General features: G+C 37.9%; 1 protein-coding gene across 1 annotated transcript; it reads left to right on the top strand.

Moving 5' to 3' along the window:
- Positions 1–20,705: 20,705 nt before the first annotated feature.
- On the top strand, positions 20,706–60,995 carry RORB (RAR related orphan receptor B). The gene is made up of 10 exons (XM_074166355.1): positions 20,706–20,780; positions 25,297–25,422; positions 29,804–29,945; positions 33,018–33,419; positions 50,440–50,561; positions 51,790–51,922; positions 53,747–53,854; positions 54,947–55,057; positions 60,236–60,348; positions 60,840–60,995. Exons 1-10 carry the CDS (start codon positions 20,706–20,708, stop codon positions 60,993–60,995), a joined length of 1,488 nt encoding a protein of 495 aa, XP_074022456.1.
- The last annotated feature ends 11,094 nt before the right edge of the window (positions 60,996–72,089 follow it).

The following is a 72,089-nucleotide window of genomic DNA, read 5'->3' as shown; positions in this document are numbered from 1 at the left end:
ACATGATTCCTCTTCTACCTGCACTGAATGGCCTATAGAAGGTGCTCTGCACACAGGGTCAGCAAGATCTATAATATTAGAGTCTTTAGTTGTGTTTTCTGAAGATAATTCTCCTTATGTAAAATGCAGGTTCCTCAAACAAAATTATTATGGTCCTGCACCCAGTGCTTTTGGGCACATGAAACATCTCACATGCAGTAAAATTCCCATGTCCTGGAATAGAAGAAAGCTTTTCCAGCTCCAGAAATTAGACAGTTCAGCTCTGAGTGAAATGGAAATCCCATTTTAGACTTTGCTGGAGCAGGTTAAGTAATTTACAAAAGAGATGTGCCTTTGTATCCCTTAAGCAACAAGAAATACTTATCCTGCAAGTGTGCCACAATTGTTAACCTATTTATTTGGTGAAAGGGAGTCTCAGCATCTCCATTTCCTTGCTGATTCTATATTCAGATCCATAAACATTTGACCTTTTTCTTAAGGAAAGATTATTGTTTCTGGCTCCAAAACAGTTTGCTTATAGCAAACAAACCCCTAGTAAACAAAATGTCTGGTGTAGGGGAGATCATCGTATTTTGTTCATTCCTCTAAAAGACTAGTACTAATACTACTACTAATAATATAGTTTTGATTATGTACCAGAGAAAGTAATATTTCTGACTGCAGACAGTCTTATTGTTTGTTGAGACCTCAATTCTCTTCCATCTGTAATAGAGAGATATGGATGTAATAGCAGAAAGGATTTTAAAGGTGTCTTTACAGCCAGAAATTAAGCAGCCTCAGGAATTAAAGTTAATAAAATAAATAGGAAGAATTCAGTGTATCTTATATTGGTTGGTCTCTAAGTTGAATGTCAATGCTCAATGAATTCTTTGAAAGAATAAGGACGTATCAATGGCTGAAGAAAGAAATATGGACATTTTGTTTGAGTTATGCACAGCTTAACAATTCTGATTTTCCAGCCATCAGATGGCTCTTAGTGTATTTGCCTATAGTCCAAATGTCTGTATCAGAAGAAAGATATGCATGTCTTACATTACGTCAATACACCTCAAAGCCTCTGGAGAGCTACAGAGTTAAAATACTTTGAGTCATTACATGGCAGTTACAGCTACTCATCAGTCAGAATATTTTTCTTGAATATGTCGGTAACTACTACTTAAATACCACATAAATGTAGTTCTGTTCTAGTAAAGTTATTTGGTTTATTGATTTTAATTTTTTTGAAGTTTCTATAAAGAAAAGGCTTAACTAATGTATTACCTTTGAAAAAGGTATCATTTTAGGTACTTAACGTCAACAAAAACATAATTGGAAAATGAAGCATGATTGTCACTTCAGAATCCCTAGTTAACTCTTCATTTAAGTCTGTGTAAGAGATACGCCCTGTCAGGTGATTGGTAAAAAATGCCTTTCACAACACTTGACATTTATGTCTTTATTGCTCATTTTATATGTGTTTTTCTTTAATAGTTTTAATTAAAACTAAGTTATATTTGGAGTCTAAAGGAATTCTGTTATAGAGGGTTTTTGACATCGAGGGTTTTTTATACATTTTGACTACTAAAGCACAGTGGGTGAATGATAATGGACTTTTAATTCTGACCTCTTCCAATAGCCTGTTGTTACTTTTCTCCTGACTGGTCGTGGCCTGTATGTCAAAAAATTTCATTTGAAAATATTTATTAAGGACGGTTTCTGGAACAGTTCCACCTAGCAAGAGCTGAACTGTGACACTGCAGTTACTTGCTGTGAACAGAAAAAGAATTGCAATTTGTGGAAATTTTTGAAAAGTTTGAAAAAGACTGCAGGAAAATTCCCAGTGTACAATGTAGCATACTTGCAACGAGTGACCAGCGCATAGGGCAGGTAAGCAAGGATGTCATTGACACAATGGTGAATAGGCAGTGATTTGGTCCCTGTGGTAAAACTCTACCATCCACTTTTAAAATTGCACATGCTATATTGAGTCAGAGGTGGCAGTAACAAAGCAGTTTGAGAGAGTCTCCCATATTTTTGTTCTGGCTGTAGGGAAGAAGGAGGAATTTGAAAGAAAGAAATCATGCATTCAACTTCTCCTGGAGAGAAAGCAGGGGGGATATATTTTTATATATGTCTGTATAAAATCCACGAGAACTTTCAGGAGAGGAGGTAGCAGGAGGATATGAGCATACAATGAGTAGTTAAAACGTTGGGAGGCTAGCAGAGAGGTATCTTAAACTGGCTTTCAGGAAAGGAGAGAGAACTGCCAGCAACAGTGGTGAATTCATTTGTTCTGAAATCAGTAAGGAAGAAGAAAAAGAAAATCCAAAAGAAGACCCAGACTTTGTCCTCCAACTACCTCTAGCCACCTTGAGAGAAGAAAAGATTCAAATTCACCATGGACCTAAATTGGAGAAACATGCAATCCATCCCTTTCTGGAGGAAACCAAGTGGTCGAAGGTTATCATCTTTTGAGATAGCCAGTACCATACCATAACTTAATTACATGCACCCTCCTAGGAGTAACAGTGAAGGCCTATAATAAAAGAAAATAATGATTGTAATAGCTATTCTCAATTCCATCTTTATTGGCTCAATGTCTGTGATCCTATTGAGAATAGGTGAATTACTTATGCAAAGGATTCTGAGTTCATGTCTTCACAAGTAATCAAAATTTGCTCAAGAAAATATACCACTGTGGACAAGAATCGTCTTCTCTTTCCTATACAGAATGGAGATTAATGATTACTCTTGGGTAATCCTTATACCTGGCACAACCTAAGGTAAACGTTTGCAAATGCAAAATACTCAAGGTTAAACTAATAGGTAATATTTCCTGGAACCCTTAAAATACCACATTACTATCTTAGAAAAAATAGCTGACATCCGGTATTGAGTTCTGGCTTCCTGTCAGTTCTTCCCCCTTTTTCTAGATGCCCCCTCTGATGTTGAGTCTGTTAGGTGAAATCCTGCTGAAGTAAACTACGTGGCATAAAGACAAATGATGGTACAAACACAGCAGATACAGGAAACTGAGAAGTGCAGAGTCAGTGAAGAACTGAGACATAAGACATCTAAGACTTCCTTTTTTTGCTTTCAGTTATTTACTTTCAGCAAATTATTAAATATTATGTCAATGAAAATATACAGTTGCATAGTATATATTTCTGAGATTTCAATCTGTCTTTTAACCTTACGTCTATTTTTTGTGGGGGGTGTTATCTGAGATAACAGAAATTCTTTCTGCATAAAGGATCGTCTTGGAAGTTGCCCAATGAAGACTTGTACTGTCATAGCTAGTGACTGACATTTGGATTTGACAAGACAGAGAGAAAATTTTAAATATTCACAAACTAACAGCGTTAGCAGCAGCCACGTTTGAGAAACCCTTAAGCAAAGAGTCTGCTGTTACACATAATAGCCCTAACTTCTTATTGGGAAAAGAGCACGAGTCATTTGAAGGAAGGAGATTCATATTTTCTCCCAGACATGTCTTTTCTTTGCATGCTGTTTAAAGACTGAACTGTATAAAACAGGATTGACATTATGTAATTACTTGCCTCTTACACCGTGCTAACTCAATTTGCTTTTCATTCCCAGGTATTTAAAAGACCATTATTTTCCCATCAGAGTTTTCTGTCTGCCAATTAAAGCTTTAGATCGATGATGGGGAGAGAGAACTCTGTTATAAAAGGTTTCAGGTAGACATATTGAAAACATCTGCATTGAATTGCTTTTCTTTCCTTTTTTTAATGTCTGTGATTTTTACCAGATATAACAATTTTCCTGACATTTTTAATAATGATTTTCCAGCATTTTTCTGCAAAGCAAAACAAGTGTGTCTGAATGCCTGATTTGCTTAGCAATAATTGCTAAGAGAGTAAGAGGAAAAACTCCAAATACTGCAGGATTTTATATTTCTTTTGCCTTCTTGGCTCTGACAACTAACGCTATACTGAATAAAAAGATGTTAACATAGGCTGCAGTTATGGCATATATCCCTGGCATATTGTTTTCCTCTTACCTAGGTAGGTAATTCTTGGTGGGACCAGTATTACCGTTTTTCTCAGATCTCCTGAGTCACATGATCAGAAGTCATTAGTGTCCAAGGGAACATGAGGTAGAGCTGGTTAATAACCTAACGTAGAACCACCTGAATTGAAAATACTAATGCTATCTGTAGTTATTCACTGTCATCTTAAGTTATAAGAGCTATGTTAGTAAGGTCTGTCTCTTGTACAGTAATTTGAATTCGGGTCATTTTCTTTCTCTCTGTGTAGTTATGGGAAATGGCTGCACTTTGGAGGTGCTGAAAATCATAGTAATTACATTATGCTTGAGAATTGTGAAAAGGGGCAGATGATACACACTTTTCCCCCCTCAGAAAGAGCATTTGTAGAGAGGAGAAAAATGGATAAAAAGGTCATTATAAGCAGACCAGAGTATACGGTACCATTAAAACATTTTTAATAGCAATGCCACTTCTGACAGCTGTAATATGACTATAGTTCCATGTTTAAGAATGCAACAGACAGTGTCTTAGTACTTAACCTTGGTAAATATGATCGTCCCACTGTACCCTTCATTTAACTTTTTAAAGAAAATTAAGTTCTCAGTCTCAGCACCTAGAGTGGGAAATCTTTCACTTTCAGTTAGACAAGTAGACAAGCCTTGTCTACATAAGTATCAGAATTAAAAATTCCAAAAAACATATTTTTGATTGTACTTTTCTTACTGGATTCTTAGATTTCATCAGCTATCCTATCTCATTAGGAGGTACCAAGTTTGCATCTAATCATTTAAATGTCTTTATCAAAGGTTATATCTTTTATCGTTTTCAAGAACAATCAAAATATACCAGTGAAGAAGGGCTATATTTCATGGCCTAGAAAAGCAGAATTCCCTTTCCATAGGTTTTTATGTTTTACAAAGCTGACAAACAATGGATTATTTTTTTTTGTCCCTAGTTTTGTTTATCGGGGTAGGGAGGGGAGATTAATTTAAGAGGTAGATGGTAAAGTTTCATATTTCATGGCTCTAAATTCATTGGCAGCTCCTGAAAGAAGAAGCCATAAAAGCACACCCAACCTAATGACAGAGCAGTGTCACAGTGATAAAAAAATTACAGTAACACCACTGTTCTACTGGTGGTCCCTTCTCTCCTTACAGCTTGTTCTTGTTTCTTTTAAAATGGCCATATTAAAGGTTTCTGACAAGGATGTATTATTTCACTAGCGTGGCAGGAAGCTGTACTTGTGATTCATTTGATATTGCTCTTTTCTTTTATTCCATAGATGGTGATAGGCTTTATCAGTTACTGAAAGGAGTGAGGGCTTTCACTGCATCTTGTGAAAGTGTTCTGACACATTGTTCCTAGTACACTGGGCACATTTGCCTAATTAACTAAATGTCCCCAAAGTTCTGTGTGTAAAACATTTTGCATTTCTTGATCTGTACTGCTGTTTGAGGCACAAAAGCTACTGTACCTTTTCTCAGATGTGGGCAGGCGTGGACTTGGGAACAGGTTCTCCTTTACCCTTTAGCTTGAACAAAAAAGAAAGAAAAGAAAAGAGAAAAGAAAAAGAGAAAAGGAGAAAAGAAAAAGAAAAAGAAAAAGAAAAAGAAGAAAAAGAAAAAGAAAAAGAAAAAGAAAAAGAAAAAGAAAAAGAAAAAGAAAAAGAAAAAGAAAAAGAAAAAGAAAAAGAAAAAGAAAAAGAAAAAGAAAAAGAAAAAGAAAAAGAAAAAGAAAAAGAAAAAAAAAGAAAAAGAAAAAGAAAAAGAAAAAGAAAAAGAAAAAGAAAAAGAAAAAAAAGAAAAAGACCCCCAAAAACCCCAACAACAACAACAAAAACCACCCAAAACCCAACCCTATCTTTTCTTATACAGCTAAGATGACAAAGCTGTATTACATTTAGCCTTAATGAAGTTACAGCCATGTTCATTAAAACAGTCAGAAAAAAAGTCAACTACTTCAGGCAGAGGGGCAAAAATGTCACTATAAGTAGATGCTTGCATTTGGTGTATCTAATGAATGTATAAGAATAGCTTATTCACTCCTTTCCCTATATTCTGATGCCACTAATATAATTTTATTGGTTAGTTGCAGTTGAGAAGAAAATTAGATGAATTTTCAAAATTAAAACCTCCCTTAATAGGTCACCTAAGGCAACTAAGATATTTCTTTTCTTCTCCAGCTTTTGTGTGTGACCAGTCCAAAAACTGTGAGATCCAATGGCAAGTCACTGGACTGCCTATACCCTGTAGAAGCCTTTAGGCACTTCATACATGTTTACTAACCCCACTTTGAATCAAACTACTCTCAAACAACGGGTATCTGAAAACCAAAGTCTTAGGAGTCCCTGTTCTTTTTTTGGGTGGTCTGGCCCTAACGTATCTTAGCGTAGATGAATGTCTTTTTCATGCCATCAGTCAGAATGAAGCTATAATACTAATTGCAGTTTCTCCCCTCTCCATTTCATGACTTTCTGGAGGACTTTCAAGGACAGTGCCACAAGCTTTGTCTTAAGCTTGGAGATCCTATTGAGCGCAACAGCTAAAATAGCAGCACAGTCCATTGAATGGTTCATGCTTACCCCCAGATACACATCTTCAGCTTGCAACAGACATGATTTTTAGTTAGTAATTAATTTTTTTCTTTATTTTGAAATTTGTTGACCTCTGCATCTATTATTCACACACTGCACTTCGAAACAGAAGCCTGTGGTAGCGTTTAGAAGAGTGACCTAAAAGCTCTCACTCTTTCTGTCAAAAACACAATCCACATCTTCAGGAGCGCAAAGGAGAAGTGCTGACAGAGGTATTAAAGCAAAGTTCTGGGCTTGTTGTTTTAGAAAGGTTTGATGTTCTGTTGTGTATTATTAATGAGCACGAGATTCAAGATTAGAAACCCAGCAGTGATGCTTTCTTTGTGGCTGACCTTATAGCATGGCAGGCAGTGTTCTTGTTTCTGAAAGCTTATTTGAGTTTAATGTAAGACACAAAATCCTTATTCTCCCCCCAGCTGGATGTAACACAAATTCATGAGAGGTTCAGGATCCTCACTGAAATAATTCTGCTGTGTTTGTTGTTTCACCCCACTGTTTCCAATATTTGGGCATGGCAGACTGAAGGGACATAATACAAGCACAGTTCAGAAGCAGCATTGCTGCCAATCAAATACCATTTGCTGATACATATAATGCAGAGATGCCAGAAACATTTTATTGTTTTCTTGCATTAAAGTGGAAATAAAGAGGTCTCAAACTGAATTATGTATAGTTACACTGGCCTCACTAATTTACTGAAGGTGCTTGTGGCCATTGGCAGATAAATTGTCTCATCTTATTAGGTTTCCAACTACACATTATAGTTATAGAGTGTAATCCAGAGAGTTTAAAGTGAACTACGTTATAGGAAGCAGAGTCCACTCACAGTAGTTTATGGGAGTAAAAACAAGAGGTTTCAGTTCATACTTTGATTAAAGTATTGAAGATTAAGGCTTGCATTAAATACTGGAAAAGTCTTGAAAATTATTCCTGTTAGTATGATTTATTTAATTCAAACTTGCTTAAATTCTTCTGCTTTGACTTTTATTTTCAAGATGTAGGGGCTACTCTTCTTAACAGATCACTTCAGTAATTACAGAAAAATATCTGGATTTCTGGTTCTTCTGGTTTATAAATAAATGCAGAAGAATTTACTCATTCTTAAAGAAAAAGAAAAAAAAAAAAAAGTACCACCTAGACTTAACACTGCTTTTCTTGTGAGACAGAAGCTTCCGTCAACCACAGCTTTCCTTAACAGGTCAGGCCAAATTCTCTGGAGACAATGGTTCTGTTGCTCCAGAAAGCTGAAATTTACTGTGGATGCACAAAGACAGGCAAAGGAATGAGGCTTCATAAGCTTAGGAGACCGACAAAGAGACAATCTTTGACTCTTGTCAAGTTTGCTGAACCTCAATAACAAAGCCACAAAATATAGTAAAATCTTATTTTCCCTCTCCCTACCCCATATGTGTACGGAGGTTCAACTGACAACTTCCTTGTGAAGCTTTCAAGCATGTATGGTGAGTGAGAGTCCACCAGAGGAAGATTTTTTCTTACTCTGAGAAGAGTCCAGAAGTGACTGGACTCTTTCTGTATGATATCCATCATCCCCCAGGATCCAGAGGAAAGTTGAGACCAGTCTGTCAGTCTAGAGAAATAAGAAACATAGGCAAACAGCTGACAGGCTTATTAGAGTCCCGGAGGATGGCAAAGGAGGGGCAATACAATTAAATACAGAATTATGCTTTGGTTCATGGGAGGATAAACTATGAGGATTTTTGTGCAGCTATCATAATAAAATACCTTCTGTAAATGGACAAAATTTGGGGCATGTAACTAGTTATCCTATGCAGGCAAATAAATCCACTTTTAAATAGCCAAACTATGTAATTCATATACAGACTATCAAGCAAAAAGTGAGTAATATAGATCAATGGGTTTAACGTGAAAGCAGCCATCAAAGTATTTGTACTTCTAAGAAGGTGACTCACAATTAAGAGATCATTTGCTGGTTATTTTGATCACAGTAAAAATGTCAATAAATTGGGCAGCCAATGAACACTGGAGCATAGCATGTTGGCTGAGACTGTCCAGTGCTTCAAATTTTTGGAAATGTGTCTGAATGCTGAGTGAGTCAGGTCCTTGTACAGAAGTGCTGCAATTTGTTATATAGTGGATGTGGGGTGGAAGAAAACGTTCTGTTTATGTCCAGCCTAATATGAATTTTGGTGGTAGCTCTAGGTAGTACAGCCTAATTTCTCTACTGTTACAGGTGGCCACCCTGCTTCCAAAAGAGCTCTCTTAGGTATATCTGCATAGTACTGATAGTTGCCATCACACTAGAAAAAGTGTATGGACCTATGGAAATAATCAGTAGTTTCACAGGCAATAGCCGATGACAAACAATTTGCTCCAATACTAAAATCCAATAACATAGTGAGACATGTGACACATGAGGTTTGAAATAAAGAAAATAGTGATAATTGTTGTGGAAAAATCAGTGGTTTCCTACAGCAAAATTTTGATAGTCTGATTACATGGTGTGTGAACACCTGGACTGTAAAAGTCTAAAATACCTCACTCACTTCTGAATGGATTTAGCCATAAGTTTCTCTTTACGTGTGTCATGGAGATGGAGCATCCATTTTAGAGAAAATACTTTTTTTATCAAGAGGGATCTGTCACTTCTTGGAAGGTGAAACAAGAAGTGGTGATACAAAAAAATCACTCAGAAAAAGTCACCCAGATGCTGCAAGTTTCCACAGGGAAGTATAATAATAGACCCGCTAAAAATCTGAGTTCAGCACTTTCAGTTTGGTTAAAAGACACTATTTCCTACACGTTCATTATTTTCTTGAAATTTTCTATGGAAAACCATCTTAAAACTCATTTTTTTCAAAGCCATTAGAGGTCATACCAACAGAGGAAATCTGTCACCTTAAAGTTATAAGGTTGTCCAAAGATCCTTCTTTTCTGTACATAAAGGTATAGCCTCTCTTATCATTTCTGAAGTCTTTGAACTTAAAATGCACTGCACAGTAGACTAATAGACCTTTAGAGCATGCTCTCTCTCATTCATGGCTCCCCTTCAACCAGTCTGGTGGGGTTATTTTTCACCAGGAAAAAAAAAAAAAAAGAACAAAAAAAAGAAGCAACAAAAAGCCCTGTTACCAATTTCTTGTGTTAATCCTTTTGCTGTGATTCCCCCATACAGAGCAGCCCCGATTAAAGCACCTGGATTCTCGATACCTTTGTATTGATTTTTCTTGAAACTGGGAGGTAGCATCACCATTTTTGTATCCTTAGCCTGCAAGTGGAATAGAACTTGATTCTCATTGTTGAATGTCATTGTCCCCAGGGCTGCAGAGACTTAGATTTACAGATCACAAGATTTCAGGATGCAGCAAGACTTTTCTTTCTGTTCTGTATCCATCCACAAGGGAGGAAAGCCAACATCCGAAAAGACATTTGCAAGGTGGATCAGAGCTTGCACAGCTGAAGAATATACAAAGCAAAAAAGAGCAAGGTTCATCTCATCACATTCCCCAAGGACAATACCTACTTACAAAGATGAAAGAACAGAGGCACCTTCTTTGAAATTGTGCAGGGCCACAACCTAGAAGTTGCTGCTCAATTTCCTATAAATCTGGCAGTTAAGACCAGGGAGATGTACCATATGCAGCCTTCAGGAGGAAAGTGATAGTTACATATACCCTCTCTAATAACACTCTTTTCCTTTATTTTTTAACTGTCGTGTAATGTAGGAGTAAATGAGAAGAGGACCTGACCTGCAGTTAACATAATTTGGCACAGCTTCACTGAATTCAGCAGCCCTGCACTGGTTCACACCAAATGAGGTTCTGAACCAGTACAGTCTTGCCCCGGCATGTACACACACACACACACACAGTTTTTTCATTGCTCTTAGTCCCCAGACAGCTCAATTCTTTTTGATAAAAACAGCAAGAACAGCAAGGGAAAAAAAATCCTGTCTATGGACGTATCCCATGCCCACTCTTAACAAGAGCAGGGTGGCTGATGGAAGTGAATCCCACTGTGCCTCCTTCGTAATATCCACATTTGTTGGTCTCTAAAGTAGTGACCAGGTTTTCCTTGCTTTAGCCAAATCATTTTTACCAGAGCTATCACCTAGAACAGGTTTTACCTACAACAGCTGAAGGACTCTCTGAGGTATCAAAGTACACGAGGTGTCTCCAGCTGACCACGTCCTTGACTATTTGTAGTTTCTACAAAAACCTGTAATATCCAATCGATTACCTCCTTGAATTTGAATACCTTTGCCTTTCAGGAGGGTGGGTTTGGGTTGGCTATTTTTTTTTACTGTAGTGAAATAGTCAGCTTCTGTGCAACAACTTTTATAGTTTATTTTCTTTCTAAATTACTGGGTTAAATTTTCACATTTCTCCTTTCCACAGTTAGTCCTGTGACTGTGTGTTTTAAGATGCTGTAAACTGCTGAGCAAATTAGACTAATGAGAGAATTAACTGTCAAGACATTAAGGAATAAGACTATATTTCATAGCATTCATTGGTGTCAAATTCCTCCCTTTCTATATCTTAAAAAAATTTATCGTACTGAAAAAAAAATCTCTTTTCTACTGAACATCATCAGGCAGAAACGAACACAGGCAACTTTTTTTCATGAACGTGCAAATAGGACCTTCTCATGCTCATTGCAGGGGGGTTGGACTAGATGACCTTTAAAGTCCCCTTCCAACCCAAACTATTCGATGATTCTATGATCCCTTTGTGTTGAAACAGTTAAAAAGAAAGCTAAGTGCATGACAACCCCTTTTATTCAGATCGTCCATTGGTTCAGGCTATTAAGCCAGCTCATAAGACAGCTTCCTGGTCAAAAGGCAGCTAGCAATGTGTGGATATCAGAGCTTGCTTTATTCTATGCTATAGATGAGTGGAATTTTCATTTTATATTTGCTGAGCTCTTGTAATTGTTCCTCAATATAATTTTTTTTCAGCTGAGAGTCAGTGGGGTACATTTCTAGAAATATGAACTTAGAATTCAAAACCATGTCATATCATTATATTTTTGTAAGAGTTTAAATATCGCCATTTTCTTCTGAAGCTGAATTGTCGTAAAACAAACATTTCCTAAGACTTCTGTGTCCAAATTCTGCCTGCCCTAGTGCCTGTAGAGGCAGAACATGCCTGACAGGACATACAGGGTGATTTATTAGGCTGCTAGTCAAGTGATAATTCTTGATTTGAAAGCCAGTGTGTCTGGAATCGTTGCTCAGTACCAGTTTGATACTAATTCCTGCATCAGAAGGGTCTGTAATATTTGGCAACAATCTATTGATTTCTTTCTGACTCATGCAGAACTAATTTTCAGTTACACAAATTAGAGAGGGAGAAAAGGGAAAAAGAATCCTTAAATGTTGTTCATTTCTTTTGGCCATTTCTTTGATCCATGTTTTTATCTGAGAGGAAAGTGGTGTGTCTAATAGGGAACTGTAATGTATTATGAAACAGTGAGACTTAAAAATCTTGTCAGGCAATCACTACTTCAGCAGAATGAAACACTGTTGCAACAGGAGGAAAATTATACACCAATTATTTATCCAGTCAAGAAAAATTATGCCCCATAACATCAAAGGCTTCCATTTATGAAATAATAGAGAGAGGGCGATTCCTATTCTTTTAGCAAGCCAGGGAGTTTTTTATTCATCTGAAATGCAGTAGGCCAAGAATTTAGGACCTTATTTAAGATTATAATCCCACAGCATCACATGTAGTCTATGTGACTGGTTCTAGGAAGAGTCATGAAAAAAATAGCTGTGTAATGTTTATGCAGATTTAAATGAGTTATTATAAGTAATTAATTCATCCTGTTTCTTATTATCCTTCAAATAATGTTTTCCTCATTACTGGAAAAATATTTTTTCAGGCTGCCTATTCTCAGCTCATGTATTTGTTTGTTTTTTGTACTTGTCCTAATCTTCAATAATTCTCCTTATTTTCATAAACTTTGGAACTTTCCCCTAATATTTCCCCATGCATTGGGGTGGGTTTTTTTTGAAAATTCCAAAACTGTTGTATCTAACTAGAACAAGCATTCAAAGCATAGTGTCTGAGATGGTGGTGATTTTGAATATCATTTTTTTTTCATGTAGCATTAACAGTCTTCCTATGTATAAAGCTTATTGAATTTTGAAAAATTCCTCTCTGTTTGGTCTTTGGCACAAATTCCAAGGGAATGAATATGAAGAGTTAGCAGGACAGAACTGTTAAAATCTGAATCATCTCTTATTCCAAGTACTTTATGCAAAAGGTTAGGACATGAGAAAATTGTTCAACAAGGAAAGGATACCTGGAAATGAAGTAATCTTGCAGAGCTCTCCCAGCAAAAAAGCCTGGGAATGTGTAATGGGGAAGTGAGGGGAACACTTTTGAAACACAGAAAACCAACAAGGACTCCCAAGGGAAAAGTGAATTTGTGAGAGGCACTGGATTTAATGTATTAGCTGTCTTGTAAAGTGCTCTCTTCTTATGTCTTATTTTGCTTTGTTTCGGTTTTGACAGAAAGCCTGTTTAATGCTTGCAGTTCTTTGTGTTTGTCTATACCATGCTTGGAGCATGACAGCTACTGCATGCCCTTGCAAGTATAGCCTGTAAACCAGGATGCAATTCTAGCCAATATGTGAGCATAAAGAAAAAAAATAGTAGTTCCAGGCTCTGAGTAACTGTTAGCAATTCATACTGAGAGCTTACCCCTAAATTCCCCCTGGCAACTAAGGGCAACTGGTATTCAGTTGATATTTCTTTAATGTAATGGGTGTCCAACAGAGGTGGTTCAGTCAGGTCTGTCACATGGAGTCTAAAAACACTGTAAGCAAATTAATTTTTTAGCTCTGGGTGCACGTAGGTAGGATATAGGTGCTATTTCACAAGACGAGGTTTTTATAATAATTTGGCGTCTTACATCTGCCATTCTAATCCTCCATTTCTTATGTATGTCTGAAACAAAAACAACTGATGGTAAAGGATAGCTGAGATTTATTTTCAGAATTTCCAGAAAAGAAGTATTATTTTTAAATTACTGGGCTGGAATAAAAAATGCAAAGAGTATCAAAAGAAAATGTTGTTTCATTACTTAGTTCCTCCAGCAGTCTTCCTCCCTTCCTTAATGAAATGGAACAGTCTATGCCTTTATCACTTCTTCCATTTAATCTTGTTAATGCAGTCTGTTCAGACTCTACTTTTGCAACAGCACAGGTGTAACTGTGAAAAAGTAAAGTAGTAGGAAGGATACTGTTCTGCTTCTAGGAGACTTATTTATTTACGAAAAAATGTGTGATATTCAACCCAGAATAAAAACTGATGCAACTGGTGAGTCAAAACATTTTTCTTCTTCACTTACTTAACAATATAAGGTATTCCAATGAAGAATACAAATAGGGAAATATTAATCATGCTGTACGAAATCTAACATTGAGACAACTGCACTTGGAGTTTTACTAAAGATTAGTTCTTCCTACTGTGCTAAAAGATGGCAGATTAAATTGGTAAGTAGACAGTTGGGAACTATATCATTTTTCAGACAGCAACAGATGCAAATCCAAGAATATCTCCAGCTGATTTGATTGCTTTTCAAAAGATGGGGCAAAGATTTTAAATAAAAATGTGCAAAAGTGGAAATCCATAGTGATGATCAAAAATAAGAACAAATTCAGAAAGCTCTAAGAAGGGTACATCAGAAGGATTTCAGGGTCATTTCAGACTGAAATCACTTTTATTATTTGTTTGCTGTTGCCTACGTCTCTTGTCATTTTGCCTTATAGGAGTTATATTGTGCCTAATGTACAGGGGGTGGCATTGTAAGGAAAGTGATCCAGGAAAGTGAATGGGAAGTTATTCCATTGACTATGATGGCAGTTACATAAAGTCCCAGACAATGCAAGTTAGATTGTCTCTTTTGCTGCACTGCTATAATTCTACTTGTGTTGAACTACTCCAAATTACTTAGTGCAACTCAGAACCAAAACCTGTACCAGCAGAAACACATTTCCCCATCCCTTCTTTCCCTTGGGCAGCCAGCTTGATGATTTTCAGCCTTAAAAGGAAAAAGAAGGAAAAAAAAGGGGGGTAACAACTCCCCTTTTTAAGAAGGCTTTTTCTACTGAATCATGGTCATTAACAAAAATAAAGACATAAACTATGCTTATGTATTCTTCCCTCTCATCTTTTCCTTCAGCATTACAGTTAGCTATTTTGGCAAGAAGCTTTAAGCAGTAAAACATTTAACATTAAAAGCTGCATTAATTAGTGGTTTATCAGGACTGCAAATATACAATATATTTAGCTTACTAAAATGCTTTGGGTTTTTAAGTTTCATCATGCCCTGTGGTTCACCAAAGTATTGTTAATCAAAGTGTATGATTTTAATAGTCAAATCAGCTAATATTTTCTTGAAGTTATCTTGCAGAAAGCAGTCAGAAAACAGTATAATTAGGCATTTTTAATAGTAATGGACAAATAGATTTACTTAGAATGCAGGAAGGAGAAATATTCCATGAAATAGGAGTTGAGGGTTGGGGCAAGGGGGGAAAGGGATGTTGACAAGAATTTTACTTAGCAATGTGCAAAATAACCCCTTGTACTCCTCTTATGCCATTCCCACACCTTTGCTCATGGTCCACACTCTGTAGTGTTTGATATTCTGTATACAGGAGTTTCTGAAAGTCTTTTGGCTTTTCTGTAATTGAATGTGTGTGTTCAGATGACTCAGTGTATATACTTCACTGGCTAGTGCTGGGCTACCTTTTGTGCTTAATTCCAGTATCAGATAAAAGAAAACTCCAAGGGATAAATTTCCAGAAGTTTGACTGTTGTAACATTTGCTTGCTACAGTAAGTGATACAATCATAAAGCTTCATACTGGGGATGTAAAATTTGGGGGAAATTGAGAGTATGATCAATTAATGTAATTAAGTGTTCAGACGGTCTTGGAGGCATGCATATTCAACTAAATATAAAGAGGGGTGTTGCTAATAACAGTGATGCAATATAGGCAATCAGTTATGTTAGTCTGACAAATAAGGTATTGGGCTAATCGATAAAGCAAAAGAAACATTCTTTTATTTTCTATGTGATTTCCACAGCAGAATATTTACCATATAAGACATATCCTTGTTAATAATAATTGTTAGATGTGAAAATCTTTTTCTGTATCTTCCCTATAACATGGTATGTGTAGAAGAAAGAGGAAAGTTGGAAAATAATGTTTTTCAAAGTTTGCAAAAGCCACTAGTAACCACTGAGTATGCTTTAACATTGTCTTTAAGTCATTTTAAGTCACATTTTCATAACTTGAAAAGTAAAATGCCATCTTTGGGTACAGCATTCTGAGAGGTAATGTTTAAGGTAACTGTAACAATGGCTACAAAAGAAAAACATTTATTTTTTAAAGGTGCACACAGGTTACAAAATTATTAGACTTTTTATGTATGCTATCATATGTAGTGATTTCTGGACTTTGAAATGCTTTTTTTTTCCTACTAAGACTGACATTTTAAACATGTTTTTTTCCTATGAAATCCTAAAAATGGCACTACTTATTCCTGTTGGGTGTGTATTAGGTTTGTACTTTTTCAAATCTCAACCTCCTTTCTTTCATTTTTCAATATTTTGTTTATAAAAGGTAGAACATACTGAGACCTCAGTAAAAATCAGTATGGATTTCCACAGAAAAGGAATAATATAAAACATAAATATCCAGTTATTTGAATCCAGTTACTTATATGAAGGTAGAGGCCTTTCCCTTCTAAGTATCACTTAGTGATTTTTTTATCATATTTTTAATTGTATAACTTACTAATTTTCAGAAGCAAAGATTTAGATAGTTTGATTCTTCTCTGTTATCATATATGTTTCCAAAAGAAGAAAGCATTTTAAACTGAGTATTTCATAATTTGCAGACAAGTTTTGCATGACGTACAAATACTGGGAAAAAAGTAATATTTGAGAGGTAGGACAATAGAAGAAGGTTCTGACCCAGTTGTTACTTTCTCTGAAACTGCATTCTTTGTCAGTCCAGCAATTCTATTTCATCTGTATTCACATATTGAACAAACCACCTAAATCCTTAATCATTCACAGCACACTGTAGTATTGCATCACTAACACCCATCCCACATGATGTTGCTGTTTCTTATAGCTGTCCATCCCAGATGTTGGTGCAGCCTTTCTTCCCTTTATCTTGAGAAGTGCTTGGGAAGCAGTTCAGAAAATAAACAGTTGTAGAAGAGGAGTTAAATAGGATTATACTTCAAGCCTCTGGTTATAAAGAGGCTAGCTTCAGGCTCCGTTTAGTGGCAACTGAGTCATGAATACTCAAACTGCTGAGTGTCAGCTGGTTCTGTGTGGAGACCTGAACTGTGCAACGGTCCTCATTTCCCTTGGTGATTTTGCATGGCTTCGAGTGTACTCATAGTACAGGAAACTGGGAATGTTCAAACAAAACAATGCAAGTAGAGGGTGGGGGTGGGAGTGGGAATGTGAGGATTGTGAGTGTGGTGCAGCTGCAGTCCAGTAGCAGAGAGCTGAAGAGGGTTCTGCCACAGACAGAGCTAAGAATAAGCACTACACCTTCCTTCCATTGCAAGCTGAAGTAAGTTTTAAGTTCATTTCCACTCCACTCCAGCAAGCAGTAACACTGGGTGGATGTGAGGAAAGATAAGGTCCTGTGTTATCCCACAGCTTTGAAAACAGGTCTTCAGAGCCTATTCCTGTGACATCTTTTTTTTGTGCTACTGGGCTTTGTAACTGTGCAGCAGTGATCTATGCATATCTAACACAAAGAATTCCCACTAAGGTGCTAAGCACTATATGGCAATTTCAGCCATCTCTCAACAGGCAAAATGTACTGTAAAAATTTATCATGTTATCTGGGCTCTTCACTTGCAAAGTTCATTACTCTATTTATCCAGAAGAGAAAAACAAATGGCCATGGATTGTTGTCTATCGGGAAATAGTAATTCAGAAAGGCTGGGAACACCCCAAGTAGCTTGCTGAGTAAAGACAAGTAAGGAGGGAAAAGAACTTGTCCTGCTAAATGTCTGCTATATCATAAACCACGTAAGTGAAATATCCACAAATTATAATGAATAGTTTGGCAGGATAAATACTAAGTATACTTTTCATAGGAAAGATCTTTGCATGTGCAATGCATTTTCTGTATAGGCTGCTATTTCTTTGAACAAGTGCACATTTACTGTGCAGAGAATTGCATAAAAAACATGGTCATCACTGCTCAAATAGCCATCCTGACCAGCTTATATAAACACTAGCTAAAGCTGCTAGAGATTATTTGCAGAACATTGGATCTGATGAGCTCAACTATAAGATAGCTTGGGTAGTATAATATTTGGGATTACCATAATAATCTCTTCAGGGAAAGTGTGCAGTATCAGCAGAACCATTGCTTGAGTCTTTGAGGGAAGTAGAAACTGTACAGTAATAATTCTGCATTTATTATACGCTTAAATCTTTCCCTGTGAATAAGGCAAGTATCTGAGCTCTTTATGGGGCCCAGAAAAAGGCTTTGAGAATTTAATTAAATATGTCTGATTTGAACTCACCTATGGAGCCCAAATCATCGGTCTGGCAACCTGCTTTTGTTGTGTGGTAACTTGTTTTATGTAGCACCACGCTTTGAAGTTACACACGTAATTTCCGTGCATATGAGTTACTAGGGGAAAAGAGTTCATAGATTAATATAGCAAAGTGCATGTTGAAAGGCAATGAAAATGCTTCTGTACAGATATACAGAGTGCTAGGTGAGTTGTCAAAGTTCAATGATCCTTTGACCCTTTCTGACCTCTTTGAGCACAGCCTTTCAGGGGTCAAGCTTTGAGACATAGCTTCTGACAAGGGAGCTGATTTTCATCTTTTTGGATCTAGACACTGGGCTATACTTATCTGTGTTAGCCATCACCACGCTGCAGAGGATACAGGCCACTCTGCTTCTCTTCTGCTGCTTTCCCTGCCTTGAACCATCCTACAAAAGCCTGGGATAGCCATAAACAATTGTGCTTCTTACGCACTTCAACCACTCTGTCTTGTCCAAAATAAGGAAACAAACAAGCTGCTAGGTAGCAAATTCTGCACCTTTGGCATCTTCCTAACCTTTCAGCATTTCTTTGAGTGCTGGGCTGCCATTTTTGGCCAAAAAAAAAGCTGCACAGCATTTATTTAGAGTCCAGGAAACAGCCTCGCCTCTGCTGTCTTGTAATAACCCCATGGAAATCCAGATTTTCTACTAATTTTCAAATGTTTTAACTCATTATAATCATCACTTCTGCAGAAAAAAAAAAAAGACAGGTAATCCAAAATAAGTATGTATCAACTATGCTACAGCACCATGTCACTGCTCTTAAACCTCTTACAGTTCTCTTGCTCACAACTACCTTTGCTCCACAGAGAATCATCTAACCTTGCAAATCTTGCAGCTTTTCTAATTGATTAGCACAATGATATTCAGATGTGAGCAATTATCCTTAACCTGTTTTAAACTTGAATTCCTTTGCTTCTATCTATGATGTGATAAAAAGCTAGGGGTCCAAAGGCATTTCTTTTTAAAACAATGTATCCCTTGGCCTAATAAAAGATCTTACTTCTATCTGAAAATCTCACCTATATCCTTGGACTATCACAAGCATAGCAACTTTTTATTGGTCATAAATTGTTAAACAAATTGTTATCTAGACTGCTAGAGCCATTGTCGTTACACTCAGGGAAGGAAAGAAAGGGCATTTGAACAAAAATATTTTTTCTTCTTTCTGTTCTTATTGTGATGGGAAAACGTTGTTTTACTGTGCGTGGTTTTTTCCCCTATAATTTCACCTTCTCTGCTAAATGTAAAGGCAAGTAATCTGTGCAGATCGTTCTTTCCAGATTTGTTCCAAAATTAGTATGTCACAATAAGATACAAAAAGATCAAATAATATGAGCAGTTTGAAGATTACCTTTAGCTCTAGAGCAGCCATAATCCTTTGAACTCCTATTACTTCATCTGTCTATTTCCAAGCATTTGACAATTAATCTGTAAATATTATTATGGCCATGAAACAGAAACAAAAAGTCTTCCAAAGTATAAATCTACAGTGCAGATATAAACATATTTCCTTCATATGCAAAGCCTGCAAAAAAGGTTATTATATAGTATGTGATTTTGAAACTTTTCATCAGCCTACAGACATTGTCAAGCACATTTTTAAGGTTTGATCTTACCTTTTCTTTTAAAAAATAACTTTTAAGTGTACACAATAAAGATGTACAGAATAAATACATAAAACCAGGTTTTTTTCAGCAAAAAACTTGAGGTTTTAAAAGGTTCTTTTCCAATAGTCTTTAGAATGACCGTGCAATAAAGGGCAAAGTTAATCTGCAAGAAGAAGAGTTGATGTACAATGCAGTACTTTTTTTCTCTTTTTTTTTTTTTTTTTTGTTCCCACTGGAAAATTATAAAAGAGGAAGGGGAAAAGAAAATGTGTCACCAAAAAACCTGCCAAGTGACATCATGGATTATAAACTGTAGGACTGTAGGACTGGCATATTTGGGAGTCATCAGCCTTGCTGCACATGCAGAGTGGACCTGACAGTCTTCATAGCTCTAACGAAGTTGAGGGTCCAGACTCACAGTCAGAGTTGTGTGTCTCACTGTGCAAAAATGCTAAGATTTTATGAAAACATTATTTTCCTGGGTGAGTTCCATCATCTCTGCTTATTCTAATGGCCTATTTGGGGTATGGCTGACAGCAAATGTATCTACAGACACATTAATTAACATTATCTGTCATTAATTAACTTGCTGAGATATTGCTAACTATGTAGCTCTTACTGCATGAGGTATGACACAGGCTGAAAACATAGCTAGTATCCTCAGCTTTATATTTTCAGATTGTTAAATACAAATGCAAAGCACCTGAAGTCTTGTTGTTAAGCCACAGAACATCTAATCCAGTGGCAAAGGGAATACCAAGATGTAGTTGGCAGCTTAACTTATAGTGGAAACTTCTATTGATGGTAATGTGCAAGGGAAAAAAAAACTCTTACTCACAGAGGTCAGGATGAAAAAAGCAGAGTTGGCAACTAGATAAAAATGCTGAATATACTTGATTTGAAATCACTTAGGGATACAAACATGAAAGTGCGCTGGGCCAATCTGCTACCATTTTTCAAAGAACTTCAGCTTAAGGATGATGGGAATTCTTGGAAGGTGAAGGAGCTGCTTTTTTTTGCTATTGGTTCTCTGATTAGCCTTGAAGTTTCCAAGTGCAGTCCCTCCTGGATCAACAAATTAGAGAGAGGACTTCCTCTTCAAAGTTAATGCCCAGCATGTTTTAGTATCCTCTTTTGATCAAGAGCTAACTATTGAAAACTGAAGTCTCTTTTTCCCCTTGGAACTAAAGCTACAGGTCTGGGAGATTATACTCCTGTCCCTCCCGAATTAAGTTCCTTAGAAGTTAAACTGAGATTATATAAAACATGAGCTTCACTTTTTTCTTGTTCGACAACATGTGCATGTAAGTGGCAGTCCTCACAAACACACAACGGACACATTAACTGCCTTGTTGACTCTTATCTTTGTTTCAAGAGGAATACAGCAAATTAACTGTGTATCACCTTCCAGATTTATTCCTAATTTCACCAATACAACAATTCTTGAAACTTGATTATTGCCCTACTTTTAGGATAATGAATTTTGTGCCCATGAGTAAATTTTTTGCAGGGGGAAAAAAAAAAAAAAAAAAAAGAGAGACAAAAAAGCAGCTCCATCTACTTTTTTATTTCTCTTGGGGCAGAATTTGAGAAAATAGCTAATGCTTGGTTTGAAGATGGTTTAAGCATATATTTGTTTTTATCCAAGTGTTCATTTCAAACGTTTGAGATTATTTCATATTTATTTCCTTAATAGAATTCCACCCTTCTTCCTGTTCTCCTGAGAGAATGAATTAGGTTCCAGGTGGCAAACCCAGCATCTAGGGATTATTATTACTAGTCATGTAGAATTAATTAATTTCCATTGCAACATTCTAATTTGTAGAGTGCCATATAAAACTAGAGGCAGTTCCCAGCCCCAAAGAACTTTAAACTTAAGTATAAAATAAGAGACGAATACTGCAGAGAGATGGGATGACCCTGTGGTACTGAAGAGAGAAGTAACAGTTGGTGATAAGGAGTAATCACAATGCAGCATGTATCCAAACACTAGAAATGTTTTTTCACAGGCCATCAGGGTGATGGTGGTTTTGCAGGATTCTATCAAGCGGTACAGCTCAAGACAAAATGAAAACTGAATGTGCTTGTTGAAAAATAGGACAAATGGCCAGTTGAGACCTGTGTTATTGCTTGAAGGGAGGCAGGAGCCATTATTCTCATTTGCATTATTGAAGTTGGTGGGTAAGAAGGCAAGTTGAAGGACTTGAAAAGTGGACATAAGTAGCTCTGCTCTTATTCCTTCCTCACGTTTACTACATTGGGAGAAAACAAGTTCTATTGCTGTGTTGCTGAAAGTTATTATTGTGGCAACTCCACTATTATTAGTTCATTCCATTTTTGCCTCAATATTCAGGAGGAGGTACTGAATCAATGCATTTTATACTTGTAAGAAATTCAGAAGCAAGTTGCTTGTTTTATAATAGCTATAAAGAGAGGTAGGATATACAGGTCCCTAAAGTGTTTGTTGATCTAAGAGGAGAAAGGAAGAAGAAAAACAATGTAAAATTGTAGGTGGCTGCACAAAGATACAATGTGAAAAAAGGTGTAGTAGCCTCTGACCATCATTAAATCTGCAAAAGAAACCTGGTACAGTGGGTGTTAATTACAGTAATTCAAGAGGTTTCTGGGAATACAGTGGCTTCTTTTTCCTCTGGCCTGTACAATTAATGACTCAAGTTTTCTATTACCAATCCTTAAATTGTTCTGCTGTCTTCTGAACAAAAAGAAATGCCTTGGAGACAGTAGCAGAGTTTACTTTTCCAAACTTCTTTAAATGCCTTCTGTGTCCTAAAGATGCTGCTTTTTCTGTGAGCTCTCTAAGGAGCCATGGTAGCAATTTCCTAGGCATCCTCTATTTACTAATTTATAGAATGGTTAGTTTTGAATAAGGGTTTGAATTAACTGATGAGTTGCAAGTCTAAAGTATTTATTTCATATTAATTGAAACCCAGAGCCTTACCATTGACCAGTGACCTGGCCCACAAATATTTACCATGAACGTAGTGCTTATAATTGCAAGTCATGCATGGAATTATTGATTGCTCACAGTACCGACTACTGTGCTAAATGCAATGAGTGTCACAGGATCAATTCTTCTGTCTCTGTTCCTATTGCAGTTACAAACTGCATATGCAAGTCACGTTAAGAGTACCTTCATATTGTTTTTGAGGTTTTATTCTTACTTGGTCTTTTTTCCTGAAGATCTCCTCACATTCCCACTGTAGTTCCTGCCTCTAACATTGACATATGTCTTTAAGGCTTGTCAACAAAAAGCACCATGTGGTCCCAAAGCTAAGCCTTGCTCCCTTCACATGTCTCTGAGCAGAGACCTGTGAGCATTTACTCAAACTAGCCTCTCAAACAGCAGTACCTGGAGGTGCATGTTTAAGTGTTTTAATTAACTCAATGGGGATAAGGTATAGGAACCTCTGAGCAGGATCAACCTGACAAAATTACCAAGGAATTTCAGATGATATTCTGTAAGGAATTGCCCTTTTTTAATGCGTCTGTCATGCCAGGATGGCTAATGAGTAATAATTTCTTAAGAAGAGAAAGAAAGTACCACCACCTAGTTAATGAAAACAAAATGGGATACAGATGCTAACCCCAAAATTGTGGATGACATAGGAAGTTTTATTTCTAGATATGAACTTTCTTAAGTACAAAGACAGACAAGATTTTGGTTCTGTGTTGTCTTCGACCAGAACATATTAACAACAAATTGTTATTTCCTACAATAAAATAAATTCTATCCATCCTGGATCAGGAGTAGTTTAAAAACTGGTTTCCTTGCCTAAGCCTTGGCTAAAAACATGCTTGATCAGAGACAGTATCTCAGGAAAATGAGCTCATAGTGGGAAACTAATATCTCCTTAATCATCCATTAATGTCCCTCTTCCCTGGTTCTTTTGGGGTATGGTGTCCCAAGGGAATAGTTACTTGACTTTCCAGAGAAGAGGAGCTGATAGCATTCACCTTGTGGAGTTTACCTTGGTAAGCCTCTACCCTATGTAGGGGACTAGGGGAGTAAGGGACGCAATGCATCTTTCAGTGGGAAGTGTGGTGGCTCTGTGGGACGTGGTTCTGAGTTTCGTTTGTTTTAACTACAGGGTAGTAGGAAGGTAACTCTTGGCTTTTGCTAAGAGTGATAAATGATAACCATAGATGGAAACAGGACAAAATCCAGACTATCATTACATTGTCACAGCATCCACTGTACAAGTGTGCTTAGTGATCAGTTTACAATGTGAAGTCATTTTTAAGTAGGTTTTTTCCATTATTTATAACCTTTTCGACTGCCCACAGATTTGAAATGGAATGCTCTTCTTAAGATGAGCATCTGGACAATAATCTTGTCTCCTTGTCTCCCAATCCATTTTGGAGTTGGATGTGTCCAGACAAAGTACTAGCAGTTAGTAGTCCTTGTGCTCAGGGTAGCCTTACTACACAAACTCTCAGCTTTGCTACCCAAGGATTTGATAAGTGACTTGTTTTGCAGAGAACTGCTGCTATTGTTGCCCTGGACATGGAGGAAAGACATCTACCAAGAGTACTGATCCTTACAAAGTATGATGCTACTTCCAACAGGCAGGAGAATTGCAAGGAGGCATGCATGCCACATTGGAAAACAAATGAAAGGGAAAGAAAATAGGTTTTCCACTTCTTCGCAACACATCTAACTAGAATAAAGGCACAATCCTTCCTTACATTTCAGAGAATGTGCCCTTACAGCATCGTCAAAGGAAACACACACAGGATTCAAAGTAGTTGATGGAAGCAAACAGCTACATTAGCAAAGAACAGTATATGGAAGATAGTGAAATATGTGTTCCTCTTCTGAATTAAATCACCATTATATTTATAAAAGGATCTGAAGCTTAGCCATATTCAAACATTTTCAGATAGTACCTGCCTCTCCACCACATAGCTAGCTACCTAAACTCAGTCTGTGGGCCTTGCCTGTGACCTGGAGCTAAAACAAATAGCTCGAAGAGAAGGAAAGGTTAAGCAATCATTTGCAAGGCTACCTCTGCCAGTAGGATTGGTATCTTTTTGTGTCTTGAAGCCATAATCTGAAGGATGAGAAAACTTCATCACCTTTACTGCTTTGAAAAATTAAACAAAATATACCATGTAATTCTACCTCAGCAAAACAGAGAGTTATGAATGTTTGAAATGTGTAAGCAATAGCAATCTAGATAATTATTTAGGACCCCTGATGTCTGTCATCTGCAATAATGATAATGAAATTCACAAGTAAAACCAAAAAAGGAGAATATGAGGAAAAACTTGCTAATCACAAGGTAGCTTAACTTGTTGAAGTTGTTCAAGAGTTTTGTGGGGTATGATAGAAACTACACAATGTGAAGCAATTAAAATTCACCAAATCAAAGCATTCAGAAATACACATTATAATACAAAACCGTTTTATATTGTCAGAGGGGCGAACAGGTTATCTGCTGTCCAGCTTTAGTTTTTAAACTCTTCATTTGAGAAAGAAAGAAATTAAATAGATTTATGTACTCAAAATATTTGTCTTGTTTTCTTTTTCAGCGCAAATTGAAGTGATACCATGCAAAATTTGTGGTGATAAGTCCTCTGGAATACACTATGGAGTCATCACATGTGAAGGCTGCAAGGTATGAGATTTTAATATAGCATAGTCATCAGCATCTGCATTAACCTCAGGCATCTGTGTACAATAACAGTCTTACACGCTTTCAAGCAAGTGGTGCCAAAGGCTGTAAAGCCTGCTGCTGATATAGATGCATTTCATGCCTAATTTTACTAGTTACTTTTCTTTTCATGAAATAGTCTTTAGAGTTATGTCCTTGTTTGAAATATGAATTAATTGCATCTAAAGCAGTATAAATGCTGATACAGAGTCTGGCAACTGTAAGTCACACCTGTTCTACCTTAAATCAGCTTGAGAGATGGATTTCTTGTTTCCTATACAATCCATGTAGCATTAAAAGTTGGCACAGTATCTCAGTTCAACATCTTAAAAGCTTACAGGTGTCAGTTTGGTCATATTTTATCCTGTGTGTATTCTGTGCTGGCCAAATTGTAATCTTGAAAAGAAAAAATACCTTACATTATGAGCACTGTGAAAGGATCCTTTGCCTTCTTCCTTATAGGCTCCAGCACAGGGCAATTACTGGGAATCGGAAGTTAAAAAAAATAAAAGGGCAAAAAATCTTTCCATGTTGCTTAGTCACATTAACATATTATCCCAGGCCTTATTTCAAATAACACAAATGAGACCTCAAGCCAAGAGAAGAAAGGCTTCATTTTTCAACTTCAAAAATACTCTGTGATTTTATTATCTAAGGAATTATATCATTACTCATGGAAAACCAGAATTTCTTACTACACGTTGGTATTTCAGCTTTGACTATAAATGTGAAATTGCAAAGATGGAGAGGCAGCATCTCTGATTTCTTCTAATTTCTTCTGTGTGGAAACACATGAAGTGGTACATTTAAAAGTAGGTGCATATTTGTAGAGTGAAATGGCAAGTCTGCCTTTACTTATTGCTTTACAAAATTTTAGAACACCTGAAAAATCTGAAAATATGGGTGCACCCATTACCAAAAAGAAAGCCTTTAATGCCAACAAATGAAGAAGCAATATATTGTCAAAGATTAGATTTCTTTCAGAACTCTTAACAGTTGTAAACAGAGCAACCCGCAGCGTGTCACTCTCTCATTGTGGCACTGGACTAGAAAGAAGCATCTTCTTACAATGATCACATGAAACAGGATTAGACTAATTGATCTGATACTTCAAAATTGGCACAAAAGCTACAGGAGAAAAATGCTTTAAGCATAAAAACAGCGTTTTGTCTCAGTACTCCGCACCCACAGAGCAGTTAGGAGTAGAGCCTCCTGTAGATGTGATTAGGGTTAATGCTGGCCCTTGTGTGTGCCTCAAGAGGAGATGATACCCCTCAGCTCTGTGTGTAGACTGCTTATTGAGATAAAGAGCTTCTCTTCCACTTACGACATTTTTAACCCTGTTGTTTTTGTGCCAGTTTTTCAGTATCAGATCAATTAGTATAATCTCGTTTTGTGAGCCTGTTGTGAAAAAAGATGTCAGTTTTCACATCGGGTCCAATGGGAAGCATCTCAGTCTGTCAGAGCTCTCTTTTAAGGTAAACGCTGTCTCAGGCAATGCAACTCTGCTCTTCGTTGCCCAGCAATTAAATAACTACTTGGTCAGCGTGCATACTAATAACTGGTCATTTCTGGTTCCTTTTTTCTGAATGTGTTAGAAATCTGAATTAATTAAGAGGGAAACCACGTGTGGAAGTAAGAGGTGAGAACCGCTGCGCAAGCATGCACACATGTTGAGCCAGGCACCAGACAGCCACGGTGTTTCAGGACACAGCATCCGAGGATTGTACTGCCAGTAGCAGTGCTACAAATCTCAAAGGACAGGAAATCCTTTAGCTCTGTGTCCCTACATTAACTATACCCCTGGAAATGCATATTATATGTGCTTAAGGGGCATCATAAATATTTCTGCTGTTTTGTGTACGTGTCTGCATACACTGAATAACCTGCTGGACGCATCAAAGAAAATGGTGGCTCTTACACTATCGTCACTGAAAGGGTGAAACCTGAAAACAAGTGTCCATCCCATCTGTCTCTGTGGCTCCTTCTTTTGCTGAGAAGCCTTTTATCATCTCTCCTGCCTACCCCCAGAGCAAAGTATTTGCTACCACTCTTTTGTCATGATTTGGAGGGTAGTTCATGTGATCATTTTCCTTCTCAAACTGACTGTTGCTGATAAAGCGACTTGTTCAAGATGCAGAAAGACATGTTGCCAGCGTTGGGAATATTGGGTAACCTGTCTTTAAGTCCATACCTTTTCAGTAATGAACTGCATCCTCTTTCCCCCAGATGGAATTATTCTCAGTAAATATAGCCAATATTATATAAAGATCCCCTAAAAAAATGAAATGAAAGGATTGTCTGTACTTTGTAAGACAACATTTAGATCTTATGCAGGAAGAAGAGAGTACAAAAGTCTCCTCAGAAAAATAAATTACCTGCTGTAGATTAATTTTATTATGAAACCCTTGATTTTTTCCTAAGAGGGACAAAGAAAAAACAAACAAATTCTTCTGAGATGAGATCAACCATAATGGGAAAAAACAGCACTCAGGAGGCACAGTCAACGCTAGACGGTTGTGTGGGTTTTTTTAACATTATGTAATTCATTTGTTTTCAAAACCATATCCACATAGGAGCTGCTAAAGTCTTAAACTTTACACCAGAAGATTATTCGCATGTCAAAACCAAAATTGTCTGTACAGTTCAGCAAATCGAGTACAAATATCTGCAATTAGCATCCATTTAGCCTCAAATTAAACTCACCTCCACAGTGTCAGGAAAGTTTTGGTCAGCCAGAAGCAGGTAAGTCCCCACCAGATTTTTTCTGAGAGTTGCAGTAAAGGACATCCGTGTGCTCAAAAGTGTAAATCATAAAACTTAATTTAGTTGCTAGATATACTAAAATCACTGATAAAACCAGCATAGGCCAGATGTAGTGAGTCTCTTTGTGCTCAACCTCAGAAACTAGCGCTGCCGGTGTCCTTGGTAGACACCATGTCTGTTGCCTGTTGTTACTGACCCCCTACAGTATCTTCATTGTGTTCACCAGGACATGAGTGAGAATTCAGGCACTACCTGCACCAAGCGAATTTTGTCCTGTGACACTGTCACCTTGTTGCTTCCCCACTCTCTTTCCTGCAAAACACACGGCTGACACAATTGCCATTGCTCGGTACTGCCGTCTGTCAGCCGGTGTGGCAGTAACACTGTTTTTCCCTGATAAATGAAGTTAGCTATTGTTTTCTATAGCTATAGCCATTTGAAAACCTCCCAGAAAGGCACAACCACTTTGGCGTCACTTCTGGTGACTAGTGTAACTGTAGTAACGACGCTTTTTCTCCTCGCGGCTTCCTGCAGTGGCTAGGCTATCCTTCAGCTCTCCCACCACACGGCCCTGCAGCTGCCTGCATCTAAAGATGCCTAAGTGGCCAAGGAACTTCTCTTTGTTTCTGTCTCTCTCTGGACTTGCCATTCCTCCTGTCCTTATTTTACAGGAAAGAAAGGATCATAAAATGCCCTCTCCCTCTCTCTTTCTCTCTCTAATCCTCATCCCCTGACTTAATTCCTCTTGTCACCTCTGCCATTTCATGTCACTTCTACCGTAACGGTACCTCTTCGTGCCATTAGTAGCAGCTGGGAGCTCATAAGGCCTTAGGTATGGGTTAATACTCTCCTAGACCTCTAATCTTTAGCCAAATAGCCTGCAGCTGGCCAGGAAAACCTCCCAGAATATAGAATAACTACAAATTTTTACATAGATAAAATGGATGCTATATTCCATTGAAATGGAAAATGTCTTTACTTTCTCATGGTAGTGTCTAAAGGTGTTACTTTCTCCTTTGTGTATTGGCTTTACTTGATACAGTCATTAAAACCTAGTGCTTTTGTGATGCTTGAATTTGAATTACTTCTCACTCCTAAAGTGTACGGTCCCTCCAGATCAGATCAACATTTGCCAGGTTAAATTGAACAGCAGACTTCAGCTTCTGATGCTATGCATAGCCAATGCTGGTTATTACCAATCTCTCATTAAAGGAAGAAAACAGTCAGAACGAGCACTTTAAGTCATCTATTTACAAATGCTAACAAGCTTTTCCTCTATTAGGAGCAAGCGTTAGATGATACATGGTTGTTATTGCACAATAAGAATGCATTCTGTAACATTATTGTTTGCGATTTAACAAAGTAGAATTCTTTACAGAATAAAGCACAATTCTCCCTATTGTAAGTAAATGTTCTTTAATTTCACTATACAAGGCCAACATCTGTAAAGCCATAGCATAAGTATCATGGCACTAAATAAGTTATTATTATAGTCTTTTACATGGTTGTCTGTGTGTGTGTGTGCGCGCACATATATGCACATGGTAATACTCTGTCTCTCTTGCTCTCTTGCCCCTAGGGATTCTTTCGGAGGAGTCAGCAGAACAATGCCTCCTACTCCTGCCCAAGGCAGAGAAACTGTTTAATTGACAGAACCAACAGAAATCGTTGCCAACACTGCCGACTGCAGAAATGTCTTGCCCTGGGAATGTCTCGAGATGGTAAGGAGTCAGATTCCTGCTTCACACCTAAACCCTTTGAAACTCTTCTTCACTGCTGACTTACTTAAACTCCCTGTAGATTTCCAAAAAGAGAGAGAAGAGAAGCTCCTTGCTTTGTAATGCACACACTGAGACATGGATCTTTGCTGTGCAGTTAACAAATGAGGCTATTTTCGTGGGGAGGGTGGGGAAATCACAAAATGGAGAGCAGTATTAGTTCGGAACAGACTGAGTCACAAGTGAAATGTGTTGTTCTGATCAAAAGCACAAAAAAGGCTCCTCTGGAGAGGTGGATTTATATTCCGGTTTAGATAACCTCCTATATTAAACATTAACATTTACCCTAATGTTACAAATTGACGTGTGAAAGCATCCCTTTCCTTGACGTCTCTAAAGGTCTGTGACAGTAAATAGGTAGTTAAGAAATTTACATCTTGAAAACATTAGGGGTTTCTGTTTGTTTTATTCAGAGCACTTGACCAAATATTTTGCATTGCTAAAGAAACGTTTCTTTTACCTTTACATTGCCCCTTATCTCTGTCTGGGTCTGTAGAAGAAATGTTTCATGGTATAGCACTGAAAATGGAAACTACAGCAGAGGAAAGCTCCACTGTGTATTTGATAGCAGGATGCTTTGTTCTTTGCAGAGCTCTGGTCCACCTTCCAAACTGTGATGTGTCAATCCATGATCAGCTGAGGACGAGGATGTCTTCCACACCAAAGCTGTGGGCAGTGGGAGGCTTGGGCAAGGCTACCCGCAGCTGGCTTGCCCCAGCCACCACTGCTCATACAGGGGGTTTCCAGCTCACAAACACATTTTAAATGGTCGGGAAGCATGAGAAGAAAATATTTCATTTTTGAATTTCAATTGCCTGGCCTGGTAGCAGCTTTCTGTCTTAGAAAATTTACACAAAATGTGTAATTCGAAATAAACAGTCATTGATGGAGAAGTTACTTAAAGAGCTAATTCTTTAGATGGTCCACAAATTAAAAACTTGTTTTAAATTTGGACCGTAAAAGGTCTTTTCCTTCCTCAGCGTGTCTCTTATATCTCACTGAAACAACTTCCACACCAGTCTCACCAGTCTGGGAGGGACCTTGCTGTCTAGCCTTTAATCTGTGAACTCTTTTTGGTCCTAGCATGCAGCTTACTTGATGCCTTAGCTCCTGATTCTTCCCAGGGGAGATTAAAGTTGTAACATTTCAGTAATTCAACAACACGTGCTTTCCTCCTAAAAGTACTGTCTTCACATGATTTGAGGTATCACAGGGGCATTTTAATGTGACTGACAGCACTGTCTTCCCAACCTATAATTCAGGGACCACTGCGTAGAGACAAAGAGAGGGATTCTTCCAATAGCATCGCTTTCTTCTCTCATTGTTTATGTAAGGGTGTTTATACTTAACCATATTAAAAGCTCTTGCAAGTTTAAAATAGCTTGTATAGATTATTTTTTTTTAACAGAGAAATTGAATGTGATTTTTACTTCTCAGCCATGTAACAGATTCATTTTTATCATGCAGAGGCAGGATGCTAATTGACAGCAGCTGGAGAATCCAATTAATGAATATATAATGAGAATAAACAGTGGGTGTTTGTTTTTATTACTAAGGCCCTAAATTTGAAGAAAATACACAGTTGCATTTTTCAAAATACAGTCATTGTATATTGTCCATAAGGGTATGCAGTACACTGATTCCAGGGGCAGGCTGTGCTCGTGTGAGGTAGCTTACAGCCTGTGTGAAGGGCTGCAAGTAAGTTGAGGTTGACAAGAGGAAAAAAAAAAGAGTCTTAGTGTAAAAAAGTGCAAATACATTGAAGAGGCTGCTGTCTCTTTGGTGTTCTGGCACTGCCTTTTCATATTACTGTCTTCCTTTTCTGATATTTTCCCTGACTGAAGATTTTCACATTCATCCACATGTGTAGGCTCAGACTCTTCTCGACAGTTATAGCTGAAGTATGGGGTAGCAAAAATGAAAGCCAAGCCCATGCTATGCTAATAAATGTGATGACTCTGAATAGATCCCAATTATAGATATATTGCAAATACTCAGTGTTGGAAAATACACCTCATAATACATATAAATTAATATTTCCAGAGCAATGTCCTCTTACCCATGCTCTGATTAATTCTGCTGAATGTATCCCTTGTTTGTTTCAGAGAACAATTAACAACTGCCTCTGCTCTGAGATCCCAAGATCTAGTCCAGCAGAAAGCCAGAATTTATAGAGAGATGGCAGGGGGGCAGGCAGGGGCGGGCAGGAAGATAATCATCTGTGACCCACTGTATATGCAGGCTGTGGACTTACTCCTCCTAGTTCCACAGCAATCAGCCTGTCATTTTTGAAAATTTCAATCTCAGTGTAATGAACCCTGTTCCTGGGGAGAGTGTTTTGCACTCTGATGTTTTCCTCCATTTCTCATCAGAAGGAATGCATGGATTTGTGCATGGAGATTATGTAAATTGATTGTGTAAATCCCTGAGACTTTACTGTGTGGAAAAGATGACATTCATTTGTGCTGTTTACCTTCAAATCTGTTATTTTCCTCTAGGTTCTAACTCTAACCTGTAAGATTATTTTTTTTAAGTGTGAAGATAACACCCCATTGAAAGGATGCGATAATAAGGCTTTAGGGCTTGTTTTCATCCAGAGTACTAATCCTGTTAGTGCACTGTTTAAAGGTTTGCGGAAAGTTGGTAAATCACATGGGATATGAATCTACAGACTGTACATATCATACAGCTCTGGGTTGCTGTTCAGTGAACACAGAGATATAAAAGGATGCACGGTCTTTTTAACATTCACAGTGGGAAGTGAGTTGCTTGACTGAGGCCCTCCTGTCAAATAGGAGTTATTGTCATCACCTTGTAAACCCAAGGACACAATACTTTTTCCTTTGTGAGACGCACATGATGTAAAGCTTTGCATCCTCTCTCACTTCCACGGAAAAAGAAAAGTTTCCACAGCAAAAGTAACACTGAAAGTAAATATCAAAAGAGTGATGGGGTTGAAGGGAATCAAGAAAAAATGAAAGACTACAATGGTTCACATTGTGCTTTGTTTTTCAGCTGTGAAGTTTGGAAGAATGTCCAAAAAGCAGAGAGATAGCTTGTACGCTGAAGTGCAGAAGCACCAGCAGCGACTGCAGGAACAACGGCAGCAGCAGAGCGGTGAGGCAGAAGCCCTCGCCAGGGTTTACAGCAACAGCATCAGCAATGGCTTGAGCAACCTGAATAACGAAACTGGCAGCACCTACTCAAATGGGCATGTCATCGACCTGCCAAAGTCTGAGGGTTATTATAATGTGGATTCTGCCCAGCCTTCCCCAGACCAGTCTGGGTTAGACATGACTGGAATCAAACAGATAAAGCAGGAACCTATCTATGACCTCACCTCTGTACCAAACTTGTTTACCTATAGCTCTTTCAACAATGGGCAATTAGCTCCGGGGATATCCATGACTGAAATAGGTAAGGAAAATTCTAATTCCTCTAGTGTAATGTGTATATATATAAGCTACATTGCAATGCTGTCTTTATTAAAATATTATATAGGCATTCCATACACAGGTACACAATAATTACATGTTCACACATGAGCATATGTGTACACACATACACGGAGCAAAGGAAAGAAAATCAGTCTGGCAGTAATTGACATAATATCGAGGCAGCTCTGTTTTTACCAAAATCTGCAAATTATGCAGTTTCTTAAACTCAGCACTTCATGTTTTGTTTATGAAATAGGAGCACCAAAGAAGGTGATGAATCAATCAGAACCAAGTGATAATTAACAGCAGGGAGCTTGTTTCAAATGAGCTCATTACTAGCAGGGTTAAATGATCTCTTCAGCCAGCCATCCGTATTCTTGTCAACACCCAGAATCCCCATGGCAGCTAAATCTAGGGTATTTGTTGTCAAAAAGCACCAGCTCGCTATTTCTGGTGCATAGATGTATATGCAGAGCAAGTTCACTGAATTCGTGAGGTGCACAAACTCTGAATGTAGCTGTGTTGATAGCCCTGCTCCTCTGCTTGAATGCTTTGGAGAACCTGTCCCTTGATTTCTTTTTTGAAAAGTAGCAAAGAGACCTCTCTGTCAGATGAGTCAGTTTGAAAGGCAATGGCTAACAGTTATTCTTCTCTAAGGAGGATTTTTGTTCATCTAAAGCCTCTAGTTGTTTATCTCTCCAACGCAACTGGAAGAACTACTTCTATTATAAAGAATAACATGAAAGAAGATTGGCATTCTAATTAGGTACTTCCCACCTCAACAAGTGAAGTATGCTGAGTCAGTTGTGGTTGAGAATATAATCAAAGGGTAACACTTCGTTAATGGAATTTAATTAAAAAGAAAGAAGAAGGGGAAAAAAATATGGTATTCAAGAGCGCCCGTAACAAATTGATTAATGTCACATCATAAAAGCCCTCTGTAGTTCTCACTTGGCCTTGCTGCCTCATACATGTACACAGAGATATGTACATTTATTTGTTTACTCAGATCTACTGAGGGCCCTAGATATGTGGCATCCTCTCAACATACATTGCAGAAAGGATGTATGTAGTAGTTACTGCCTGATAAAAAAATGAAGGTGCATCTAGAATTTGTTGCATGTTTTCTACCCAAGGTTGCTCATGTCCAGTAAGCTATGTAACAAACCGTATGCTTTAGTTGCAAATTGCGCAGGAGAAAGTTATGCTTTTCTGCTGCCACTCTGTTTAAGTCCTACACCCACAGCATAGCAGTACAGAGGATTAGTGAGGAACATCTGCTCCAACTTCCCTCTCATCTCTTGCAGCTGTGTGAATATTACTCACATGTGGCTGGTGCAAACCTCAGTCTTGCAACAGTTGTATGCAGTACTCCAAGCCAGCTGAGAGACAATTTAAACAGTCGTAAGAACTGTTTCCCTGCAGCACCCTGTACCAAAGGGAAATGATCCCAGAGGGACTCAGAGGACATACCAGAAATATGGCAATTCCGATAGTCTGTGAATTAGGATTTGTTCTCACTTACGGAAGTGAGCCCAAAGAGCTAATATGGCCACGGGACTCTATACTCAGTGGCTAAGGATCCCATTAAAGTCAATGGAATCTTTTGACTCACGGACCTTTAGAGAATCATTTAACTCTTGCATTTCATCTCTTGCAGGATTGCTTAGAAATAATGCATCATTCTTAAATCTTCGTGCATGTTTTTGCTCTCCTAGCCCTGAACCAGCCAGCCCTAAACCCACTCCACATTTCCCAGTCTTCTACCCTCTGTATCACCTTCCTAGTGTTCCTCTTCTGGAGCATACAAAGTGGGGAAAACCCCAGAGCACAGGGAACAGGACATAGCAAAGGGCACATCTCTTATGTGACAGCAAAATGCAAGTGCTGGGACTTAACTCTCTTCCTTTAGAAATTGGAACCAGGGCTCCTAAATTGCTAGGATTTTACCTAAATGCTGCAGCATGTTATTTTTGGCACCTACAGCAGAGAGGTAAGGGTGTTAGTGAGAGATAGCGTAGTATAACAGATCAGCTGACACAGCTGAAAAAGTGGAAGAGATGTACAATAAAATATTTGGATTAGTGCACAGGTAAATGATATTTTCAGTGTTTAAAAACAAACAGAAAGTGCCTCCTAATGTTGTAGTGGATTGTTGGACCCGTATGTAAAGGTGCAAGCTTGCAGTCAAAGCAGGAATACTCTAAGCACTGCAATGCATTGATTTCATATTACAGTGTACTTAAATTTCACCACAGCATTGTATCTTACTCACTGCAATGAGATTTAGGAATAAACTCAACTCATGTTAAATAGAAGTTACTGCCTTAACTGTTAGATGATATTATAGAAAATATATAGGACATGAAAAAGCTATACTGTATTGATCTTCATGCCTGATAGAAATTTCTTTATACTACATTGTCTAGTAATATACTGAACCATTGCTTCTAAGTATCCCAGATCATGTTAGTTCTTTCCCTCACTGAAGACTTTCTACCAGATTCAAATTTCCAGTCTTAGTTTCCTTCTGGTCTTTATGTTCTTCAAATACATGTATATTTTTAAGCACAACCTCACTTACTACTTGTCTGGTCTTGATTGCAACCCTCTTAATTTTTTCCTCATAAATGTGTGAGACTCCTTCCATCCTTGAGCTCCTAAAAGTTGCTGTAAACTCTCCAAGAGACAGACTTCTTCACAAGCAGGCCATAATCAAAGTAGTCTTTGCAGCTTCTGCCTCATATGCCAACCAATACCCAGTTCACTTATTCCTTCGGTGTTATTGCTTTGCTTGTTTTCCACTCTGTATAGGGCAGTTTTTATTAAGACACCTCTGAGCACACATTTCCAAGCTTGAATCTCATTTTCCCTTTCTTATTTTTCTAACCTTTTCAACCCTGTTACTTTATGTCTCAGTCCTCATTGATGTTTTGTGGCTTCGTTCAATTTAGAATTCTCTCTTCATTTAATTAGCATGCCGTGAACCCTCTCTTTTAGATTATTAATGAAAATGTTAAATGCTTGCAAAACAGGTTCTAACATTGGTCCCTGCTGCATCTGACAAAACAATTGCATAAATTGCTTTACTATTTACTTTTTCCTTCCAATCCAAAAGGAAGGTTCTCTGAAAAATCCATACAAGTCTTCATTTCCCCATCAGTTTGATACTGTTATAAAAATAATATTTTCTAAGATACTCTATGACATAACTTAAACATCATTTATATTCTTTTCTTCACATGTTAATTTTCTAATTCCAACAAAAAGGAATTGAAATGATCCAGCCTACTTTGATCTTTAACACTTCTACACTTTAATTTGAATGTGAAAGTGCTCTTTTTCCTGACCGTACCTTCATCTACAGTAGACTTTGTAGTGGAAATGGAAATTGTTCAGCTTAACAGTTTTGAAATTAAAAAATTTTTACACAGCAAATGTTTCAACACATAGTATTAGAATGGCACAGCAAGCAAAATATAACTTATCCTGCATTGCATGTTTACTAATATCTCTAAACAGTATACCAGGAAATAAGTGTAGGAGAAAGAGATGTTGACAAATTAAAGTTATAGAGGGCTCCTTCACACATACTTAGTATTGGCATATTCCTCTAAATGCATTGAATAGTCCAGGGTACAACTGCACATTATCTTATCACTATGACAAGCGGATAGGTTATGGAAGAGAGGACTAAGTACAAGAAAGAGTGGATTCAGATACAGACATAAATTTCTCATGTAATTGCCAGAGCTCACAATGTATAAAAGTTGGATAAAATCAGGTAGCTCCCCATTAGGCAGAACTGTGTCTTGAGCTCAGTCCTCGTCAGTATTCCAGTTCTTTTTACAAGAAGAAACTCAAAGCATAAAGAAAGCAGTCCAAAGCTCATAAATAGGCACACAGGAGCAGAGCTTCAGCCATCAGCTGCATTTCCAGGCCAGCTCCTCTTTTATTTTTTTATAAGGGAGGTATTTTCATCCTTAACTCAAGGCATCTTACTAGAGACTTGATCTGGCTTTGTAGCAGGGTAGGCAGGGCACAAAGTAGGTCAGATGCATCAACCAGACGAGTTGGCAGGCTCTTTCTCTACCTGTCCTGCTGCCCACAGATGGCGTGACTCAGGTTTGTCCTAACAGCCAGCTGTGCTCCAGCACAGGAGAAACCTGAGGATACATGCTGCCACGGGCCCCGTGGCATGGTCCTGTTTATCCCTGACCACCGTGCTGTCTGCACATCTGGGAAGGCAAAAACTCCTGATGCTACTGTGGGTGCTCAAACCGAGGGGTGAAATCCGCTCATCATGCCAAAACCAAGAATTCAGTCATTTGCAGAACAACATTCTCTTTGCAGAGAGGTGTCAGCTGGTGCAAGGGAAATCCTAAAGGGAGAAAGGAGCTCCATTTTCTGACCTTAGTAGCCCCATAGAGGGACAGCAATGCTTACTCCCAGCTGTGATTTTAAATTAGCAGGTATTGAAGGCTTATTTTTAGACTTGGTCAAATTAAAGACCATCTTGTTTAAATATATGTGCATAATATTATCTGTCACTGAGCTGAGCATTGCATTTTCCTCACAAAATATGTGGCTCGGATCTTGGCCTGTAAAAGTTAATGGAAAGGTTTCCCTGCCTTGACTGCAGTTGAGATTACCAGCCTATTATTTCCTAAAGATGAGAAAAAAATATTAGCAAACACTGTTGTGGGATAAACAGATTGGTTAAGGGTTCACGCCAGGTCAAATTGAAGAGAGCCCTATAGCTGTATGTATTTAGGTAGTCAATAAGACACCACTAGAGCATACCAGAGGTCACAGACCCCAGCCTCTATAGTTACAGAAAAAAGTGTTATTTATGGAAACTTACATGGCATTTCTTCTGAAGGTACACAATGGCTTGGAAAACTTGCATTCCTTCCAAAATTAAAGTCAAATAGTAAGTAAGGTTGGTAGGCTCGAACTTGATATTCCCTTTCCCCAGCCACTCTGAGAATGCTCTGCTGTGTGTATGAGAACTGGAGGAGGCATCACCTGCCCTACTCACCAAATACACCATAACGCACAGCTCTTTTGACCCTGACCCATTGACTGGAAAATGACAGTAAAGCAAAACCTTCAAAATGTTTTAAAGACTGGCTCAGAATTGGTATGTAAAAGAAAAGCCCCCTTGGTAACTGTGAATTACACCCTGTGCATATATAAGCCTTAATTTAGCTGGATTCATACATTCATCCCTGGATGTAGAGTGAACAACTTTATAAACTGTAAAGTTATTAAATTTCCATTGCTGCAATATCATACAAGCAGGAGCTTAGCATTTAGTTCATTCACTATCTCATCCTGAGAGGAGATCTTTACCTGGAAACATTCTCAACTCCTCTGCTGAGGATATATTTGAAAGCCTTTCTCCTTTCAGTAGAAATCTTCCCATTAAATTTATAAAGAATTTAGTTTATTCTTCTCTGCCTATACTGGATGCCCACAGCACTGTATGTTGCATATGCAATATATATATCAGCATGAGACTGATGTCTTAAAAATTATGCTGTGCGTTGCTGTTGAAGCTTGCAAAATCACTTCCCCAATGTGATAAGCATTTTATTATTATTATTCTTTAACTCCGTTCTCTGTATCTCCAAGATTTTCTTCCTGTTCCAAATCAAGTGTTAATGGACAGTTTACTGAACATGTATTGGTCAGTTAGATGTTATTTGAAGGGACACTGTAAGGACCACCACGCTCAAAATGCAGTGAACTCTGACTAAAACCCATACCTAAGGTGATAATAACGTCTGTGTTGATCCTCCCTTTACAAGGCCGCTGCCCACCGCACAGTGAAGCAGAAATGACGGGTTTGTGGCTGTAGGCCTGTGTCATGTTTCTTCACTTCTTTTTCTGAGCCATAGTTTAATATCCCTCCTAACAAGGTGATCGTCAAATTTTGCAGGGCAGGTGTCTACAAGCGTTACAGCTGTATTTCAGCAGAGCAATGTTGCCATCTAGTGAGCAATTAAAAATGTGCAACGTGCACTTCTCTGCAGGTACCCTTAGGGCGCTATATCTTACCGTCATTACCTATTTAAAGGTGACAATCAGAATTAACTAATATTGCAGTTCTGTACTCATTTCAGTTCCTGTGACGAAACTTAGAACTTCTTCTGCTATTTTTTTTAAAGTAATTAATTTTTTCCCTTTTTTTGTACACTCCAGAAGAGAACTGAGAATGGCAAGATTTATAACGAATTTGACAGTGTTGCTCAGCTAGGGAAAAAAAAATGCTTCAATTTCATAAAAAATGGACAGAAAAGTGGATAAATAAGTTAGAGCATTATGATGCTGAAGCATTCTAGCTGAACTGATGCTGGAGTGAAGGGTTGTTTTTTATAATAGTAGATATTTAATTTTTTAAACATATATTTAGAAATAAATTTAACCAATCAAATCAACAAATAATTCCGTAGAAATGTTGGTAAAAATGCAATATTTTTTAGAGTTTGTAAAATTTTCTAGTTCCATCTTTTCCCACCTCCAAATTAGTAATCTCTTTTTATTTGTAAATTTAGACAAAACCCAGCATAATTACAGATTTACATAAAGGCTTTAATGAGTTTATGTTGCCCAACCCAGTAGTTTAAATTATCCAAATGTTCATAAATAACTGATTACATTGTTACCTTTTACTAAGTACGTATTTTAGCACTTACTGATTTAAGAAGACTTAGGGAGGGCAGAGTTTGTGTTATAATTCTTCATGTAGCTTTAGAAAATAAAGACTGTTTTCTAGAAGGTACTATAATTAAGCACAAGTTTTTTATTCTGTGATTTTCAAATCACCGAGCATCCACTGCCTCACAGTAACTGCAGTGGACTTTGGATCAGTCACATGTTGGTTCTGGCAGTCCTGCTTGACTACACTTAACACAAATTACAGCAGTTCAATAAGCACAATGCAATGTGTCTTTTTACTAACTCTAGTTAAAATTTATACAGTAAAGCAATTAATGTAAAACTATTTGAAAATGCAGTAGCTAGCCTAAAAGGATACCTCAGACTGGGTTTTTCTGCAAATTATAAAACTTTTTGTCTATTTCTGAAAGTGATTTGACTTTTCTTCCATTTAAGTCAATTCATGTGTCAAATGCGGGCCTACTAATAATGTTACAGTAATTTTAGCAATGATGGCCATTGGCAGCATTCCTAGCTGGGGTTTGATCACACTACAGACTGCATTATAGATGTTTCAGAAAATGCCATTTTAAATACTGCCCTTTATGTTTATTGTGGGGATAAGTATTGCAAGTGGGAATACAATCAAGAGTTCTGCTCACAGAGTACTTCTGGCATATGACATGTTTTCAAAAAAAGGAAAATTTTCTACTGACTGTGTTTTTCTGCAGCACCCAAGACAATGAGGTCCCACCTTAACTGTAATTATGACTATTTGAACATTATAAGCAGCTGGTTTAAGCAATGAACTTAATATAATCAGTGACATCTTTTAACTGAGACTGAGGATGGGGAACATTTTGTGTTCTTTTGTTCTGTTTTATTTACTTTTCTGATTGTTTTATGAATTAATTTAAAAGATGCACTAAACGGTATTACAAACAACCTTATCTATAGCTTGCATTTCTAAACCATGGTAATATAGTTCTTTACAGTGGCTACCCTTCTAGTCCATTAAAGCAAATACATAAAATTCCTCCTTTTCTCAAAAGATATGGATATTTTCTTGCATAACCAAACTCGACAAAATATGTTCATTCTATTGAGAATCCAAAAAGCAGTTAGAAAGCAACCATTTGTAGCAGTCAAAATATGTAAAATACCATATCATACATCCCATATATTACCATATATCATGACAATCTTCTCAAGAATAGCACTGTGCTGTGAATGTTGTCAGATTAGAAATCACACAAAAAGATCAATGTAAAGCTAATGGTACTGAGGCGTGCTGTTGCTGCCAGTCATAGGAATAGCCGTTTGGCTGACTCCTTCTCGTACCCTTCAGAGCAGCAATGCAAGAAACTCTCAAAAAGAGAAGGACAGAGCAGGTGCCAGAGAATGGAGGGCCTGGGACATGTGAAGGATGCAGTCTTTCAGGGTTGTGTCTCACACACAACCTGCGAGGAGTCAAACATAGCCCTGCAGATGAGAATCAAGAAGGCAAGGCAGCGATGATTTAGGAATCGCTCTAGTATATGGAAGTGGCATACTATCTGCAAAAATTGGTGTGAGTTGAATTGGTAGTGATATGTTGCTTACTTCCTTATCTGAACAACCCCTTTTTTCTCAGTCTCAATGCTCCTTGTCCTTAACATTTGTGTATGTTGTTTCTGGGCAGTCAGCACTGACAATATGCATATTTGCCTTCTGAGCGGAATATGCATATGCGCTTTCTGAGAGCTTAGTCTGGGGCCCCTACTCTATTTCTTTGTCATCCTGGACAACATTGTTCGATCATTCTTCAATCCTCAGGCACAAGGAAGCCAACAGAAGTTTGGTTTTACAAATTTTTTTCTTCCCCAGTGCACATGCAACATCCTAAGTTTGACTTCCTGAGGACATACTTCACTTTTTCACACTGCATGCTCGCTCTCTAGCAGATTTCATCACTTACTTCATGCTTTTCACTACTTTCCACCTTATTCTTGACAATAATGTAGTTCTCTTTGTTATGCAGTTTGTGATGTTGTTCCCAACTCCATGGGTAATGATGTCTTCCTCAGTCCATTCAGTTTTGATACTTTATTTCACAGAACAGCAACAATACCTTTATACAAGAGTGAAAAGGTACGAGAAGTTGGAGTGAAACACACAGGAAAGGAACATGGATGTGTTTAGTGGAAAAATGCAAGGCAACAAGACATAGGGCTCAGACAAATGGTGAAACTGATTATCAGAACACAGTGCAGTAGTCTTACAGGGATGAAAGCCACGTGCAAACTGGAATAGTTAAAGCAAGAGCACTGTCTTCAGTTCCTTTTTGACTGCATGGACGTTTTTTCTCTTGATCAGTGAAATCTCTGGCATTGCTTATGATAACCACGTTGTTTTGCTTTCTGACACTATATGCTGACATCACTTGAATCCAACTCAAGTTTCCACACAAAAGGAAAACAGAACCACCATAGAATGTTTTGACATTACTTTTTAAAGCAATTCTATACCTAGGTTGCTTAAAATCTTTGTAAAAAGCTAAATGTAAGCCTGTGGCAGTTAAAGAGGCTAAAATGTATGTCTAACCTCTCCCTGCGTTTTGCAGACTATGACACGGCAAACCCTTCCAACCCTAGTTTAAAACCCTTATTATTCCAATTGTTCCATGCATATTTCCAGGTTTCATAGTGAACAATGTCCACTCCAAGCAATGTTCACTTAATTGTAATAAATGAAACCACATTCTTGTTTTGGAGCAGTCTCAATTTTAATATAAAGATCTCTTTGTGTAAGCTATGCTGGAAGAAGTTAGGAAAGAGCTCATCTCAATAAATTTGTGATAATTATATGGTGCCTGTAGAGTCCATGTCCCGTAAGCTCTAGCTATTGCCTTGGTTAGTGCCTTTGCTGCCAGCTAAATGGTTTCTAATTAGTACAAAATATACGTTTTTTACTAAATTGGCTGAGACCCAGGAAAAGTATTATTAAGTGGAGACCTTTAAGCATTTATAAAGATCCTCTAGGATTTAACAGAATTCAGGGTCCATCTTCTAGGTTGCTCCAGATTAGGACTTCATTCAATTGCATTGTAATTTATTGTAATTTATTAGCATTTTTGAAAGGCAGATGAAACACTGATTTATTTCAAAGGGAGAGAGGAAATACAGAATTCACACACATAACATTGCTTCAATGTGCAATCTGTTCCTGACAGTAAGCATTCAATAACTTGAACACAAGGGAGGGTTATTCCTGAACTAAATTCAAGCATTTCTAGTCTCATATGAGTGTTCTAATGTTTTGTATCTTCCTAGGCTGCATACTGTGCAGTGTTAGAAATTTATTAAACAAATGAGGATTATTAAACTTGCTAGTCCATTTATAACAGCTTTTGAAAGGGAAATCTTTTGTGCATTATGACATTGAGAATGCCAGGGACAGATGAAAAATGTGATGTTTGCAACCACTTTTAGGAAAAAGCATTCCTGCCTTTCTGTGAAAAAAGTTCAGACTTTTCAGTCACTTTCCTTTAAAAACTTTGGGACTCATTATTCATGTTTGACAGCAACCACAAGACATACTTTTGCTTTATTCCCTGCGTCACTGCCTCTACTATTGTCTAAGAATTTCTTGAGGTAATCTGTGTATTGAAACCAGTTTGCAAAACTTTTCATTTTGCAGTCATAATACCCTTGAATTAGGCTACAGAAGAGTGTTGATCTGATACTACCTTGGCATTACTTTGGGTCCTAGAACAGAGATTTTATTTAGAATGTCTAGCTGGAGTTTTGATAGTTGCACAGACTGATACGCATGCTTACAGCAGACAGACAGCCAAAGCTGTGGTGTTATTGCAGCATTAATTCAAAGTGGATCCCTGCGAGAGCTCAACTTAGGATATAAGCTGAGATGAGCTCTTAGCTACTCAACTGGATCCTAAGGGTAAGTGGCAAATTAAAAATTCATTATTCATTTTAATTGAGGATGATTATCAGTGTTTTAGGAGGCACACTTCAAAGTTCTTCAGCTCCCAGTGCAAAAGAAAGGAATGCTGAGGAAAACTGGAGTCTCTCCTGAGAAAAGAGAGACAAATGAAAGAACTAAAGAGCCTGTAGGAAACAGACATTGCCAAGTACTGTGGATAATTTCCACTTAGCAGGCCAAATTCACAGCTGGTGAATGCTGTGTGCAGTCCATGGAGTTATTACACCCATCCCCACCGGCATTGTACTTGACCCAAAGTTGGAGATTTTCCTCAGTATTGTAGTTTGAGATCCCCGAATATTACAAGAAAATGTCTGAAAAAGGTAGGACTGACTCATCAGCTGATGATAGACCCCTGCAGGTCTGTGCTACACTGATTTATACTATCTAGGTTGCAATGTTCAGTTAGGATTTAAGCAGCTCCTAACCCACTGGTGCAATGCATGTTTGAGATGTCATAACCTTCGCAGAGTGCCTTTTATGAGGTGTCTACTGAAATCTAAAATAAGAAATTACAGTAGGGGGGAAAAAGAAACGGGGGGGGGGGGGGGGCTAAAAAAAAAAAAAAAAAGAAAAGAAGAAGAAGAAGAATCCAGCAGAGTAGCCAAAACTGGAAACAGAAAAGGTCATTTGCTGTTCTGAAAGTTGTAAGCTGTAGTCCCAAGTTTATGCAAGAAGTGTCTGTTGCTTTTCCTTTACAAACCTATGTTTTTGGCCTGTTTTGCTGATGGTGTAGGGCTTTTGCAGTCTTGCTGTCTGCCCAGTCCTTCTGTCAGGACCATCCAGTATTTCTTTAGCTACTGTCCAGCTTTAATGAAGGGAAGCAGAGGCCTTAGACACTTAGATTCTCACAGGCTTTGGAAAAGATGCTACTCAGCAGGTGGAGGAGACAGACAACCTTGGGAAAGGCAGAAGTGGTGACCCAGGCCCATGTTTGCCCCAAAAACTGGTGGCTGCTGGCCGGTCAGCCTGAGCAGACCAGACCCTCCTACACGTTCATTGTACTCAGCCAAACACAGGGGATGGGAGGTCAGAGAGGGAATGGCAAGCAATATTTGACAGGTCTGTAAGGAAAGCAGGATGGGTTTTTTGCACTGATTGTGGTGTAGCTTACTTCACTTTTCATTGGGCCATCCTTTCAGAATCAAGTTTTTTTGTTCTCTCTGTATTTTTAGGTAGGCCAAGCCAAATTTAAAAGTCATTTCTTTTGCTAAAACAGCATTGATCTCTCACGGTCCTCCTTATCCCTATCTTGCCTATGTCCTATATACACATCTCACCCTTCGAATGCTGCTTTTCCCTGATAGCTTCATTTAATCCTGTTAGCACCAGTGAGGTCCCTTGTTATGCTTCAGGATAGTTCCCAACAATATCTGTACATGGCCTCTCTCAGTTACTGGCCTCAACAGTCTAATTTTTAGCCGCCAAGCCACAAGCCCAGGAGCATGTTCCATAGATGTTTATTTATTCTCTTACCATACTCCCTTGCACTTTGTGCAGCCACAGTACATGTACATCTTTCTGTTACATTTTATTGCTCCATCTAGTCATTGGCATTGGCATTGAGGCTATCTTGTCTGACATGCATGTTGCAGTCCATAAAATTGCATATATGTGCAGAGTATTTCTTTCAAGAAACACACAATTTTTTCTCTCTATAAGAACAAATCTTTTGGCAGATTCAGCCAAATCTTCAGCTTCAGCTTCCTGATGTACAATTTTATGTACAATTTTCAGCTTGTTCTGGACCTCTCTGACTGTGCATTTGACTTTTGTCTCCCCCGTGTTGCAACCCGTGTTGCAAAATTCCAATTAATTTACCTTCCCATCCAGCTGGCACCTTTCAGGGCCCCACCAGCAATACCCAAGCTCCTGTGCAGGACAAGGAGGCCAGTCCGACCTCTCAGGTTTCTGCTTTCCAGCTGCACCAACCAAAAATATCCAGGTTTCCTTGTCACCCCTGAGGATGGGCAAGACTTTACAGCTAGAATAGTGGGCCATTACAGAAAACCAGTCAGATATACGCAGGACACAGATTAAATATAAGTGGTTATTCCAGGATATATCTTGTTTGAGTACTTCAAGACCTCATATCTGTTAGAACTATTGGCTGCTTTCTTGATTGAGCATGTTGTTTCTGGTTTGTCCCTCTGGAAGTAAATACTTTTTTCTAGATTTTTTTTTTTTTAAATGAAGCATAGCATTTGTACAAAAAGTGTCTGCTTTCCATGAAAAGTTTCAAGGTACCAATACTAAGAAATCTTCAAATTTAGAACCAAGCTGTCTAATGTAAATGCTTCCATAACACAGCATATGCTAGGGTTCATACACTAAGAACATGTTATTTTCTGTGGTCCATGTTTCCCAGACAAAGTCAATCTGCCAGGGTGTGTTGTGGCTTTCAGATACCCTGTGGTATTGCGTAGTATCAAGTGATCATGATGCATGGTAGGAGATATAGTCCTAATATAATAAATGCAGTATATAGACAAAAGGGGAGGAGTAAAGCACTTAGTCTACATTTGTGTTTACATACTATGGCAGATAAGCTTTACAAACCCCGCAGTTTACAGCTGTAGTTATAATGCTGGCGGTGCAGTATCATGCAAGCTCAGTAATTCTTTCAGTTGGAATTATTAATTTTCACCCAAGAGCTGCAGCAGTTGATGTTGTAAAATAAAATGTTACAGACTTTGATTCTCACACCTGAGTGGCCAGTATCATCTTTTTTGGTTTTCTTTTCGTAAATCAAACCTTACAAACCTGCTATAACATGTAAAATGGAGACTGACAACACCTTAAGTAGAAATTCAGTTCACATTGAGGTCACAAAAATGGAGTTGTCTTTTATAGTCCATGCAGCCCATCCAAACAAGATTCTTGGTTTTGTCCATGCAGCTTCTGAGTGTAATGGGACCCTTGAAAACTCTGATTCAAGATTTCTGAAAACTAATTGAACAAAAGTCAAGGCTTGATGCGTGGACTAACTGTGGTAGAGTCTCCTAGCCTGGAGAACAGGAGAGACATAGCTGTTAAGCATCACGCCAACAATGTACCTCCATAGGGTTGAGGACACATCAAGGACATATATTGCCTCTGCATCAAGGCAATAGCTCTCCTCATGCTGTATGAAGCTCTTTGCTTTCTTTCCTCATTGTCCCATTCTTTCTAGTTCTACTGTAAGAGTTAATCTGTTGAACTCAGTTGCCAGCAGTGCTTCAGAGCCACCAGGTCTCACAGAAATGTATCATATTTTGGGTACAGCACAGAACCCGTGACATGTGACTGGTCAGGTTTACATTAGAAGTCAGTACATTATTCCCAGCAGTTTAGGAACTTTTTTCTGCCTTAGATTTGCCAAGATGTGTGCTGATTCCACCTTCATTAGTGAAAAGAAGTAAAAATCTGAAAACATCAGAAAAAAAGGCTATTGTCTTTGAAACCCTTTGAGTGATGTTCTTTGCTCTGCCTGCATTGGTTCTTCTGTTGCTACACCATCTGAGAAGCCAAGACAAGCTTACACTTTTGCTTTTTGCATCATGTCAGGCCTACACACCCAGTGCATGCTATATTTCCATAAAGCTCCTTACAGGGACTCCAGCGTTGAGTGTAAGCAAGCAGCCTCCTTTGCTGTTTATGCTGAATGAGCAGTTCCCTCCTCCCCTGAGGCACAGTGTACCCTTTCCGTCACACACTCAGCCTTGCCTAGCCCGCGGCGCAAGAGTTTCAAGTCTGTCTTGCACCTGATTCCTCTTTGGATGTCAGCATTCAGAGCTGCTTCTTGCTGCTATTGCCCTAGGCCTTCACACATCTAAATGGGTTTTAATGTCAGCTCAACATAAGCCCAAGCACATAAGGAAGAGCTGTATGGGGCTAAAACACTGGATGCCATCCCTGCAACACCCTGAAGAGTTTGTCAGCTCTTCAGTTCAAAGGTAAATATATAAATGGTAGGAAAAGGAGTGGAGCTGAGTATCTTTGCAGTAATGTAGAACTGCTAATCAAGTATATTTTGAGGTCAGTGAAATGAAAAGGTCTTATTTTCAGATTGTTGGCATCAGGTCACCTTATCTGATTCAAAACATGTCTATGCAGTAATATTAAAGTATTTGAGGTATTTAACGTAAGCATTTTCTTTATGTCAAGAGTGTGAATAGTTCGAAGTTTTGTAACAAATGGTGAGACTAGTAGGGCTGGGCTAGGAAGCACAAGAAGGAAAAAGACCAGCCAACAGCTATAGAGAGCAAAATCCTTCACCATCCAGGCTGCAGAATTGTAATACAAGTTGAAATCATACTTCTTTCACTGGTGTTTTAGATACAGGGCCTAAATGTTCCTCTGACCATATCTCAGTTCTGTCTGGTTAAATCCTTCCGGGAACATAAGTGACAAAGCCTGTAGCTTGAGCTTAACTTCTGCAGTCAGGTTTACCATGGCTAAGGATGTTCCCAGAAAGCTGACGATGTTAAAATTGTACTTTAAATAGAAAAATATGGGTGTAAACATCTGAAATTTCACCTTTCTAGAAAAGGTACGGTTTACTTGCTTTTCTTAGTTAAAGAAATGCAAATAAATATTTGTTTGTCCTTTAAAAAATATCTGTTTGAATTCGTCATCCCTTTATTCCAACATGGTCATTTATCTATAAGGTTTTTACTATAAAACGTAATAGCTTACCATCATAGGTTAAGACTTGCAACCAATCTTCCATTAAAGAATGATGGATAGATCCCTGTACTCATTAATATACACTTTTAGTTATCCTTATGCTCAAGTCAATTGTTCCGTCAGGAAACCTAAAGATAGTGTTGACCTTTAAAGGGATACCTGTAAAGATTGAATTGAGCAGGTTTTATTGTTCATACAAAAACCTGGAACTCTTTTGTATTTTATTCAGTGCCTTTCTGCTGAGTCTGAGCTTATTAACTGGGACAGTGGCACAGGCATTTCTCCTTTAAACAATAACACTCCTATAGCAGCAATTGCAGGGAGCATATACATGTTTACATTCATTTTTCAACTTTGCTTCTTGCTAGTGTTTTTTAATTCAGTCAACACTTGGCCAAAGAAACATTCTTATTTTGGGAATCCAAGCACCAGGTCCACCCACTGTATGCAAACTGATGAGGATGTGAATGAGTAAATGATAACACTCCTAGTTCTTTCTACTTCCCATGCTCAGACTTGGCTAATGCATTGTCAATGTCCTTTCCTTTTTTGACAAACATGTTTTCTGTGAAATGCTAGTTCTGCCACAAGAGCTTCAGTTCTGTTCTGTCGACTGACCTTCAACTTTCTTCCATTATTTGAAAGGTATTCAGCTTAAGCAATATCTTCAGGCTGAAGCACTGAGCTTCATTAGTTATATAGGTCTTAAAGCTGCAAAATAAAAAATCATCACATTTCTATAGCGTGTTTTATCAAGACATTTCAACTTCCAGTGCTAATGAATTCATGTTGGAAGTTTTTGTGAAAAGCTTTTTAATCCACTCAAGTGGCTTAAGGGGCAAAGATCTACTTTAAAACCCTTCCCTGAGAAGTTTACTTTAGTTTCAGTGGGATCTCATACTTCCCTTTCCCCTTGCATCCTGCATCCTGTGTTATGCAGTAGTTTCTAAGACTGCAATTTCAGAATAACTTTAGGTAACTTGATCCTGTACGTGAGATCTATTCCCCCCATCTCTCCTTCTAAAAGCCAGGGTACTAGTTCTAGCTTTCACTCCTTGCTAGTACCAGTATCCATGTTTGTGTTCATCTAGCTCAGTTAGAAATTGATCTGGCTGAAAACTAACTTGAGAAAAAAGAGACCTCTTTCCTATTTCTCTGATATGGTTGATCCCAAGGCAATGTAAATGCCCGTGTCAGGACTGAGCAGTCAGAACTGGGCAGATGCACAGGCTTGGGGTAGATAGAAGTGATCAAGTAACCAGAGTCTCCAAATGACATGTATTTAAATGCAGAAAAAGAAAAAAGGAAAAAAAAAAAAAAAGAAAAGAAAAGAAAAAAGTCACTTCTAGAATGAAAGACTGAGTAGTTTCACAAGATTCATTGTTATTTTCATATATATAATATATATAATTCATATATATATAATTATATATATATATAATTCATATATATATAATTCATTTCACTATTTATCAAGTGTTGTTTGGCTTTGAGTTCAATACTGAAACATTTCGCAACAGTCATCTTCAGCAATAAAAAAAATAGTAAGAAAGGTAACATTGGAAAGAAAAGATATTTTTTTAAAATCTGCATTTTCCAACAACTTAAATGTTTTCACCAAAATTGAAATGATTACAAATCACTGTACGCTGTTTCATGCAAGCTATTTTTTATTCTCCTCTTCGCAGATCGAATTGCACAGAATATCATTAAATCTCATTTGGAGACATGTCAATATACCATGGAGGAACTACACCAGCTAGCGTGGCAGACCCACACATATGAAGAAATTAAGGTTTACCAGAGCAAGGTACAATCCTGTAATATGCTTCTGCTTCTGCTCCCTGTGGTCTGAAATTGTTAACAGTGTAATGTATTTGGCAAGGATATGCTGATGAGGAGTGACACTTCATAAAAAGAAGCAGTAGCTTTCCAGCATGTTGGGATGTTTGCTAATGTTGAAACTTAGGCATGGTTATGGAATACAGCTCTCCATGTCCTGCTTGTTGTCACAGATCTAAACTTCATGCAGAAATTCAGTTGACTTTAATATGGTCAGGACTGGATCCTCTATTGTAAGGACTTTAAGAAAATAAGACCACTTAACTTTTTTTCCTTATAATTTTGAAAACACTTCCCCTTTCTATGTGAATAACAAATATCTGTCACTTACAGACAACAGATAATGACAAACTGAAAGTACTCCTTAAATTGAAGATTTTCAAAACGGGGTAGAAAAACGATGTTGTTACACTACATTTTTGTTCTACCTTTGCGATTCTCAGGTCAAGTTCAGACTATTTCCCATTGTCACCTCTTCAGATGTCTAGTAAACAGAAATCTTTGTGCCTCTTGCGCCAGCATCACTAGCAATGGTTTTTCAGTCAGATTGCACTTAGCATATTAGCTGATCACATAAGCAACAGAAAAGGCTCCAACCTGTTCTTTGAAAGCTGAGGGGCTATGCAGTACTAGCAAGAATAGATACACACCACAGCTTGCAGAGCTGTGCCATGCAAACCAAAAGCACGTATTTACATTTGCACACTTGCGGGTACAGGGAAAAGGATTGTCAAGGAGACAAAATGTTGATGCAATCAGTGTTCAGATTGCAATGATACTTTAATTATGCATTGTTTTAAGTTTCAAACTAGCAAAACTACTCTGCTGGATAACTTAATACCACTGTGCCACTTCTTCCCTAAGAGTACCCTGGCATTTTTTACACCATTTGTGCCACTGTTTGACTATCTTGCACCAAAACCAACGTTAGATTCATGATTTACATTGGACAATGCATTCTCCCTCTTTGAAGAGGCAATGCCAGAGTTTAGATTGCTGGGGCAGTCAGCTTGTGAAAACAGCCTTCTAATGAAAAGCGTCGGGTATCTTGAGAAGAAGAGATGCTGCTAGGTCTGCCTGGGGATGAGGGTGGAGTCTGAGGAATGCGCCTTTCTGCAAGGCCACCCGAAGAGCTTAATGCACTGATGAACCCGCTTGCTCACTGCTTTGTTTTTCTGTTTGTGTTTTCCCGGAAGACCAGAGAAGCTCTGTGGCAGCAGTGTGCCATTCAGATCACCCACGCTATCCAGTATGTGGTGGAGTTTGCGAAGCGCATAACAGGCTTCATGGAGCTCTGCCAGAATGACCAAATTCTCCTCCTTAAGTCAGGTGGGTAAATGCCAGAGGCTTGAGACTGGTTTAGCACCCAGCACGTTAGAAATGTGCTCTGCTGTCTTGTTCTACAAATCATTTTAATTTCATAGGACCCCTAATTTCAGTCTGTTTCATTAGCTACATTAACCCTTCCGTATTTTTCCACATTAATGATGTTACCGCCTTCTGATTCCCTTCCCTGTATAGTCAGTTGTGGCTATTAAGCACACATGCACGCACAATCGTTGCAGAAACTGCAGTCTCCAACCTGACATGTGGTGGAAGGACCCTGCGAATTGAGCTGGTCGAATCAGTCATCTGCCACCCTGTAAAATCCCCACTCATCATTAGTAAAATGAACACAGGCTCACCGGGGCCTGCCTCTGCGGTCATCTCTAATCTTTTTAATGAGACTACAGAAATACCCTCCAGCCAATGCACAGGAGGGAAAATCCCTGCTGGCGCCAGTTCGTTTCAGAATAAATGAGAGCGGATTACAGTGGTATGCGCCAGCCGTGCTCCCTGTGCGTGCCGGGATGTGCACATGCGTGCATAAGGGCAAGGGGGAAAAGGGTTTCCTTCCCTGTCATGGGACTCAGTAATTTCTGTCCTCCGGAAGAATCATGACAAGATTTATTGTGACTATGTAGTAACATCGCCAAACTCAGGAGGACAAAATGATATGACCAAGTGAACCGCGACTGGTAATTAACTGCATTTACCCTGTCATATCAGTTTCTTGCTCCCACCATGTGTAAAAGGCAGGATGCTGTGTGAGGCGGCTTGTTAAAGCATAAGAAGTGCTTCCTATTTCAAGAGAGAGCTCATCATTAAGGATGAAAGCCAGTGTAATTCAGTACTCTGTATGCAGGGCTGTGTCTCAGTGTGGGACTGTACTTAGAGAGTGGGCAGAGGTGCAAAGGGAAGAGACACAGGGACCCTGGGAACACACAGGCAACCTCGTGGGAAAACAGAGTCACAGCATGAGAACTATTTTTCTAAAGCTCGTACTAATTTTGAAAATTCTGTAGATGCCAGTGCACCCCAAGTAACCTCCTTCATTTGGCCGGCAAAGCTGACAACATAAGTGCACCTTCAGCAAAATATATGGTTACATTTAACTGTACTGTCAGACAACTCTGTTCAGCTTCAGTACATATCAATATGCCAGGTTTTATTTTCTGTTTTGCAGTTAATGCTGAGCAGGAGTTAGAAAATCAGGGCTTTTCACTCAAAAACATTTTGAGTGAATCCTCAGATTCAGAGTTCCTCTTACAGGAGATTTGGATTTAGTTAAAGGATGCGTAAAACAAGGGAAAAAAAGTAAACCCCAATTTAAGGATGTTCTTGACAGTACTTCAACTTTTATTTTCTCTCTAAAAACAGTTTGTGATATTCCCTCCCTCATTCTAGCCAAATGAAACTAGGATTTATATAGACATTCAATGAAGCTGGATTTTTGTATTAAACAGGTTTCATTATTAAAAAGAAGTTTCAATAAATGCTTAATTTTCAGGATAAAATATTTCAAATTGAAAATATTTGTCCAGGTCTAAATTCAGATTAAGTCCTGGTTGCCAATTTGCTGCAATGGTGGAAAAATCAACCTAAAGAAAAAGTGACTAGGTTGGAACAGAAATTACACCTTTCTATACTTAAAGCAGACAAAAATACTTTTTCTCTCGTTCAGAGACATATCATCTAGATGCCTTCTAAGAGTGTTTATCCCTGCTGATGTTTCTAATTACTGATATCTTCCTAAATATTCTCTTGACATTTCCTCCATTCTGATGTTTCACAGTAATGTGTGGTACTTTTATTCTTTTTCGTGTCTGATAGGCTGCCTGGAAGTGGTTTTGGTGAGAATGTGCCGTGCCTTCAACCCACTCAACAATACTGTTCTGTTTGAAGGAAAGTATGGAGGGATGCAAATGTTTAAAGCCTTGGGTATGTTGATCTTTTTCTTTTCAACCAATCACATTGAACCACATAGTGACAGATTTGTCTTTCTGAAATTAGTGACCCACAATGAAAATCTCCAGTAAATGTTGAATCCCCAAACCTCCAAACGTCTGGAAGTGAAAAAGAAAAAAGGCAATTCCACTAGCTGCCAGCAGTGATAAGTGGTTTTTTTCTAATGAAAAAGAGCAGCATGAGGGTTTTTCAGATAGATTTCTCAGTTTGATAAAACGTGTGTTTATGGCAGGTGCCAAGCAGTTTATCTTCACAGTTCATTTATGCTTGATATATCAAATCACTACCACTGTGTCCTGCAGAAGACAATTTTAGCCCAGTCACAAGGGGACTAAAATGATGAACTACTACAAAATATAGACATATCTAAAATACTGTTTTGCCTAAAAATTTAAGATCATTTAGATTCGTCTATTGAAAAAATTGCTTCATTTCTCAACTTGATGTTGTTACCTGAAATGTTAAGAGCTAAACGGATTACTTTTGCCCATCCATGAGTCTGATACATTATCAGAAATTTATTGAGAACCAAACTCAAAGAAATATATTTGCTTCAAATATATATATTTGTCATATGGGTATATCTTTTTTGTATTTGCATATGGATAAATGTCACACTACTTTACAAGTTTAAAGCATTTATGAATGTGCATTAGGTGATTTATTTTGGTCTTGATTATATTTTCATTAATATTTGTACTGCTAATTAATAAAACTATATATGTGAAAGGTATTTGGGATTGGTCATTTATACCTCTTAGGTTTAATATATGCTTAGAAATAGCATTTCTTTCCACACTGGGAAAAGAAAACCCTCTTCTAAGGTGTCTGTGCAATTTTTGTACAGGTCATGCCCCTAATTCTTGATAATTTTTGTGCTCCAATGGGTGTTTTAGCTATATATTTTCATGGTAGGTGGAATTTTAATAGCTGATGAAAGGCACTTGTTTTAGAAATACAGACATTCGCTTACAACTTTTTTTGACACAAAAACAATTCACTTTTCATGGCAGGTTAAAGACCTGACAAATTTCCAGCATTGATTTTGTCCTCTGTTGTCTGCAGGTTCTGATGATCTGGTGAATGAAGCTTTTGACTTTGCAAAGAATTTATGTTCCTTACAGCTGACTGAGGAGGAAATTGCCTTGTTTTCTTCTGCTGTTCTGATATCACCAGGTGATTTTTCATTCCAAACACCACAGTGATTTTATTTTCATCTCTGTCCACCTCTATTTCTACCTACTTAAGCAGCTGTTTAAGTGCTATTAAGCGATATTAAGCAAGGGAAGAGTACCCAAATTACCCAAATATACCTCAACCTCTTTTTGGTAGACTGTCAGGAATTACACATACTGGAAATACATCCAAAGTGTGGGGGTACAAACATGGAGTGGGACTGCATGAACAAGCTGTGCAGCTGGCGTTCCTCCAGACCACAGACAGAGAAGCATGGTACTCAAGGAAGCCCATGTTCCTCCTAGCATTTTCAGGGACCTCAAACCTCATAGCCTTCAGCAGGTTATTATAGTCCCTAACTATGTTGGGCTTTTTCTGTGGGTATAAGAACATCAGCCGTAAAATCTGTATGGGTCCTGTCTGAATTTACCTCCAGGTGAGAGGTGGTGATTCCAGGGACAATATCCCCTTTTTCATGTATTGATATAGCATAGCTCTGCACAGGCAAGCATGCATTCAGTGAGTGCTGGCTGTTTGACCACAAAAAAAAGAAGGTTTTGTGATTTAATTTGCTCAGAAGGTGGATCTGATAGATAAGCTCACAGTTTAATGTGGGATTTTTAAACATCCCTCAGGGAAGGTAGACCCTTAGTTCCCACTAAGAGTAAGCTCTTGAAGGGCCTTTACAAAAAATCCCACCATGAATTATTTTTCTAGCCTGTTCTGCTAAAGATTTTCTCTAGGTCACTTTGCCCTTTTGCACGTGTAGTGGAGATTATGTTAGGCAGAATTAGACTAGCACAGATGGTGTCAACATGTCCATTCTCATCATTAACGACACCTACTGAAAGGACCCTGCTCCTTTTATTTTCCCTTTGAGCAGTTCTTGCAGTCATCTACTCAGAGGTGAAATGGTTGAGCCAGTGGCTCTTCATGGTGTTAGGCTAGGATATTCGTAGGACAATCCTGCAAACAGCAACCATGTCCACCTCAGAGGTGTCCCGATTGTACACAGGGGTGCGAGTTGCCTGTGCCCTCCCTCCAGATGCCCTGACTTCTCTGGGATAGGGTACTTGCAAGTGTCCTGATGGGTCCTTGTCCATCAGCCCTTCTTCCATCTGAAAAGACCAAAGCTGTGAACATGACAAAGATGTGCAGCCAGTGCTTGCTCCTGGTTAACATTAGCTGCCTGTTCAGCAGACTGACTCTGTGCAAAGCTGAAGACAACCTGGAAACCTGTTTGGGGTCTGAGCTGTGAAGTTCTTCATTAAGATGTTAACAGGTACTGGGGAAGATGTTTCCAGCTTCCAGTTTCAGTGTTTCCAGCTGACTTCACATTATGAAGCCAAGGGAAGCAGGAAGAGGGTGGTGGGATCCTTGTAAACAGGATCTGTATTTCCCTTTTGTAACAGCCGGAGGTTTTTCTACTCTTCAGTTTATTTTCTTACAGGAAAAGTAGGAGTTAGCTGAACAGACAAAAAGAATAAGATCATTTCAAAGCTGACTTCAAAGCACTTTGGATCAGATGGGGGCACCTCATCTGTAGGGAGAAAGAGAATTCAGTTATGCAATTTCTAGCCAAATTGAAAAGAAGTCGTGTTTCTGTCTCCCATGTAATCTTGGAGAGGAAAACAAGTTATAACCCTATTCAACAAAATTTGCTTGCAGAAAGCTTCTAGCATTTGAATGTCTAGTGCCTTAGGCCTGATCAGAACCTAAGTAATGGAAAGCTTCCATTTGATTTTAATGGATTTTGGAACAAGTAATTTATGAGATGTGTTTACCTGCAGGTAGGCATTAGATGGACATCAAAATTCAGATTCAGCTCTGCAGTTCTACATAGGTTCCTTTAGCTTGCAAAGCATCAAAATCTCTTGCGTTCTGCCAGTAGTTCTTGTTGTCTGGGTATCCACACTCATTTCTACTTATTGCAGCTGTACTAAGTACTTGAAAAAACTAGCAACTCAGCACCAGCTTTGAGACAGCTGTATTACAGGCATGTGTTGTAAAAGCTTCTCCATTAACTCTAGTAATGTATTTCAGTCCTGAAATACATCAGTCCTGATACAGCCTTTCAGAGCTGGGTGTCTCTTGAATAGCAGCTTCTGTTTCTTCTAAGTAGCACACATAAGTAGAGGCAATTCCAAGATTTTTTTCACTATAATCAAGATTCAGGGTGAAAGGTGGTGCTACAAGTTGAAATATTTAAATAATCCCCGGTTCTCTATTTCACATCCAAGTCGAATTTTTCCTGCTTGCAAGCAAAAGAGCAGATACAGTGTCTCCTATTCCTTTAACACCCCCCCCAAAAAAAAAATAAAACTGAAAGTGTTTGATGCATGCTGTCTTCTTATTTCTATAGTCTGTAAGCATATGTATCTTTAGTCATAGAAGATGCAAGAAGAAAGAAGCGATGGGCTGTAGCAGCATGTACATGAGTGAAAGCAATCTCTCTTCCATAAAAAGACTGCAAATTTGGATTGTGCAAATAATTCCTACTTCAGCTGGGCTGCTGTGTTTGGGAGTGGAAAGGCAGGGAAAATCGATACAGATTGAACTGACATTGAAATTTGCCATTTATTTTCTTACAAAAATTATAACAGTAAACAGTAGAAAAAGAAATAATTTCCTTCCAGACTAGATTTTCAAGTTTCTTCACAATAAAGTGTTTCATCTTGGGAACATATGTGAAAATTAAAAAAAAAAAAAAAAAGGAAGCAATGCTTCATAGAAGTACCCACACCAGTCTTTTGTCCACGAATATAAATACGCAGAGATTTCCTATTGAAAGTATTCATATTCTAATTTCTTTTCTACAGAAGCCACTATACTGAAAGGTGATTCTTGTGCCTTTCATCTCAGTGTTTAGGTAGTTTACAGGAAACAGAGCAGTCCCATTAAGAGTAAGGGAACCTAAGAACCTCCATTAATATAATTGATAAGGCTGCAAAGCCTAATGTCAGACCCATTTTCTATCTGATTTAGAGCACAAATCCAGATTTTCCACTTTAGGGTGGACCTAACCGCGCTGCCTGGAGGTGATTATTTAATTTGATTTCTGATTTCAAAGATTAAAACATTGTAGAAGGAGTCCAGTAATGGCTGCAGAGGTATCTCCAGCTGAAAACACACCAAAGCCAGGTGGTTAGACAGCAACCAGGCTCCCCACTGTGTGCCAGTCCCTCTTCTGAAATTCTGACTGGCCATGTTCCTTTTTCCATCTTCCTTTTTGCAAAAGCGAATCTTTTAAGCTGTCCCTCATCTTCTTTCCTACACAATTCTATAGCTGAGTGGCCTGTGCACTCTTTAAAGGTACACAAGTTCATAACCCAAAAGAAGTACAGAATTGAACCACTGCTTCACCCACTGTATGGGTAGCCACTGATCTATTGGCTTTCTCCTGCACTTTTGTGAATATAACTAAAGGGACCTGGGGAATTCCAGCCAAGTTTACAGATGGCTTTCATGTGGTAGAAACCACATTTTGGAAGATGAACTTGATACCCATTGTAAAAGTTTCACCTAGCTCTTGTCATGAATTTAAGAACTCTTGTGTGATATACACAGCACGTTCCATGACAGATAAGTGATTAAACTTGTCCTCCAACAACCTCAGTCTATTTTTAGGCTTATTCTTGTGACAGAAAGATAAATCTTTAAGGATTGCTCTCTATGATAAATCAATTTAGCTCCACTCTGCCACAATAGGCCTTGATTTAACATTATTGAAAGGCATGTTTTTGAAACAGCATAAAATTTGGCACATAACCTGTGAAGTCTAAATATTACTGTGTGCTTGTTTGTGTAGATGCTGTGTATGCTCTCAGCTATTTCTGTTTCTATGGCTGCTGGTGGCACCGGATTCTTAGGCTTACCTTCTGGGAGTATGATTTTCTAAGCTCTGCAAAAAGATTATTTTATTTTTCCTGATCATCTGTTAAGTAGCTAGAGGTTTGGTTTTGTCTCTTTCCATAGTACCTGGTGATGGACACTTTTCATGCACCTCTCTCCACAGACAGTCAGACATATGACAGAATCCTGCTCCTCCTGTGATGAAATACTATTCAGCTCCAGCCTCTGTGGCATGTGTTCTTATTGACATGGTCAACTTCTATTATTTCTATGGATTATTTTGTGACAGGGAGTGGGTGAAAGAGGTCTGAAGGTGAAAGGGATTTTCCAGCACTTTTCTATTTATACATGAAGATTCATGCCATGTGATGAAATAGATTTTCTTATTTCCTGTTTGAAAACTAGAATCTCTACCCAAAAATTGGTCTGGATTGAGGAATAGAGGGAGGAAGAAACAAGTTTGCAGCATGGGAAAACAGAAGGTTTATTGGTGCTGTAAACACACTGTATTAATGGTTTTGGGATTGCCTTGGGGTCTGCTACTTCTCTTTCTTTGTGTTTGTCTCCAGAAGCTATGACTTGTGAGAATACAGATCTTAAGGAAGACCTCCCACACTTGGGGTTTGAGTTCAGTAGAAACTATATAGGTTTCCAAACAACTGTGTCTGTAGTTGTTATTCTGCCAGATAATCTTTTCTTTTGTGTTGTTTAAAAAGAGAACATTTTTAAATAATGAGAAATTTGCACTTCAAGACATTGCAACAACTCATAATTCTTTTGAATTATTAAAGAAATTCTTTTGAAGGAAGCCATTTCTTTTTATTCAGAATATAATATTTGGTCTCAAAATGTTAGCCTAGTAAATAATGAGATATATTTTATTTTAATTTTTAAATAATTATATTCTATTATTTTCAAAGAACTGTTTTGATCAATATGTTTATTATTTATGTATTAAGACACTGAGATAACATGACATGTTTTTCACCTAGCCACTATGAATTCAGAAGAACACTGATTGTACAAACAAAGAATAATAAAATGGTTGGGCCTGGTTTCATTTCTACTCCCATCTTTATGTCTAACATCCTGGTTTAAACAAAGAAATCCAGACCCAACTTTGTAGCTGTTAATTAAACTCTCAGGTGTTCCTTTAATTACGATACTTTGCCTCTGAAACCATGTCTTAATTATCATGCAGTCCTTCCTTATGGGAATTATGATTGCTGTGAATGCTTGCCAGCATGGGACACTGTGCTTATCCATGAATGTGCCCCCCATCTTTGCATTCTTGACTTTGGGTCTTGATTATTTCTTTTTTCTCAGATCGAGCCTGGTTAATAGAGCCAAGGAAGGTCCAGAAGCTTCAGGAAAAGATTTACTTTGCACTTCAACATGTGATCCAGAAGAACCACCTCGATGATGAGACTTTGACAAAGGTACATTGTTAAAATGAAGAGCCAAACACTCCTTAATCATGACTCTTTTTTACTTTTTTAGTAGCCATTTCTCCATGTATTGCTGCATTAATGTAAGTTAAAAGCAGCACACTATGTGCTTGCAATGTATAGGAGAAGTAAGGCTTGTTTTACTCTTGTTCCTGCTTCCTCTTACTCCATTTTTTGCTCAATTCGCTAATCTTTTGAATTGGTACTCTAGCAAGAATGCGATTGCCTCAAAAAAATATCTCTGGAGGCAGTTTCTTGTTAAAGGCATGTTTGGCACTTGTCTAAAATTTCCAGGACAATTGTTTTTAGCCTCTTAAGGGTAAGAGCAACGTCTGGTCCTTTGAATGGGTAGTTTTGATGGAGTTCAGAGTATTGCCTTCAGTTATCCAACAAGATGTTAACATAGTTCATTTTGGAAACTGTAATTTATACTAAATTTGCTTCCTTCCTCTTCCTTTCCTTTTTATTTTAATGTCTCACAGTTAATAGCCAAGATACCAACCATTACTGCACTTTGCAACTTGCACGGAGAGAAACTACAGGTATTTAAGCAATCTCATCCAGACATAGTGAACACACTCTTTCCTCCATTATACAAGGAGCTTTTCAATCCAGACTCAACCACTGGCTGCAAGTGAAGGGGATAATAGAATTTTCACGTAGTCATGGAATGCGTCACTATTAAGACAAAAAGAAATGTTTTCATGAAGAACTTATTAAAAATGTCACTACTGCAACACTAGGAATGTCCTGCACTTAATAGAATTATTTTTCACCGCTACAGTTTGAAGAATGTAAATATGCAACTCTGAGTGGGGATGTCTTTTTTCTCTTTTCTTTGTTTACTTTTTTTTTTTTTTTTTGGAACTGACAATGAATATACAAATATAGGACACTGGGTGTTACCTTTTTTTTTCTATTTTATTTTATTGAGGGATGTTTTGGGAGACAACTGTTCCTAGAATTTTATTGTAGATATACATGAGAATAGAGCAGTACCTTGCAGTATTACTCTTGCTGTTTATTGTTAAAATATAATTTAAGAAAATTCCACTTATTAGACTTGCCTATTTCTATGTTTTTAGATAGTTTAATGCATGTGGAAATTTGTAGCTGTCTTGGAAATTATGGTGCATGTATGAAATACACATATATATATATATGTGCTATATACTTTTATATATATATATGTAGGTATTATATGCATACATGCTGTAGCTTAAAAATCCCATGCCTACTTTTAAAGGATGCTCAGCCCGGCTGTCGTGCATTTCTTACTCTCCGAGTATTAGATTTACTTTGGGCAATCGAGATCTGCTTTGCCAGTCAGGGTTAAATTATCAGCTGCCGATGTGTAATGACAGGATCACTTCTGGGATGTGTAATGTAGTGCAAATGTGTGCAGTCTGTAAAAGAAACATCAAGAATGTATCAATGGTGCAAAAGCCTTGTCTGGATGATTTACTGGAGAGAGGAAAAGGTTTTTGGAATTTTCTCCCTGCTACAGGGATAGAGCATATATATAAAAGTCAACATTGTAGGACCTGATGTCAGTAAAGTGTCTGAAACATGAAGTAAAAATATAGACTATCCCACATGTATATTTTTCTGATTCCACACATGATTTTATTTTATATATACTGCTTTGAAAAGTAATTGCAAGGCTTGGTTTGTTTTTTGCTGAACTCAATGGAAAGACACATAATGAACTCAGTGAGAACCATGGGAAGCCTAAAACGTAGCTCTGAAGTAGTGGCAGAGAGGGGGAGGGAGGGAAGGAGGAGGGAAGTCAAAGCGAGCAATGTCCATGCTTACAAACGCGAATATAGCTATCACTGTTTCTGACAAAGCCATCATCTAGACGGGACTGATGGTTTCCATTACACACATACATATATGTATGTTGCATATACATGCATATATGTATGTAAATGTCTGTATGTATATAACTGTGTATATATATACATATATGGGGTTGATTCTATTTCAGGAGGGGAGCAAAGGATTGGGGCTTTTTTTGTGTGTCTGTCTCTTAATTGACTTTATGTACATTTGCTTGCAAAACCAAAGGCAAACAGAGAGGAGAGTGGAAAACTGCCATGGACTTAATCTTGTGGATTAATTAAGTTTAATTAGCAGTCATGATTAGTGTGTTTGGATTTTGACAGAGATACAAAACATAGACCTTTTAGCTATGGAAGAGGGATTCCATTTCTGCTACGGCTGTGTCCTTACCACCACTTTTATGTGTTGTGAGCTTTTTCAGAGAAGTCTCCTCCAGGGACACCAGTGGAGGGCGTAGAACAGAACTGAGAGGAAGCAGACAGTAGGGAAGAAGTGAAGTGAAGGCAGAATCATGAGCAGATACATTTCTTTATTTCAAATTTCAGAATGAAGTCAGTGCCATCTGAGGCAAGGTTAGGAGGAACACACTGGCCAGGACGCCAAAGGACCAGCCATCTGCCAGGATGTGTGGCAGAGCGGTGTCATGGGGAGCCCACAGGGACACAGCTGGGCCATGGGGGTGCTGCAGAAACTTGGTTTGTTGCAGTGACAACTTAATGCCTCCGGCTTTTCCAGCAGACTCACACTGTTCTGGTCTCAATCTTCTGTTCCCTTTTCTGCATGACCAAGTAATTCACAAGCTATTCCAAGTACTTTGTGGAGTTTTCCCTTGCCCTCCACCAGCTGGTTTGCAAGCTTACATTCATTTTTCATGGCAGAATCCAGTCTAGACAACATCAACGTTCATTTGCTCTGTTTTAGCAATGCCAGACCAGATACAAGAGCAGTTACAAATATTTCTCTGTAGGTCCATTACAACTTCAAAAAGAAAAAAACCGCACAGCAAAGTTAGTTGTGCTAAGAATTTTGTTGCAAATATGACATATTCTTCAAAATTACTTAATCCTATAGAACAGCAACTTCTAAAATACTTTTTCTGCTCCAAATTCAGAGCACATTTTCTGATCTCTGCTGATTACTTAAAAATGTCTTCAATTAACATAATAAGGCATTGCTCTTGATGCTTCTTTGTACCACTTAAACCCTAAGATTGGCATTGCCATATAAGGTGATTTATCTGTTTGCAGCCCCTTTTACATGGCAAATCCATGAAAAGGACCTCAAACTCCAGCTCTTTCTAATATCAAAAAACTTAATTAACTATATTTATGTACTGCTTGTGTGAATTTATTTGGGAAAAAACTCGTCAAACTGAACCCTAGAAGTGCTCAGTTTTAACTGCAAAGGATTCATGTTTTCCTTGTCTTTTCCAACACAAGAACATACAAGTATATATTTGTTTGAAATCCTTTATAAACTTGTTTTCAGTATATCAAAAGTAACATATTTAGCCAGCCCACACAAATATAGGATATGTGATAACTATTCCTGTTCTTAGTGCTGATAAATAAAGAGGTTTGTCATGTTTATAAATAGTCCTTCACAATTATGTGTTACATCTTGAAAATGTTTTGTTCTTTTTCAATAAGCTAATCGGTCCTTGGGATTCTTGACTTGTGTCTTAGGAAAGATAACCAAATGGAGATCACCAGTGAAAAAGACATTATTTAATCATTATCCGCAGGGCTTTTAATCCTTAAAGCACTATTCTTAAATCACTGCAACCTCATGACCTTTTCAATCAGTAAGGATTACTGCCACTTTTTAAAGATGTGGAAATGAAGGAAAAGAACTTAAATGACTTTCCAGAGACCACAGAGGTAGCCATATCCAGTCCTAGAATAAAAATGGATCCTTACGATCTGGTCCTAAATATATTAAGATTCTAGTATACAAAATTGTTATTGCCATTGATAGGTAATAGCCTGTACAAACAACTACAAATATTGCCAAATAAATGTTTATCTTCAAATAAGGTTAATTATAAACAGAATGCTCTATTTTTGTTACTACTTTTACAAAATTTGAGCAAATAACCTTGTCATTTATCTGGAAAATAAAAATTCATTCTCATACATTATTTATTCATGGTAACTGATATTAAGGATGATAAATTTTATTTAATTTTCTGCGATTTGGGATTGGACAAATAGGTAAAGTAGTACCTCTTTTACCTTCATTAACTGAGTTTAGAACAGCAAATAATGATCACACACTACAGGATGGATTTTTGTTGCAGGTTTTGATACATGATCATTTATACTCAAAATTTCAAATTCTTAATATTGAATTTCATATGTGCAAGTTATCCATAGACTTTAAATAATAAAATAGCATTAATTCAAGTAAATAACTGCATAATCCACTCACAAAATGCATTTCAGAAGATATTCATTCTGCACTTAATTTATTCTTGGCTTTCATTAGTCCACAGTAGTATCTGAAGCCCTTCAATTAAACCTCTAAAACTAAGATTTGTTACATCTGCTTTCTGTGGCAATTGGTTATGTTTATTGATTTTTTTAGTGACAAGCTTTTCAAATGGGATACGTTTTTTAATGATTGATTAACCCGGGATCTTTAACAAAAGGATATTTAAAGCATGTATTGAATATTTTACTTCTAGCATTACTCTCAGATAATTCAACCACATTGATCTAAATTATCCTTGGCATCAAGTAAGCAGATGTAGGCTGTTCGTTACACTACCACAGAGACTTAATTTTGGTGTAAATGTCACTCTTGCCAGCTCTTTGTATAAAGAATTAATTCCAAGAGTCATATTTGCTTCTGATGGAAAGATTGCTTTAGCAGTTGCTAGAAAAAGAACAGGGTAATAGAATGCACTCAGTTGAGCCAACTTGTTTCCAAAAGCAATGTATATTTTTTGATTGGTTTGTGACAGGCAGCATTTAGGAATTGATTCTGCAAGTTGCCAGGCTCCCTTAGCTCTAACTAGCACCAGTAAAAATGGAGGCATCTCAGCACCACGCAGAAGGTGCTCAACCACTCATAAAGTCGGAGGCCTTTGGTGTTAAGAGGTCCCCTTTGAGCTTTGCAGAGCACAAGTCAGATGTTATCCTCATGCTTGCTTTTTAATGTTTTTACTTCACGCTTCCCATTGCTCATTTCAGCTCCGTTTCACAGGGATCAGTTTATTCCTCCCGTTGCGCCTTGGGTGCCAATGCTGTCTCGATGCCTGTGCCAGGTTATGGTGCTCCAGGTGGAGCAGTTACCAGATGTGCCCATGAAGATGACCTTTATTATCTGATATTCTTTGTTCGTTTTTGTGGTGGCAGCTTGCACGGGTGTATGTTTCCCTTTGGCATAGTTTGCAGAGATTTCTGACGTAACATCTTCTACACAAAGAGGGTGTAAAGCTGCTTTTGTGTGCTGGTGTCTCAGCCTCCTGCCACCAGGCTGTGGGAGCTCCTCCAAGGCTGCAGCACTCTCACAAAGCGGCTAGGCAGCACAGTTAGAGATGTGCAGCTGATGGCTCCTTTCCCTGTTGTCTTTTTCACCCCCTCTAAAGTTGTGCTGCAAAGCACATTTGAAAGGTGTTCAGGCTCCTCCATCCTCCTTCCTTCTGACTCTGCATGGATTGTGCTGTTTCCAGAAGAGCCAAGGTCCAGCCTGGAGGCTGGTTCCTATTTTCAGAGGCATTGTCTGTTGGACATCCTAGGAATATACCACTAGTCAATAAGATCAAACTGAAGCATGAAAGAGTTTTTTGTCTAAATATATTACATCTAAGCATATATGAAATGGAAACCTGAGACAGAACAGCTTGCTTTTCCCTGGCAATAACAAAATAGCGTATTTACGCCTACCAACCTGTTCCAGCACCTTCTGCCTCCACCCCAGAAACTAACTCCTATCTCTGACATCCATTAGGAACAGCGTGTTGGAGACTCAGTCCTCTTCTTTCCTTTTTAAGTTTCACGCTTTGTAAATGACAATCACTGCTTGATGCAGATGTTGCACTGTATGCCACTCAGGGATGTTTCATTACTAAAAATAGCTATATAAATATAACGGTGATAACAAGGAAAAGAATGTTAGAGGCTTTGAAGGGCACAGGTTGAGCTGCCCAAATGAACATGACCCAGACAAGGCTTTCAAGCCAGTGACTAGGGGTAACATTGGTATAAACTGAATTCACTGTCAGCATTTCCTCAGCTTGAAGCAGGACTCACTTCACCCATTGTTTCGCAGTCAGTGGCGCCCTACTGACCCATCAGTTTGTGATGTTAAAGTCCTTTTGGAAACAAAATGCAACCAAGCTTTGTATGAGTTACTGAATTTAGACGACTGACAAAAGAAAGTGCAGTTTAAAGTTCCTGAGTTTAGGTACCTTTAATGTGAGCTCATATTCAGAATTGCTGCAGGCATGTAAGGAAAAAGGTTAAGACATGGAATTAATGATAGTTCATCAGCAATGACAGCAACAGTTATGCCAAGCTACCACATGGAGAAATGACAATAAAGAGCAAGTAGTATAAAGTGACTAACAGCTACCCTTTCCTCTCAGGGATGCGCAAAATCATAGCTACTGCCAGGCTTCTGTAGCAATGCTTCTCCATGCTAGGACCAATCCTTTTCTCACCTCAAGCAAACATGACCTCATTTGATACTGCACTAGTGAAGAATGCTCCTGTTTCCTAGAATTTTGAAATGCACTTCAGCTTCTCCCTAGCTTTACACCATGTGTTTTCTATAGGCTTATCATTACAAGAACACACACAGAAACACAAACTTCAATGGGTTATATTGTTAGTCATTGAGTTAATTCTAGATCTTCAACCAAGAGGTTTTCCTCAGCTCTAAGTATGATCATTGCTCCTATTCTCACAGTGAATATGTAGGGGGTTTGACTCCTTCCATCTTCTGCATTCCCTACACCTAGAAGATGGGTGGATGACTTCAACAGGTGGGAAGGAGAGGCCAACATCCTTATGCATCAAGGTTTTCATAATAATATTCTTTGCCAACTGTCCCATTGCAATTTGAATTTTAGTCTTTCAGGCTGCTAGGAGCCATGTCCAAGTGACTGAAATACTTGGTAGCATGATACCTGCCTGTTAAAAAAAAAACAGTCTTCTGGCCAGAGGACCTTGCTTCTCTTTCCTTTTCCTTTTACACCTAGCTCCTAATAAATGAGGCCTGGAGTGGTAAATGATTCATCTTTGCTCTTTCTTGAAGCTGATCCTTACCTGCAGTCTGCAAGGGAAGCTCCACCCAGAAGGAAGGAAGCAGGCTCCTTCCTCCTCTTTCTCCCAGACCCCATGTCCTCACTTGCCTGTATTGTCCCTGCATGTGCTGTCCCTGCAAGTAAGGCTGTGTGACAACGAGCCCAACATCCCAGTAGTTTACCATTGGAGAAGTGGTTTGCAGCAGATCACTTAATTATAAAAGCCACTTGTGCATGCAGTCTGCAGACAAAGGCCATTGGGAAAAGAAGAGACATAAAATTTCTACAGTGGTAGCTCACAGATCAGTAACTCTCCTAAAAAGGCAGCCTGAATGTCCAGTGACATGATGGATGTGTCAGTGTCCTTCAAACGATCCTTGCATTTCATTTGTGCTGAGAGAATAAGGCAATGCACAAAATGCTCTGGGAAAGGAGAGATATTTCCTGGGTGTAACTGCAGGCAGCGAGGATAATACAGCTCACAGTGAGTTCAGTAACATGATGTACTACATTTACATAATTTCATCATCCTCACAATTCAAGCACAGCACGTAGGGAGAGTGAAAGGAAACATCATTGGATATAGCAGCAATAAATAAATTATAAGTGTTTCTTTGTAACTGTACTTGCAGAAATTGTTTGCTTTGCACGTGGTCTTCTGTACAATAACATAAAGAAAAAACTTCATCTGATGTAGATATCACAGTGTTTTTAAATATTTGTTGGATTCTTTGGATAGAGCTGCTAACTTGTGATCAAAGATACTGCTGTTGAGAAAAATGTATGTGTTTCAAGAAAAGGCTGAGGCTCTTGTTTATGGCTATACATTGGCAGCAGTAAAGTATGTTCAATATAAAACTCTGTCTGGACAGAATTTTAAAAATGTCTCTTAGTTTTCAATATTACGATCACGTCAGTCCCTTATTTGGGCAACCAGAACGCAACGGCATTGAAAAACAAGCAGGGCCAGATGGTCAATCACAAAGAACAGGAAAGAACAGGCTTTACCTTGAAGACTGTTCCAGATAAAACCAGCTTATTTTAAAAAAAAATTTAAAAATATAAAAAAAAGCACTTATACTTGTCTTGATTAGACACACAGCTTAATAAGTCAAAGTAACTACATTAGGCTGTTGACTTTGGGGATTCAGATTCAGATGCACTACATTTGTGTTTTTTTAATGTGTCACTTCAATGTCAGAATCAGGCAAAAAAAAGTTGTTTTGTTGTTAGTAAGAAATGAGAATAATCATTTAACCCTACAGAGTGTGAACCACACATTCTCGTGCAGTAGATGGGGATTTATCCGTGCACTTATTATTAAAAAGCCACTGAGTAGCATAGCAAGTGAACTAGCCGTGACAGTCTTTGCCTCTTGCATGACTGCAATGTGACCTCTGGTAAACTACAGGGAGCGGCTCTGTGATTGTACTTGTGGCCACAAATAAAGCACAACCGAACTCTAAGCTGTTATCAACACCCAGCTAAATCAAATGCATGGGGTATTTTGAGATTTATGCTAATCGCTGTGAGATAATTCCCATGTTATACTAATTACTCTGGTTCTAATGAATGGATGGTATAAATAAAATAAGAAACAGAATAGCAACGAAATCCCTTATTTTACAGCTGCACTCTCTGCCTCATCTGATTAACACTAAAGAAAGTTACTTACAAACTAAACAAGCAAAACAAGAAGAAAGAAACCTGAGTATGTATTGTAGAAATGTAGAAGACAAATAAAATATTTTTTCAAATGTAATTACTTTTAATATATGCTTGTGGAAGGTCTGATACTATGTATGCTGTCTCTGTAATTTTTGCTGTAAATAACTTGGGACAGTGAATACACTGATTTTTTCTATGTCTCTGTTTAAGCATAAGACTTTGTAACGATTTTTTTTAAAGAGGAAAAACATCAAAGAGCAAATTATGTACTTGCTTCCTGTAAGTGTAATGTACTCTTCAGTTTTTATGGAAACTGATTGTAATAGATAAAGCCTTTTGACTGGCCATTGATGTTTAGTGTATACTTCTGTTTGTAATGGGAAAAAAAAAAAAAAAGATGGGACTGTCAATAAAACATGATCCCAATGAGTCTGTACAGTGAGTATTGTATTAATACCTGCAGACTGCATTTGACTAATTTGAAGAAAGGTTGCTCAAGCAAATAATGTTTCTTTACAGCATATGGCTTTTATGAATCCTTCTGGCATGAATTATATTAATAGAAGCATTTCTTTCTTTCCAATGAGCAAAATATTTTTGTATGTCTTCAATTTCTTATTCAAATTTGAGGTCAGGTCACTTATTAGCTGTAATCTGAAGCCATAACTGACCTTCACCAAATACACGTTTTAAAGATCGTAATAGAGAAAGAAATTATGTCCACTTTATCAACAGCTATAATAACACAGGCAGGAGCATAAATAACACACAAAGTATTTGGATGCTTTTCCAGCATCCCAATATGACTTTAGTGGCTAGTATTTTATGATTACCAATTTATAAAAAAGAAAAACATAATTAAAATAGATATTTAGATTTAAATGAAACTTTCTAATATTTTTGAAATATCCCTGAAAATGCTTCCTTGCTTTTAGGATTATGAGAGAAACTGATTTTTCATATACTTCCCAGTTTCAAATATCTAATGTTTTTATCCTATTTCCGGTTCATTTTGTTAGAGTGGAATGAGATGTTAAGACCCCGATCTCCAAGCCCTGAGCTGTTTGGTGCTTGGGTGTAGCTATGTTGTTGTAAATCAATTTGATTTGAATTTTGAGGGTGTGTTGTTTGCTACTTGATAAGCATGCTTACCACTGTTGGTAACACACAAGAGTTGCATTGCCTGTCAAGAAGTGTGATAAAAAACAATTAAATAAAATACAAATAACACTCAGACTGAATCACTCTCAAAAGCTGAATAAAAATTCCTTTCTAAAATCAAATGCCTCATAGGGTCAACAGTGATTTTTTTTGTTTGTTTTGAAGCTTAATTGTATAATAATTATGATGTATCTTAACTGGCTTGTAGATGCAAAAAGCAAAAACTGCAAATGAACCATGGCATACTGGGTAAAACTCTGGCTCCATTGAAACTTATGGCAAAATCCCTCACTGATTTCCATGGAGTCAGGAGTTCATCCAGCATTATTATATCTGCAATTTTATTCTGATCTTTCTCCCTTGTTTAATATAACCAACCTAATTTATGTGTATGTGAGTAAAAATACAGCCTGATTCATTTAGAAAGTGACCGTTGAGGGTTTTATTTGTTATCAGAATTTTGTAGGACCAGCATCCCTGTCAAATGAAAAGGTTCTATATTACTTTAGAATGTAATAGATTTTTGTCTTTTTTTATGTCCTGTAAGTTATTAGTTCAATACTGTTAGCATTCCATAATAATGCACACATGATTTTTGAATGTTTTCTGTAAATGACAATCAATGTTGATGAAGTTCCTTTCTTTAATGCAAAATTAAAAAAAAAAAAATGTATAAGAAAGTAAATTCTGTCGTGTGACTTTTTTTCCTCGTCCCTTTAAATTACCTGGATCTGTCAGGAAAAGGTAAATGTTATGCATTTCCAAAAGAGAAGGGTAAAACCAAAAACCTAAACATTAGGAGTCTGCACTTATTTTCAGATTTTCTCTTAACCTATTGAATTAAGTATACCATGTTTCTCCATCAAAGCACCAAAAGTGGCTCTGTTTTGCAATTTAAATTAGAGCTGCAACTTTTGAATATGCAAATTGTTAGATTTATTCATTTATTTCTCTATTTATTTTGGGGAAAATCTCAACTAGTAGAAAAGCAAAACAACACAAGAAACACTTGAAGGCAAACTACACAGTAATGTAACAAAATGCTGTCTTATTTAAAAGAAGATACTGTATTTAAAATAAATTATAAAAATATCAAATATTTTTTAAGTTTGTGTGTGTCTAGTAATAATCAATACTGAAGTATGGAACAGAAAATGTTTCTCTCAAAGCTGAAGATAGTACCTTTCAAAAACACTATATTTTCACTTTTAAGACCCTAAATTTAAAGCAGGAGTAAATTTTAAAAGGCAATATCTAATGGCCTCATTTTGCAAACTGTTAAGCAAATGTTTATAGTGTTACTGACTTCAGCAGGATTAATGCATACACTTAAAGCCAGCTATATGTTTAAATGTCTCTTGTATCACAATGCAAGCAAGCAAGTTTGGGTTCTGAGATACAGTAAGTGCAGCTTAACATAATTACATTTTCCAGTCCTAGAAATTTAAGATTCATTTGGAGATTTCACACCCATCTGAAACCATTTCAGACAAATGTAGCAGGGAGTTTATATATAAACATTTATATCTCGGATGTCAGGAAGCTGACCAGTTTACTAGCCATATGAAATAAACGGACTGTTTGTTGTATTTACATGTTGCAAAACAGGGAACCCTGCAAATATGCAGTTGGTATTAAATATGCAGTGTCACAGTGTGAGAGGTACTTGTTTTATACTAACCTGTATTTCTTTTCAGTTAGAAAATCAGAAGCAGTGATATTTAGAACAATATCAACCAAATTTGAGTAGTTCATGTTTCCTAACTGTTTTGTTGCCTTTGATCGTTTAAGACTGCCCTATCTTTCT

The sequence above is a fragment of the Numenius arquata genome, chromosome Z, assembly GCF_964106895.1.
Source record: "Numenius arquata chromosome Z, bNumArq3.hap1.1, whole genome shotgun sequence".
Lineage (NCBI taxonomy): Eukaryota > Metazoa > Chordata > Aves > Charadriiformes > Scolopacidae > Numenius > Numenius arquata.
Note: the sequence above shows the minus strand (reverse complement) of the source record. Positions and strands in the feature narration are given on the sequence as shown.

Coding starts and splice junctions, on each gene's coding strand:
- RORB (XM_074166355.1), top strand. CDS start 20,706: ATGAAAGTGCGCTGGGCCAATCTGCTACCATTTTTCAAAGAACTTCAG. Junction 33,420..50,439: donor GATATCCATGACTGAAATAG/GTAAGGAAAATT, acceptor TCCTCTTCGCAG/ATCGAATTGCACAGAATATC. Junction 53,855..54,946: donor GCAAATGTTTAAAGCCTTGG/GTATGTTGATCT, acceptor TGTTGTCTGCAG/GTTCTGATGATCTGGTGAAT.